Source organism: Salmo trutta, chromosome 4 (genome assembly GCF_901001165.1).
Source record: "Salmo trutta chromosome 4, fSalTru1.1, whole genome shotgun sequence".
Classification (NCBI taxonomy): domain Eukaryota; kingdom Metazoa; phylum Chordata; class Actinopteri; order Salmoniformes; family Salmonidae; genus Salmo; species Salmo trutta.
Window position 1 is genome coordinate 313772 of NC_042960.1, and position 72089 is coordinate 385860.

Genomic DNA, 72089 nt, shown 5'->3' on the forward strand with positions numbered 1-72089 from the left:
GGGATCACTGGTGTGGGTTCTGTTTCCATTATGTGGCCTGGGATCACTGGTGTGGGTTCTGTTTCCATTATGTGGCCTGGGATCACTGGTGTGGGTTCTGATTCCGTTATGTGGCCTGGGATCACTGGTGTGGGTTCTGATTCCATTATGTAGCCTGGGATCACTGGTGTGGGTTCTGTTTCCGTTATGTGGCCTGGGATCACTGGTGTGGGTTCTGTTTCCATTATGTGGCCTGGGATCACTGGTGTGGGTTCTGTTTCCATTATGTGGCCTGGGATCACTGGTGTGGGTTCTGTTTCCGTTATGTGGCCTGGGATCACTGGTGTGGGTTCTGTTTCCATTATGTGGCCTGGGGTCACTGGTGTGGGTTCTGTTTCCGTTATGTGGCCTGGGATCACTGGTGTGGGTTCTGTTTCCGTTATGTGGCCTGGGATCACTGGTGTGGGTTCTGATTCTGTTATGTGGCCTGGGATCACTGGTGTGGGTTCTGTTTCCATTATGTGGCCTTGGATCACTGGTGTGGGTTCTGTTTCTTTTTCTTATGTGCAAAATTAAAAATATATTTGTAAGAGACATCTCATAACCTCTACCTACCCAGGAACACCCTACTGCTACAGCCTATAAACATACACCATACTGCTACAGCCTATACACATACACCCTACTGCTACAGTCTATAAACATACACCCTACTGCTACAGCCTATAAACATACACCCTACTGCTACAGTCTATAAACAGACACCATACTTCTACAGTCTATAAACATACACCATACTGCTACAGTCTATAAACAGACACCATACTGCTACAGTCTATAAACATACACCATACTGCTACAGTCTATAAACAGACACCATACTGCTACAGTCTATAAACAGACACCATACTGCTACAGTCTATAAACAGACACCATACTGCTACAGTCTATAAACATACACCATACTGCTACAGTCTATAAACAGACACCATACTGCTACAGTCTATAAACAGACACCATACTGCTACAGTCTATAAACAGACACCATACTGCTACAGTCTATAAACAGACACCCTACTGCTACATTCTAGCTACAGTCTATAAACAGACACCATACTGCTACAGTCTATACACAGACACCATACTGCTACAGTCTATAAACATACACCATACTGCTGCAGTCTATACACAGACACCATACTGCTACAGTCTATAAACAGACACCATACTGCTACAGTCTATAAACATACACCATACTGCTACAGTCTATACACAGACACCATACTGCTACAGTCTATAAACATACACCCTACTGCTACAGTCTATAAACATACACCATACTGCTACAGTCTATACACAGACACCATACTGCTACAGTCTATAAACAGACACCATACTGCTACAGTCTATAAACATACACCCTACTGCTACAGCCTATAAACATACACCATACTGCTACAGTCTATACACAGACACCATACTGCTACAGTCTGACTACAGTCTATAAACATACACCATACTGCTACAGTCTATACACAGACACCATACTGCTACAGTCTATAAACAGACACCATACTGCTACAGTCTATAAACATACACCCTACTGCTACAGCCTATACACAGACACCATACTGCTACAGTCTATACACAGACACCATACTGCTACAGTCTGACTACAGTCTATACACAGACACCATACTGCTACAGTCTATACACAGACACCATACTGATACAGTCTATAAACAGACACCCTACTGCTACAGTCTATAAACAGACACCCTACTGCTACAGTCTATAAACAGACACCATACTGCTACAGTCTATAAACAGACACCATACTGCTACAGTCTATAAACAGACACCATACTGCTACAGTCTATAAACATACACCATACTGCTACAGTCTATAAACAGACACCCTACTGCTACAGCCTATAAACATACACCATACTGCTACAGTCTATAAACAGACACCCTACTGCTACAGCCTATAAACATACACCATACTGCTACAGTCTATAAACAGACACCCTACTGCTACAGCCTATAAACATACACCATACTGCTACAGTCTATAAACAGACACCATACTGCTACAGTCTGACTACAGTCTATAAACAGACACCCTACTGCTACAGTCTATAAACAGACACCATACTGCTACAGTCTATAAACAGACACCATACTGCTACAGTCTAGCTACAGTCTATAAACAGACACCCTACTGCTACAGTCTAGCTACAGTCTATAAACAGACACCCTACTGCTACAGTCTATAAACAGACACCATACTGCTACAGTCTAGCTACAGTCTATAAACAGACACCATACTGCTACAGTCTAGCTACGGGTCTACAAACAGACACCATACTGCTACAGTCTGACTACAGTCTATAAACAGACACCATAGTGCTAGTCTAGCTACAGTCTATAAACAGACACCATACTGCTACAGTCTAGCTACAGTCTATAAACAGACACCATACTGCTACAGTCTAGCTACGGGTCTACAAACAGACACCATACTGCTACAGTCTGACTACAGTCTATAAACAGACACCATAGTGCTAGTCTAGCTACAGTCTATAAACAGACACCATACTGCTACAGTCTAGCTACAGTCTATAAACAGACACCATAATGCTACAGTCTAGCTACAGTCTATTAACAAACACCATACTGCTACAGTCTAGCTACAGTCTATAAACAGACACCATACTGCTACAGTCTAGCTACAGTCTATACACAGACACCATACTGCTACAGTCTAGCTACAGTCTATAAACAGACACCATACTGCTACAGTCTAGCTACAGTCTATAAACAGACACCATACTGCTACAGTCTGACTACAGTCTATAAACAGACACCATACTGCTACAGTCTAGCTACAGTCTATAAACAGACACCATACTGCTACAGTCTAGCTACAGTCTATAAACAGACACCATACTGCTACAGTCTAGCTACAGTCTATAAACAGACACCATACTGCTACAGTCTGACTACAGTCTATACACAGACACCATACTGCTACAGTCTAGCTACAGTCTATAAACAGACACCATACTGCTACAGTCTATAAACAGACACCATAGTGCTACAGTCTAGTTACAGTCTATAAACAGACACCATACTTCTACAGTCTATCTACAGTCTATAAACAGTACAGATCAGTGAGATGCTTTTCATATTTTTGGAGAAATATTGCATTTATTCCAAATCCATAAAGTAGTGCATCCATACTATACAGAAAGCAGGAAACATCGGTACAAAAGTGACAGTCACTTGAGAGCGAGGTGTGCATTGCTAATTAAACAAACAATGAAAAGCCTTTGGATTAATGACAATAACAATACAAAAAAAAAACTGTTATCCTAAAATCTGACAGTACTGTATAGTAATAAAATTATAATGATTATAGAATTGTCTTTTAGTAATTATATATAGATGCAGAGGCCCTGGTCAACCATTGACTGCAAGCCAAATGGCACCCTATTCCCTATGTAGTGCACTATTTGTGACCAGGGCACATAGTGCTGCCCACAGGGCTCTGTCAAAAGCAATGCACTATGTAAGGTATAGATGGCCAATTGGGAAGAAGCCATTCTAAATCCATCATGCATGATCTACGTATTGTATTTCAGGAGATCGTTGAATCGAGAAACTTAATTAAAAAGGATGAATAAAAAACACAAATGAATAGCCATGGAATCGGATGATAGAAATCCTTTAGATTAATTAATATCTGTATAGAAGAGGAAGCTGCTATTTCTGGATGGAAACCGCTCAGGATAATTTAATCCAGCATGTATTTACAGAGGCCTTGCCAATTATACCTTCTAGAACATTGATAAGAACAACGTCGTTGTCGTGTTCTAAATCACATGGATGGATTCTAATCGCCTGACCAGGCAAGAACGGGATCTCTGATTGGTTGGTTGTAGTTTTTTTACAAGAATGCGCTGTGTCATGTCAATCTGATGGGTTGAGACACAATAGCACAATAACCGGGATTGGTTCACGACAGAAACCTGATTTATGTGATTGGTAATTGGTTATGACTCACATCCAGTGACTCTGATTGGTTCTTGGTTCTGACTCATACCAGGCGACTCCCATTGGTGACTGTTGATTGGTTCTTGGTGTCTACAATATATACAGTATGTTTGTGTCATTTATTTATTTAGAATTTTCAACACAAAGCCAACAAGTCCATTTGGTGGTGATGGACTGACAACACTGATTGGTGACTGGTCGAGACGTCGAGGCAGCCGGCGGTGTCAGTGAGCCCTTATTGGTTCTGGGTTATGACAGGAAGCCAATGACAGGCTGCAGGAAGAGGCCAAGGGTTCCAAGGATGCACACTGTCACAAACACCCACAGGAAGATTCTGTCTATCACCATGGCAACGTACTTCCAATCATCCTCCACCTGAGAGGGAGGGATGGATGGAGGGAGGGAGGGGGAACGATACAGCGATGAAAAGGACATGATTTTGGACCATGAAGGAAGGAGGAGGGTTGGGTAAAAAGTGAGGATGAGAAGAAAGAAAGAAAGGTTAAACAGAGTTGACTACTTGTGGAAGCATCCCCCTACTATAACTGACAGATATAACATTACTATGTTAATGGTATTCATCAGTGTCAGAATCAAACACACACACACACACACACACACACACACACACACACACACACACACCAAAGTGTCTGAAGCAGACAGGCAGCCTGACAAAGCTGATTGAGAAGAGAAGTACTTTACATTTCAAAGACAGCTTTCCCCCAAGGGGAGAGTTCAACCTCAGAAGACAACACTAAGAACAAGGGACTTATTTTTCACTAAAGTCTTGTAACTATTTTCTCTTGTACTGCACAGAGAGATAACTTTTTAAACTCATTAGGGATATGAAACAGTGTTCCATCCAACAATGCTCCACTTGGTTGATATTATAAACAAGGGAATATCAACAAACAATGGGTGAGTTTCCCGAAAAGCAGAGTAGCGAATATGGTCTTTGTTATGAAGACCCAGTGCGAGAGAAAACTATTCCTTCAATGTACACTAACAGAGCTTTGTATGGGCTAACTGTACACACCTTCTTGGCCATGGTTAAAAGTTAAAGCTATTTATTGTTAGCCGAAGCTGAAGCTATTTGTTGTTTGCCTAAGTTAAATCTATTTCTATATTGTGCGCTAATGAAGCTAACATATACTGTACACTAATGCTTGCCCACCCAGTCACATTGTTGACCTTGTCGTTAGTGGAAGATATTTGTTGTTAGCCAAAGTTAAACCTATTTCTCCATTATACGCTAATAAAGCTAATGGTAGCAGCTAATGCTAGCCCACCCACTCACCTCTTTGGCATTTTTTAAGCTAAGGCGATTTGTGTTTTGTCAAAGCTGAACCTATTTCCCCATTGTGCGCTAACAAAGCTAAGATATACACCAATTCTAGCCCACCCTATAACCTATTTGGCCTTGGTCTTTAGCTGTATTGTAAGTCACTCTGAATAAACGCATCTGCTAAATGACAGACAAAATGTCACTCAACTCTTTGGCCTGATAAAGCTAAAGTTAGTTGGTGTTTACCCAAAGTTAAACATACTGTATTTCTCCATTGAACTCCAACAAAGCTAACTTGCAGGCCCACCCACTTGTTAAACCTACTGTATTTCTCCATTGAACTCCAACAAGCTAACTTGCAGGCCCACCCACTCACCTCTTTGGCCTTGTTGAAGGTAAAGCTAGTTGGTGTTAATTAAGCTAAACCTAATGTATTTCTCCATTGCATGCTAACACTAGCTTGCCACTCACCTCTTTGGCCTTGTTGCGGCTCCTCATGTTCTCGGCGATGTACTTGACGCTCTCGATGGCCTGTTTAATCTCCGGGGACAGGACGGAGAAGGCCACCACCGTGTTGATGCTCTGAGGACTCAGCTGGCGGCTCAGTTTCCCCGGATCTGTTGTCTCTGGGGTCTCCTTCCCATGTTGGCAGGGGCAAGGGCACTTCTTTCCCCCTCTTTCTCCACATCCTCCCTCAGTCAGTTTGTTGTCTCCGAACTCCAGGCAGTTCCCTCCCTGCTGGGAATTGAAGAGAATGGAATGGAATGGAATGGAATAGAATAAAGTAGAGTAGAGTAGAGTAGAGTAGAGTAGAGTAGAGTAGAGTAGAAAATAATATAATAGAATGGAATAGAGTAGAATGGAATGGAATGAATAGAGTAGAATAGAATGGAATAGAGTATAATAGAATAGAATACAATGGAATAGAGTATAATAGAATAGAATACAATGGAATAGAGTATAATAGAATAGAATACAATGGAATAGAGTATAATAGAATAGAATGGAATGGAAGAATAATAGAATAGAATAGAATGGAATAGAGTATAATAGAATAGAATCGCATGAGGATGATAAACATTCAGCTCCAAACAGTCTTATCCAGAATAGGCTTGCAGAATTCTGGTAACTTTCCTAAAATTCATAAGGTTTCTAGAAATCCCAGTTGAAGGATTCCTGGATGTTCTGCTTATTTGATCCTGACTCCAGGAAAGTCATCAGATTTTTGCAACCCTAATCCAGAGTCCAAAGATTTACTCAGTGTATTAATCTACCCCACATGTTAACCTCTACCATTATGGGAATACATCTTATCTGCTAGCATTATGGGAATACATCAGGGACTAGGTGGAGCAACAGAAAGGAACATTGATACTTGAAGGAATTAACCCATTCAGTCATCTATTGATCAGTTCGTCAATCCCTCCCTCCCAACACCCAACCAACCCACCCACCCACCCACCCGCCAGCCAACCAACCAGCCACCCACCAATCACCCAATATGCCAACCAGCCAGGTAACCAACCAACCAACCAACCCACCAACCAACCCACCAACCAACCCACCAACCCACCGTCAGACTATTCTTCCTCTTCTTTCCTCCTTTCCCTCCTCTACCTCCTCCTCCTCCTCCTGCTCCTCTCTCCTCCCCGCTGTCTGAACAGAGGGCCTTGCCGTCCTGGTCTATTGGCCGTCTCATCAGCATGACTCTGGGTAGCACCCTGATGGACACAGAACAATTAACAATACTTCAGTGTATTGAAAATATAATAAAGTAGTATGGGTATTGTATAGTATTGTATTGGTATTGTATTGTATAGTATTGCATTGCATTGCATTGTATTGCATTGCATAGTAGTGTATTGTATTGTATTATATTGGTATTGGTGTTGGTAATGTATTCTACAGTATTGTATAGGTATTGTATTCTACAGTAATGCATTGTATAGTATTGGTATTGTATTGTATTGTATTGTATTGTATTGTATTGTATAGCATTGTGTAGGTATTGTATTGTATAGTATTATATTGTATAGGTAGTACACTGAAGAACAACAAACACAGAAAACAAAATAAATAAGAACTAAAGTATATTGTAATAGAATCTACACTGATACAAAACACTAAGAACACCTTCCTAATATAGAGTTGGTCTAAGAGTTGGCCTAAGAGTTGGCCTAAGAGTTGGGCTAAGAGTCGGTCTAAGAGTTGGGAGTTGAGCTAACAGTTAGTCTAAGAGTTGGGCTAAGAGTTGGGCTGAGAGTTGAGCTAAGAGTTGAGCTAAGAGTTGAGCTAAGAGTTGGGCTAAGAGTTGAGCTAAGAGTTGGTCTAAGAGTTGAGCTAAGAGTTGAGCTAAGAGTTGGGCTAAGAGATGGTCTAAGAGTTGGGCTAAGAGTTGAGCTAAGAGTTGGGCTAAGAGTTGGGCTAAGAGTTGGTCTAAGAGTTGGGCTGATAGTTGGGCTGAGATTTGACTCATTCTCTCTCTTTACCTGAGGAAGACGGACCTGACCCAGCCCGGCATGGTGTGGGTCATTGGTGTACGGTAGTGGACGTTCAAGACGAATACGGTGATGACGATGGAGAGAGTGACGAAGATCATAGTGAAGAGGAGGTACTCCCCGATGAGGGGGATGACCAGGGAAGTGGACGGGATGGTCTCAGTGATCACCAGGAGGAACACAGTGAGGGAGAGGAGGACAGAGATGCAGAGGGTCACCTGTTGGGTGAGGGAGGGAGAGAGAGAGAGAGAGAGAGAGAGAGAGAGAGAGAGAGAGAGAGAAAGAGAGAGAGAGAGAGAGAGAGAGAGAGAGAGAGAGAGAGATGAACGCTGTAAGAGGCCCAGCATGGGTTGTTTATTGACCTAGGAGGAAGCAATTATTATTTCCTTCCATAGCATGTACACTACACACACAATTCCAACAACACCATCATCACCCAGAACGAACGTTGGTTGATTTAGTCCGAGCATTCACACCAATCACACTGTAGCTAACATTGTCCAACATTTCACATGGTGGCTCATTCTGAGCACACAACAAATTGACTGCAGTGCCCGATTACAGAACACATCCCTTATTTACTGGGTGCTAGGCAGATTTAAAAATATATAATGTAATTATAATAACAATTATAAACTGGGTGGTTCGAGCCCTGGATTCTGATTGGCTGACAACTGTGGTATATCAGACCGTATACCACGGTTATGTCAAAACATTTATTTTTACTGCTCTAATTACGTTGATAACCAGTTCATAATAGCAATAAGGCACCTTGGGGGTTTGTGGTATACGGCCAATATACCACACCCCCTCGTGCCTTATTGATTAAATATAATATAATAAAATGAGTAGTTTTATATAATAATGTAATATATAACATATCTCATGTAGCAGACACTTTTATGGATAGCAACTTACAGTAGTTCACATGAAGTAGGGTCTGCACACTCAGTTTCTCCGACACATGACCGTGTGTTGGTGGATTTGAGTGGGCGGACCCTACTTCATTACAATAGCAACATGCTTTAACATTATTACAGTGCCTATAGGAAGTATTCACCCCCCTTGGACTTTATCCACATTTTGTTGTGTTTCAACCTGGAACTCAAATGCATTTCATTGGCATTTCCTTGTCACTGACTTTGACAGGAAGTAATTTTTTATTGTCAAAGTCAAAAGAGAATTCGACATATGTTAATGATTAATGAAAAATGTAAAACTGCTAAGTATTCAAATAAGTACAACGTGTAATTTTGGAAAATACATTTTTTTTAAGGACAATTTCTAGAACATCTTAATGTTATAATTTGTAGCAATTCATAATTTGTTTAATTTCTTTGACTGCAGAATGTATAAAATATAAAATGGCAGTTTTCACATAATATATATTGTAGTTGCTGGAGATAATGGATAATAGATTGTAACACAACAACATGACAACATACATGACCACAAAGATGTTCAACACAGTCAACACAACAAGATGTGGTAAAGTCCAAGGGGTGTAGACACTTCCTGCAGGCACCGTACCTTCTCTCCGCAGTCGGAGGGCAGGTAGAAGACCAGGACTGTTAAAAAAGAGATGAGGAGACAGGGGATGATGAGGTTGATGGTGTAAAAGAGAGGCAGGCGTCTGATGTAGAAGGAGTAGGTGATGTCTGGGTAGATCTCCTCGCAACAGTTGTACTTGATGTCGTGCTTGTAGCCCGGAGCATCGATGATCTCCCACTCGCCGCTCTCCCAGAAGTCTTTGAGGTTGACCTGAGGTAGGTGACATCAGGTTTATTGAGGGCTTGATTCTGAGTAGTTATTTCATAAACATGCCTTAATCTTGGTTGGATTACACAATTCTGGACTACCGATTCAGTATCTGAGACTTAGATTAAAAAATGTACAATAGTCAAGAATTGAACACTGGACAAGTCTGTAACTACCAATTGGATACCACGAAATTGGGGAGAAAAAGGGGTAAAAAAAAAAAGAAAGAGATTTGAACACTACCCATAATTCCTTAATAGCTCTATACCACAAAATGGTGTATCAGAAAATGGATGTGCAAATATTGTTCTAACCTTTGACCCAATGAGCACCAGGTCGATCTTGGCCTTGTCGTAGGTCCAGGAGCCAAACTTCATTGAGCAGTTCTGGTAGTCAAAGGGGAAGTAGGTGATGTCCATGGGGCAGGAGGACTTAAAGATGGCGGGGGGAACCCAGGTGACTGTACCGTCAAACTTCAACAGAGCTTTGGTCTTATCTTCAACCAGGAAGTCTCCCACCGCACTGAAGTCAGGGGGGTCGGGGGGGGGGGTGTGTTTAGAGAGGAAAGAGATCGTGTTGGAGAGAGGAAGAAGGAGGTATGGGGAAGGTGAGAGGATAGGAAAGAAAGAAACAAGGGAAGTGAGGAGGATATTGTCATTACACTATGAGAAGAGCTGTCCTTTGTGATAAGGGCATTTTAATGTTATTGTTTTGCATTGTATATTGGAATAAAAGCAAAATGAAATTTAAAGGATATGAAATTAATCAAAAATTTAATCCGTAGAAAATGGAAGTCGTTCTTATAAATGTCTTTAAAATCTCTCTTCACAAACTTCAGTTCAGCACCTACTTTAGTACTTGGTCCTGTGTGTCTCAGTTGGTAAGAGCAACATCAAGTTTGTCGGTTCAATATCCACATTGATCTCATACACACACTAAAAATGACTGCTCTCACAGAAAAAAAGATCGGCTGAGTGACATGGCAAAATCACTTGTTATAAAACACTAAGTCATGGCTCACTTGTTATACAGCACTATGCCAGGCCGTTACAGAGCACTATGTCAGGTTGTTATAGAGCACTATGTCAGGTTGTTATAGAGTACTATGTCATGTTGTTATAGAGTACTATGTCAGGTTGTTATAGAGCACTATGTCTGGACTCACTTGTTATAAAGCACTATGTCAGGTCTCCAGATCTTGTTGGATGGAACTCTGATGAACTCAATCCCATCAAACTCCACTGGGGCCCAGCTCAGTTTGTAGTCATTCCAGATCTGAAACACAAACACAGCATGAATGAGTGTATGTGTGTGTGTGTTAGGGAATCACCTGAAGAAGAAAGGAAGATAGCAAGATACACACGCACAAATATGCACACAGCCTTGATTACTTTATCAAACACATCCCTCATGGATTTGTCCGAATGATCTTGAACTGAAACTTAACCATATTTTTATTAATTTCTTCCTTTAACACCCTAGAGTCTATTGATGCACCGGTGCATCAATCTAAGTAATATATATTAAAAAGTCTTCATCAAAATCTGTCAGTTTAAGCTAGAGATATCCTTCTTTTTGCATTGGATCAGCCGATGCTGCACTTCCGCATCTGTGGTGAAAGGTGGCAGAGCTAGAGCGGTTTGTCAGACCATGAGACATCCCATCTGTGGTGAAAGGTGGCAGAGCTAGAGCGGTTTGTCAGACCATGAGACATCCCGAAAATCAGTCTTCTCACGAAGACGTCTGTAGCATCCGAACGGTTTGACCTATAAACTATTACGACCCCTCCATGGAAATAGACTCATTAACCACAATGGTGTTCTCAGTTTTGGTCTGTCACGGGACTCATCTGAAGGTAACCTGTACCCAAAAAAGGGGTAAATTATGTGTGCAAAATAATATATAAATATTTCCTGAGCGTTCTTATATCTCCTAGATTTAGGACAGACACTTCAAAACCTTGTTTTTTAAGGATACATTTGCTGCCTTTTCTGAATGTGTTATTCAATGTGTTTCTATAGGCTTTAGTAATAAAAGCCAAATTCAATACTTTATCAAATATATTTTTTATACCAAAAATTCCAAATCAAAAACCTAATGATCCATAGTATGACCGTCTTAAAACAATTCCATATGTCAGCTTAGATCCCCCCCCCAACGGCTTAGACTTTTAAGAATTAAAATAAAGTGTAGCCTACTGAATATTATTAAATCACCACGAATGCCTTTGATTGGCTCTTCAATCAAATAACTACAGGTTTTAAGGTAAAAAATTGCTTTAAAGCAGCTTGCCTGGGAACACACACACACACACAAGCAAACACACACACACGATTGATTATCTTATTAATATGTGGAAGTAAGCAGCTGTAGTAATGGGGGGCATATTTAATTTCCTGTTTCATGCTATGCTTGCTTTCCCATTTGTTACCTATGAGAGCACTAACGTTTGTCAGCCATGTAGCTTCATGCTAGGCTAGCTTTCCCATTTGTTACCTATGAGAGCACTAACGTTTGTCAGCCATGTAGCTTCATGCTAGGCTAGCTTTCCCATTTGGTTCCTATGAGAGCACTAACGTTTGTCAGCCATGTAGCTTCATGCTAGGCTAGCTTTCCCATTTGTTACCTATGAGAGCACTAACGTTTGTCAGCCATGTAGCTTCATGCTAGGCTAGCTTTCCCATTTGGTTCCTATGAGAGCACTAACGTTTGTCAGCCATGTAGCTTCATGCTAGGCTTGCTTTCTCATTTGTTACCTATGAGAGCACTAACGTTTGTCAGCCATGTAGCTTCATGCTAGGCTTGCTTTCTCATTTGTTACCTATGAGAGCACTAACGTTTGTCAGCCATGTAGCTTCATGCTAGACTAGCTTTCCCATTTGGTTCCTATGAGAGCCCTGAGGTTTGTTAGTAAGGTCGTGATCTGAAAAGGGATTGTGTTGATATGATGGATCTTTGAATACTAAACAAGCTTCTAAGCTTCTAAGCTACTAAATTCACAGCTGCTATTGCAAAGATAAGTCACAAATGACGTGTGAAACAATGTTTATTAAAATCTTTAGTTATTAGGCACTCTGTTAGTTTGCCTTTCTCTTTCAACTCATAATATTATCATGAAAGAGACAGAACTCATTTCACATTTCTACATTTTATATTTATATCAAATGAGTTCTGTGAGTAAATAATTGTGTTATTTCATTAATAATGAATGTATACACTGAGTGTACAAAATATTAAGAACACCTTCCTAATACTGAGTTGCCCTCAGAACAGCCTCAATTCGTCAGGACATGGACTCTACAAGGTGTTGAAAGCGTTCCACAGGGATGCTGGCCCATGTTGACTCCAATGCTTCCCACAGTTGTGTCAAGTTGGCTGGATGTCCTTTGGGTGGTGGATCATTCTTGATACACATGGGGAACTGTTGAGTGTGAAAAACCCAGCAGCGTTGTAGTTCTTGACACAAACCGGTGTGCCTGGCACCTACTACCATACCCCGTTCAAAGGCACTTCAATCTTTTGTCTTGCCAATTCACCCTCTGAATGGCACACACACACAATCCATGAATCTATTGTCTCAAGGCTTAAACATCTCTCTTTAACATGTCTCCTCCCCTTCATCTACACTGATTGTATCAGATTTAACAAGTGACATCAATAAGGATCATAGTTTTCACCTGGATTCACCTGGTCAGTCTATGTCATGGAAAGAGCAGGTGTTCCTAATGTTTTATACCCTCAGTGTATGTATGACAGAGAGCTAAATATTGAAATGATGCCTGAATTGCAAACGTACAAAATTAACAATTTTGGACAGGTATACACAGTATAAAGTGTTGACATGTGTGTACTGAAGTACTGGGAGTGTATGTTACTCTCTGTAAGAGCTTTAACATGTTAACTCCAACATGCATGCTTGACTGATCACACTGATTGATTGAAGAGAGAGAGAGAGAGAGAGAGAGAGAGAGAGAGAGAGAGAGAGCGAGAGAGAGAGAGAGAGAGAGAGAGAGAGAGAGAGAGAGAGAGAGATCTTTATATTATATTGTTTCGGCCAGTACTGGTATACTCATGGTTAGGATGTGTATATCACCCTCCTGTTCTACAGATGGAAAGAGGTAGAAAGAGCTAGAGAAGGGAGTGAAGGAAAAGGAGAGAGAGAGACAGAGGGAAATAAAGAGGGAGAGAGAGCGAATGAGAAAGAAAGAAAGGAAGGAAGAAACAGAGAGAGAGCGTGAGAGAGAAGACTAATTCACTGCTTAGTCCAGTATGCAGTAGTTCCAGAGAAGCCACCTAGCTATCTAGAGGTCAGTAGTTCATGTAGTTCCAGAGAAGCCACCTAGCTATCTAGAGGTCAGTAGTTCATGTAGTTCCAGAGAAGCCACCTAGCTATCTAGAGGTCAGTAGTTCATGTAGTTCCAGAGAAGCCACCTAGCTATCTAGAGGTCAGTAGTTCATGTCGTTCCAGAGAAGCCACCTAGCTATCTAGAGATCAATCGTTCATGTCGTTCCAGAGAAGCCACCTAGCTATCTAGAGGTCAGTAGTTCATGACAGCGGGCCATAGACCCTCCAGAGGCTCTGTTCAGTGTAGCATGGCCACAGTGAAGCATATTGATTAAGGACTGGATGAATGTCTCTACACAGAGGGACACACAAACACAGAGGGACACACATTAACACACACACACACACATGCATGAACGCAGGCACGCACACACACAGTGAAAGCAAGGGTCCTACATTCATATTGATGTTTGACATGAACAAAATCAGATGGCTCCCTCCACTCCGTCCCTCCCTCCCCTCCCTACCTCACCCCATCCACTCCCTCCCTCCCTCCCCTCCCTGCCTAACCCATCCCCTCCCTTCCTCCCCTCCCTGCCTCACCCCATCCCCTCCCTTCCTCCCCTCCCTGCCTCACCCCATCCCCTCCCTTCCCCCCCTCCCCTCCCTGCCTCACCCCATCCCCTCCCTTCCTCCCCTCCCTGCCTCACCCCATCCCCTCCCTTCCTCCCCTCCCTGCCTCACCCCATCCCCTCCCTTCCTCCCCTCCCCTCCCTGCCTCACCCCATCCCCTCCCTGCCTCACCCCATCCCCTCCCTTCCTCCCCTCCCTGCCTCACCCCATCCCCTCCCTTCCTCCCCTCCCCTCCCTGCCTCACCCCATCCCCTCCCTTCCTCCCCTCCCTGCCTCACCCCATCCCCTCCCTCCCATCCCTGCCTCACCCCGTCCCCTAGTAGGCCTCTGGGGGAACATATTAGTTATCAATAAGATCATTGTGTGTGTGTGTGTGTGTGTGTGTGTGTGTGTGTGTACTTACGTGTCTCAGCCACAGATTTGTCTCCATGATCTGATTCACTTCATCCTACAGACAAGAAACAGATCATAGGTTAGCCTACAGCTTTGTGTGTGTGTATATGTGTGTGTGTGTGTGTGCGCACGTGCGTGTGTGTGTGTGCGTGCGTGCGTGTGTGTGTGTGTGCGTGTGTGTGTACGTGCATGTGTGTGTGTGTGTGTGTGTGTGTGTGTGTGTGTGTGCGCGCGTGCGTGTGTGTGTGCGTGCATTAATCCTATTTGCCGTACACAGCCGCCGCAGTCAGATAACCAGTCAAAACAACGTGAGTATCCTTATTAAATGTCACCTCTAATAACTGAAAAACTCAGCTGCGTCCCTATTCCCTACATAGTGCACTACTTAACTTCCGATTCCCTATATAGTGCACTACTTAGCAAACTGTTCCATATATATTGAAGCCTTCCCCTTGGCTCAGTTGGTAGAACATGGTGTTTGCAATGCCAGCATGGTGTTTGCAACGCCAAGGTTGTGGGTTAGATTCCCACAGGGGGCCAGTACAAAAAATAAATAAATAAATAAATAAAATAAGAAATAAAAAAAATAAAAAATGCGTGAAATGAAATGTATGCATTCACTATTGTAAGTTGCTCTGGATAAGAGCGTCTGCTAAATGACTAAAATGTAAATGTAAATATTGCAGCACTTAACTACCTATTCCCTAAATAAGGGTAGAATTAGAATTGTAACTGGGGTAGAATTTAAATTGTAACTGGGGTAGAATTAGAATTTTAGCTGGGGTAGAATTAGAATTATAACTGGGGTAGAATTAGAATTATAACTGGGGTAGAATTAGAATTTTAGCTGGGGTAGAATTAGAAATGGAACTGGGGTAGAATTAGAAATGGAACTGGGGTAGAATTAGAAATGGAACTGGGGTAGAATTTGAATTATAACTGGGGTAGAATTTGAATTATAACTGGGGTAGAATTAGAATTATAACTAGGGTAGAATTAGAATTATATCTGGGGTAGAATTAGAATTATAACTGGGGTAGAATTAGAATTATAACTGGGGTAGAATTAGAAATGGAACTGGGGTAGAATTAGAAATGGAACTGGGGTAGAATTAGAATTATAACTGGGGTAGAATTAGAATTATAACTGGGGTAGAATTAGAATTATAACTGGGGTAGAATTAGAATTATAACTGGGGTAGAATTAGAATTATAACTGGGGTAGATTTAGAATTATTACTGGGGTAGAATTAGAATTATAACTGGGGTAGAATTTGAATTATAACTGGGGTAGAATTAGAATTATTACTGGGGTAGAATTAGAATTATAACTGGGGTAGAATTAGAATTATAACTGGGGTAGAATTAGAATTATAACTGGGGTAGAATTAGAATTATAACTGGGGTAGAATTAGAATTATTACTGGGGTAGAATTAGAATTATAACTGGGGTAGAATTTCAATTGTAACTGGGGTAGAATTAGAATTATAACTGGGGTAGAATTAGAATTATTATTGGGGTAGGATTAGAATTATAACTGGGGTAGAATTTCAATTGTAACTGGGGTAGAATTAGAATTGTAACTGGGGTAGAATTAGAATTATAACTGGGGTAGAATTAGAATTGTAACTGGGGTAGAATTAGAATTGTAACTGGGGTAGAATTAGAATTATAACTGGGGTAGAATTAGAATTGTAACTGGGGTAGAATTAGAATTGTAACTGGGGTAGAATTAGAATTATAACTGGGGTAGAATTAGAATTATAACTGGGGTAGAATTATAACTGGGGTAGAATTAGAATTATAACTGGGGTAGAATTAGAATTATAACTGGGGTAGAAATAGAATTATAACTGGGGTAGAATTAGAATTATAACTGGGGTAGAATTAGAATTATAACTGGGGTAAATTTAGAATTATAACTGGGGTAGAATTAGAATTATAACTGGAGTAGAATTAGAATTATAACTGGGGTAGAATTAGAATTATAACTGGGGTAGAATTAGAATTATAACTGGGGTAGAATTAGAATTATAACTGGGGTAGATTTAGAATTATTACTGGGGTAGAATTAGAATTATAACTGGGGTAGATTTTGAATTATAACTGGGGTAGAATTAGAATTATTACTGGGGTAGAATTAGAATTATAACTGGGGTAGAATTAGAATTATAACTGGGGTAGAATTAGAATTATTACTGGGGTAGAATTAGAATTATAACTGGGGTAGAATTAGAATTATAACTGGGGTAGAATTAGAATTATAACTGGGGTAGAATTAGAATTATTACTGGGGTAGAATTAGAATTATAACTGGGGTAGAATTTCAATTGTAACTGGGGTAGAATTAGAATTATAACTGGGGTAGAATTAGAATTATTATTGGGGTAGAATTAGAATTATAACTGGGGTAGAATTTCAATTGTAACTGGGGTAGAATTAGAATTGTAACTGGGGTAGAATTAGAATTATAACTGGGGTAGAATTAGAATTGTAACTGGGGTAGAATTAGAATTGTAACTGGGGTAGAATTAGAATTATAACTGGGGTAGAATTAGAATTGTAACTGGGGTAGAATTAGAATTGTAACTGGGGTAGAATTAGAATTATAACTGGGGTAGAATTAGAATTATAACTGGGGTAGAATTATAACTGGGGTAGAATTAGAATTATAACTGGGGTAGAAATAGAATTATAACTGGGGTAGAATTAGAATTATAACTGGGGTAGAATTAGAATTATAACTGGGGTAAATTTAGAATTATAACTGGGGTAGAATTAGAATTATAACTGGAGTAGAATTAGAATTATAACTGGGGTAGAATTAGAATTATAACTGGGGTAGAATTAGAATTATAACTGGGGTAGAATTAGAATTATAACTGGGGTAGATTTAGAATTATTACTGGGGTAGAATTAGAATTATAACTGGGGTAGATTTTGAATTATAACTGGGGTAGAATTAGAATTATTACTGGGGTAGAATTAGAATTATAACTGGGGTAGAATTAGAATTATAACTGGGGTAGAATTAGAATTATTACTGGGGTAGAATTAGAATTATAACTGGGGTAGAATTAGAATTATAACTGGGGTAGAATTAGAATTATAACTGGGGTAGAATTAGAATTATTACTGGGGTAGAATTAGAATTATAACTGGGGTAGAATTTCAATTGTAACTGGGGTAGAATTAGAATTATAACTGGGGTAGAATTAGAATTATTATTGGGGTAGAATTAGAATTATAACTGGGGTAGAATTTCAATTGTAACTGGGGTAGAATTAGAATTGTAACTGGGGTAGAATTAGAATTATAACTGGGGTAGAATTAGAATTGTAACTGGGGTAGAATTAGAATTGTAACTGGGGTAGAATTAGAATTATAACTGGGGTAGAATTAGAATTGTAACTGGGGTAGAATTAGAATTGTAACTGGGGTAGAATTAGAATTATAACTGGGGTAGATTAGAAATGGAAAAGGCATAGAATTGGAATTAAAGTGACTGAGAATTGGAATCTCTTATCCTTTCCCTCCCACTCTTAAGGCTTTGTTTGACTGATAGGCCTGAATGACTGCCAGGCTTTATCACAACCGGCCGTGATTGGGAGTCCCGTACAGCGGCGCACAATTGGCCCAGCGTTGTCCAGGTTTGGTCGGTGTAGGCCGTCGTTGTAAAGAACAATTTGTTCTGAACTGACTTGCCTTGTTAAATAAAGGTTCAATTAAAAAAATGTAAAAAAATTGACTGACAGACATGAATGATTGACAGATGCAGTAGTAGTATTCAGGTGGAAGTCAATCACCCTGTTTCCCTCAACCCTTAATACACTGACTCATCTGACCTGACACACACACAGGCACACACACACACACACACACACACACACACACACACACACACACACACACACACACACACACACACACACACACACACACACACACACACACACACACACACACAGGCACGCACACACACAGACCTAAGATCACCTGCTGACAGTGCTGATGTGTCACTCATTCCTAATCGTCATAGTAGTAAACTGCCCGCCTGCATATTTGTCTTAATCCAAGCTTTACCCTGACAATAGGTTTATAACCTGATTGTTTCATTCACTTTGAACAATGCCTTTGTTATCTTTCCAAGGTGGAATTTTTCCTCTATTCTGTTCTTTACGTGAGAGAAATCTAATCTGACTAAAGCAGGGGCATTATTTACAGAGCAGATGAGTGCACGTACACACACACACACACACACACACACACACACACACACACACACACACACACACATGCACACACAAACACACACACACACACACACACACACACACACACACACACACACACACACACACTCAGCTGAGTGGGCACTTTTAGTGAGATTAGATTCTGACCACATTACTCTCATTCATCACAGAAAAGCTAATGGAATGTGTGTGTGTGTGTGTGTGTTTGTGTGTTTGTGTGTATCTGTGCATGGTACATGGTGTGTTTCTGTGTGTATGCTCAGGTACGTGTGTGTGCATTCACGCTTGTTTGTGTGTATTTGTGTGTGCATGCGTGCCTGTGTGTGTACATCTGTGTGTGTGTGACTTACCACTTTTACGAGCTGTGACATGGAAACCTCAAACTCCACGGTGACGGGGTCTGAGACGTTCTCCACCGGCCTGATAAACTGGTTGTACCTCCGGAACAGCCTCCTGAACAACCTGTCCTCCCCCTTAGAGGAGAAGCAGTCTGGAGGGAGGAGAGAGGAGGGGTAGGAAAAAAACGGAGTAGAGGGGGAGAGGAGGAGGGGGAGAGGAAAGTTGGAGGGGAGAGGGGGAGGGGGGTTGGAAAGAAATGGAGGAGAGGGGGAGAGGAGGAGAGGAGAGGGGGAGGGGGGGTTGGAAAGAAATGGAGGAGATGGGGAGAGGAGGAGGGGAGAGGGGGAGGGGGGTTGGAAAGAAATGGAGGAGAGGGGGAGAGGAGGAGGCGGAGGGGAGAGGGGTGGGGGGTTGGAAAGAAATGGAGGAGAGGGGGAAAGGAGGAGGCGGAGGGGAGAGGGGTGGGGGGTTGGAATGAAATGGAGGAGAGGGGGAAAGGAGGAGGCGGAGGGGAGAGGGGTGGGGGGTTGTAAAGAAATGGAGGAGAGGGGGAAAGGAGGAGGGGGAGAGGAGAGGGGGAGGGGGGTTGGAAAGAAATGGAGAAGGAAAGGGGGAGGGGAGAAGGGGAGGGGTTGAAGAGTGAGAAGGAAGATAAACAGAATCAGTATACAGACCCTTTTCCTATTTCTATGTCTTGGTGTCACCTGCTGTTAGCAAACTGAAATATTACAATTCACATCACTCATTGTTGTTCCTTTGATTGTATTTGGTCAAGGTTAAGTTTACCAACATAGCAGCTGAACCCAGAATCAGACTGTGTCACTAACAGAGGCACAGAGAGAGCAATGTGAATGTTTACCTGTTTAATAAAGATCTTACTCACATCGGCTACAGAGAGCGTGATCACACAGTCATCCAGAACAGCTGGTGTTCTCATGCATGGTTCAGTGTTGCTCGCCTCGAAGCGAGCATAGAAGGCATTTGGTAGGCTCTTGCGACAGGGCAGTTCATGGCTTGGTTTATCTTTTGTAATCATGATAGTTGCAAGCCCTGCCACATCCGACGAGCATCAGAGCTGGCATAGTAGTAGGATTCGATCTTAGTCCTGTATTGACGTTTTCTCTGTTTGATGGCTCAGCGGAGGTTGTAGCATGATTTCTTATAAGCGTCTGGATTGGTGTTAAGGTCCTTGGAAGCGGCAGCTCAAGCCTTTAGCTCAGTGCGGATGTTGCCTGTAATCCATGGCTTCTGGATGGGATATGTATGTACGGTCACTGTGGGGATGACATCATCATGGCACTTATTAAATGTATTAATGAATTTGATGACTGATGTGGTAAACTCCTCAATGTCATCAGATGAATCCCGGAACATATTCCAGTCTGTGCTAGCGAAACAGTCCTGTAGCTTAGCATCCGCTTCATCGGACCACTTCCATATTGAGCACATCACTGGTACATCCTGTTTGAGTTTTTGCTTGTAAGCAGGAATCAGGAGGTTGGACTTATGGTCAGATTTGCCAAATGGAGAGTGAGTGAGAGTTTTGTAAGCATCACTGTGTGTAGAGTAATGGTGATCTAGAGTTTTGTAAGCATCACCGTGTGTAGAGTAAAGATGATCTAGCGTTTTGTAAGCATCACTGTGTGTAGAGTAAAGCTGATCTAGAGTTTTGTAAGCATCACTGTGTGTAGAGTAAAGGTGATCTAGAGTTTTGTAAGCATCACTGTGTGTAAAGTAAAGATGATCTAGAGTTTTGTAAGCATCACTGTGTGTAGAGTAAAGATGATCTAGAGTTTTGTAAGCATCACTGTGTGTAAAGTAAAGATGATCTAGAGTTTTGTAAGCATCACTGTGTGGAGTAAAGATGATCTAGAGTTTTGTAAGCATCACTGTGTTTAGAGTAAAGATGATCTAGAGTTTTGTAAGCATCACTGTGTGTAAAGTAAAGATGATCTAGAGTTTTGTAAGCATCACTGTGTGTAAAGTAAAGATGATCTAGAGTTTTGTAAGCATCACTGTGTGTAAAGTAAAGATGATCTAGAGTTTTGTAAGCATCACTGTGTGTAGAGTAAAGATGATCTAGAGTTTTGTAAGCATCACTGTGTGTAGAGTAAAGATGATCTAGAGTTTTGTAAGCATCACTGTGTGTAGAGTAAAGATGATCTAGAGTTTTGTAAGCATCACTGTGTGTAGAGTAAAGATGATCTAGAGTTTTGTAAGCATCACTGTGTGTAGAGTAAAGATGATCTAGAGTTTTGTAAGCATCACTGTGTGTAGAGTAAAGATGATCTAGAGTTTTGTAAGCATCACTGTGTGTAGAGTAAAGATGATCTAGAGTTTTGTAAGCATCACTGTGTGTAGAGTAAAGATGATCTAGAGTTTTGTAAGCATCACTGTGTGTAGAGTAAAGATGATCTAGAGTTTTGTAAGCATCACTGTGTGTAAAGTAAAGATGATCTAGAGTTTTGTAAGCATCACTGTGTGTAGTAAAGATGATCTAGAGTTTTGTAAGCATCACTGTGTGGAGTAAAGATGATCTAGAGTTTTGTAAGCATCACTGTGTGGAGTAAAGATGATCTAGAGTTTTGTCTCCTTTAGTTGCACAGGTGACATGCTAGTAAAAATGAGGTAAAACAGATTTCAATTTCCCATTTTCTTGTTTGCTTATGGCCATATCCAGCTGGTTGAGTACGGTCTTGGTGACAGCATCGGTTTGTGGTGGTATACAGGATCTGAATACTTACGTAACTAAGGTATTTCTGTTTTGTACTTTTAATAGATTTTTTTGCTTTGTCATTATGTGGTATTGTGTGTAGATTGATGAGGTTCTTTCTGAATGCATTATATATTATCCATGTCCTTGTTCAGCCACGACTCAGAGAAACATATGATACTACAGTTCTTCAGAAAAACCCCCACACAAAATAGTCCATAAAACAGCAGCTATCCAATGCAGAGCCATCCTACACCAATCTATGACGGGGGTCTGTGACAGAGACAGAGGGCGAGACGGATTTAGAGAGAGAGACAGAGAGAGAAAAAGAGAGATGGACAGAGAGACGGACAGAGAGACAGAGAGAGAGATAGACAGAGAGAGAGAGACAGAGAGAGAGAGAGAGAGAGAGAGGGGGGAGGAGAGAGGGAAAGAGAGATCGAGAGAGAGATAGACAGAGATATAGACAGAGAGAGAGACAGAGAGAGAGGGGGGTATAGATGGAAAGAGAGAGAGATCGAGAGAGGGGGGGAGGGAAAGAGAGAGAGATCGAGAGAGAGGTCGCTAAAGCTTTTAGCATGTTCCTCTGGATCGAAGCGCCAATGTAACATGGGTTGCAGCAGACATTTTAAGAGTTCCAAACATGGACGGGGCCAGTTCAAAGGTCATCGATAATAACTTCTCTCTCTCCCTACCATCGTCACAGGAGCTCCACATATCCAGCCAGACGGAAAATGGACTGGGCCACACACACAAGCACAGAAAGACACACACATTTTTAAGAAGATGGCCGCCAGCCTCTAGCGTTCCTCTGCAGGGCTGCACACACACACACACACACACACACACACACACACACACACACACACACACACACACACACACACACACACACACACACACACACACACACACACACACACACACAGAGAGAGAGAGAGTGAGACACACACACACACACAAACACGTCTCATGGGGAGCAGTAGGGTTGAGAGAGATGGAAGTGGAAACACTCCTAGACAGTACAGCATGTTCTGTCCTCTTCTCAAGCCTCTAACTCTGTGTGTGTGTGTGTGTGTGTGTCACTCTCTCTGTGTGTGTGTGTGTCTCACTCTCTGTGTGTGTGTGTGTGTGTGTATGTCTCTCTCTCTCTCTCTCTCTCTCTCTCTGTGTGTGTGTGTGTGTGTCCTGTCCTCTCCTCTATCCCTCAGTAACAGTCTGGTCATTCTCTACCAGACTGCAGCCTTACTCACAGGAACAGGATATACAGTATAGTTGCTCCAAAGTTCAAATTTCAAAGTGTTTAGGGTTAAGTTCAGGAATTAACTCCAAATTATTAAGAGTTAGGTATAAACTCTGAGTGGTTAAGGTAAAGGTTGAGACTAAACTATCAAAAACAACTTTCTATCGTTGGATTTGAACTTTGAACATTTGGATTCAGAGGCAAATGCTTACAACCATCCACCATCGCCGTCCACAATGCCCTAGCAATACCGAAAATTAGTTGCACGTTTTACATAGAAGCAATTCAAATGTTTGTATTTTCAAATGCGAGCATTAATAAAATAAATGGATGTTGTAAACGTTATACAAAAAGATTTTAGTTTTTACTAAAGAAAATGTGGGATCTTGGATTTCAAATCAGTAAATCAGTCATTTATTTCATCCACACTTTGCTTCACTCACACTGCTGTCCTTAAATATATATATCAATAATATCTATAATATATATCTACTGTACAGAGAGAGAGGGGGATAGAGGGTTGGCAGAGATAGAGGGGGCAGAGAGAGAGAGGGGGATAGAGGGTTGGCAGAGATAGAGGGGGCAGAGAGAGAGAGGGGGATAGAGGGTTGGCAGAGATAGAGGGGGCAGAGAGAGAGAGGGGGATAGAGGGTTGGCAGAGATAGAGGGGGCAGAGAGAGAGAGGGGGATAGAGGGTTGGCAGAGATAGAGGGGGCAGAGAGAGAGAGAGGGGGATAGAGGATTGGCAGAGATAGAGGGGGCAGAGAGAGAGAGGGGGATAGAGGGTTGGCAGAGATAGAGGGGGCAGAGAGAGAGGGGGGGATAGAGGGTTGGCAGAGATAGAGGGGGCAGAGAGAGAGAGGGGGATAGAGGGTTGGCAGAGATAGAGGGGGCAGAGAGAGAGGGGGGGATAGAGGGTTGGCAGAGATAGAGAGAGAGAGAAGAAACTTGTACTTTAACTATTTGCCCATCACTACAACACTGTATATCTACATATTATGACATTTGAAATGTTTTTATTCTTTTTGGAACCTTTGTAAGTGTAATATTTACTGTTAATTTGATATCATTTATTTCTCTCCCGTCTCTCTCCCTCCTCTCTCCTCTCTCTCTTCTCTTCTCTCTTCTCTCTTCTCTCTTTTAGGGCTCAAACCAAGTCCTTTGTCTTAACTACCCTCCTTTGAACATAAAGATACCGTATTACTATGCACCCTAGATACTAGTTTTTCATTGTATCATTTTATCTGGTGTTTAATGAGGACACTGTAAATTGGGTTTAATAGGCGGAGATGGGAGAACTTATGAAATGATGAATAATAACAGTTACAACACAGTAAGGAATTTTTACAGAAGATGTGTGATGATATAATATATACATTATGGCCCTAAGAAGGATAGTTCTCTTAAAGCCTGACAATAATCCTTAAAATGACAATGAGACATGAAACACAGCGGGTGATGCTGAATTTGTGTGTGTGTGTGTGTGTGTGTGTGTGTGTGTGTGTGTGTGTGGAGACAGCCCTTGAGAGGAACGCTAGAGACTGGCGGCAGTCTTGTTAAAATGTCATCCTGCAGATGAAGTTTTAAAGCACCAACGTCATACTCTTCAGAGTTGGGCTGAGTTGCGTGTGCCTTCATCCTACCACACTAGCTGTATATGTCACTTAGGAGACACAGACACACACTTAAACGCTCCATATCCTCGTTAGCGTGATTACTGTGAGGGTTCTGCTCTGTGCGACTCACAGAACGGTGACTAAACCACTGCTTTGATCAAAATAGTCTCTCTCTGGCTGCAGTTTGAACACACACACAAACATGAACACTCAAACGCACACGCACGCACGCACAAACACACACAGGCACCTTTGATGTGGTCAGATAGATTTCACATGGAGCTTCATAAAAGAGGTAATTATGTCTGAACATTTCCAGCAGCTTCCATTGCTGTTTCAGCTATTTTATCCCTTTCCAACTCCCTACCCGTCCGTCACTGACTAGTCCTCTCTTTCTCTCTACTTCCCCCTCTCTTATTCTCTCTTCCTCAACAGATCAGCGCTGGGCAATAATTGTGGCTCGGGGGCCACATCGGATTTCAGAATTCAGCGGTGGGCCGGACAGGTTTTTTCCTGAACGATTTGCTCATCAGAAAAAAGGGGCAGATACATGAAACAGTTTAGATTCATTATAATTTCTATATACTTTCACATTTTGGATGTTCAAGGGAGGCCTGGAGTGTTTTGTAAGCCAAAATCCAAAACATTTCAACCAAAACACTCCAACCTCCACAGGCCAGATTGAACGGGCTGGACGTTGCCCTGCAATAGAGGAAGGAAGAGTCTTGTTAAAATGTCATTGTCACGACTTCTGCCGAAGTCGGTTCCTCTCCTTGTTCGGGCGGTATTCGGCGGTCAACATCACCGGTCTTCTAGCCATCGCCGATCCATTTTTCATTTTCCATTTGTTTTGTCTTGTTTTCCCACACACCTGGTTTTCATTCCCTCATTACGTGTTGTGTATTTAACCCTCTGTTCCCCCCATGTCTTTGTGCGGAATTGTTTATTGTAAGTGCTTGTGCACATTGTTGTCTGGTGCGCGATGGGTTTTGTACCCATACGTTGTTATTCTGGATGCCGGTGGTTTTGTGTATTAAACTGCTCCGGTTATTACCCAGTTCTGCTCTCCTGCGTCTGACTTCTCTGCCACCAGTTACGCACCCCTTACAGTCATCCTGCAGATTACTTCTTAAAGCAGACTTCATACTCTTCAGATATGGGTTGCGTCTGCCTTCATCCTACCACACTAGCTGTATACTGCCTTCATCCTACCACACTAGCTGTATACTGCCTTCATCCTACCACACTAGCTGTATACTGCCTTCATCCTACCACACTAGCTGTATATTGCCTTCATCCTACCACACTAGCTGTATACTGCCTTCATCCTACCACACTAGCTGTATACTGCCTTCATCCTACCACACTAGCTGTATACTGCCTTCATCCTACCACACTAGCTGTATACTGCCTTCATCTTACCACACTAGCTGTATATTGCCTTCATCCTACCACACTAGCTGTATACTGCCTTCATCCTACCACACTAGCTGTATATTGCCTTCATCCTACCACACTAGCTGTATACTGTATGTCACTCTCTCTCTCTCCCTCTCTCCCTCTCTCTCTGCCCCTTCTCCCTCAGATTATCTGGATTCACACAGTGACTGTCGTGGGGTTGATATGGATTCACACAGTGACTGTCGTGGGGTTGAAATGTATTCACACAGTGACTGTCTGAGGGTTGATATGGATTCACACAGTGACTGTCTGAGGGTTGATATGGATTCACACAGTGACTGTCTGAGGGTTGATATGGATTCACACAGTGACTGTCTGAGGGTTGAAATGGATTCACACAGTGACTGTCTGAGGGTTGATATGGATTCACACAGTGACTGTCTGAGGGTTGAAATGGATTCACACAGTGACTGTCTGAGGGTTGAAATGGATTCACACAGTGACTGTCTGAGGGTTGATATGGATTCACACAGTGACTGTCTGAGGGTTGATATGGATTCACACAGTGACTGTCTGAGGGTTGAAATGGATTCACACAGTGACTGTCTGAGGGTTGAAATGGATTCACACAGTGACTGTCTGAGGGTTGAAATGGATTCACACAGTGACTGTCTGAGGGTTGAAATGGATTCACACAGTGACTGTCTGAGGGTTGAAATGGTTCACACAGTGACTGTCTGAGGGTTGAAATGGATTCACACAGTGACTGTCTGAGGGTTGATATGGATTCACACAGTGACTGTCTGAGGGTTGATATGGATTCACACAGTGACTGTCTGAGGGTTGATATGGATTCACACAGTGACTGTCTGAGGGTTGAAATGGATTCACACAGTGACTGTCTGAGGGTTGATATGGATTCACACAGTGACTGTCTGAGGGTTGATATGGATTCACACAGTGACTGTCGTGGGGTTGATATGGATTCACACAGTGACTGTCGTGGGGTTGAAATGTATTCACACAGTGACTGTCTGAGGGTTGATATGGATTCACACAGTGACTGTCTGAGGGTTGATATGGATTCACACAGTGACTGTCTGAGGGTTGATATGGATTCACACAGTGACTGTCTGAGGGTTGAAATGGATTCACACAGTGACTGTCTGAGTGTTGAAATGGATTCACACAGTGACTGTCGTGGGGTTGATATGGATTCACACAGTGACTGTCTGAGGGTTGATATGGATTCACACAGTGACTGTCTGAGGGTTGATATGGATTCACACAGTGACTGTCGTGGGGTTGAAATGTGTTTCCTATTTATCATCAGCACTTACTACTAGTAAAGAGGGAGGGGTGAGGGAAGAGGAGAAGAGAGGAGAGGAAAGGAGAGAAGAGGATAAGAGAGGAGAGGAAAGGAGGAGAATGCACACAGCTACCTATTCCCAACAATATACAGTACAGGTATATGTAAAATATAACATCCTACCACAGCTTCTGTCTGTATATCAGTCATGCACTTATCTGTAGAAATGATTCAAATGAAAGTGAGCAATCAGTCTTTCCTCAATGATTTCCCCAACTGATCCAAGTATAGAATATCAAATCTGGAGACAGAGATGTTGATGTTGAATGAAGGAAATGGTTGAATTCAATTCCAGAAGAGGAGAACAAACCTGTAGGCTGTTTAAGAGATGCATGGAGATGAGTCTCTCTCACCATCTGCCTGAGCTAATACAGAGATGTGTGTGTGTGTGTGTGTGTGTGTGTGTGTGTGTGTGTGTGTGTGTGTGTGTGTGTGTGTGTGTGTGTGTGTGTGTGTGTGTGTGTGTGTGTGTGTGTGTGTGTGTGTGTGTGTGTGGCTAATACAGAGATTGAGTTATGGAAGAGGTCTCAGTCATTTAATAGTCATGACAGTCCAATTATCATGTAGCTTTTAGAGGAGGAGGGAGAGAGGAGAGAGAAAGAGAGGGGAGAGAAAGAGGAAGAGAGAGGGGGGGAGAAAGAGGAAGAGAGAGGAGAGAGAAAGAGAGGGGAAGGGAGAGGAGAGAGTGGTAGAAAGAGAGAAGAGGAGCTTCAATGTGAGATGGCGCAGGGTGTGTGTCCAGTAATGGGAAGAGACAGTAGAGGTGTTGGTGCCAGTGGGACTGCTCTCTTCCAGCATGGCTACACATGCCCAACCTCCCCAGGCACACTGTGTGTGTGTGTGTGTGTGTGTGTGTGTGTGTGTGTGTGTGTGTGTGTGTGTGTGTGTGTGTGTGTGTGTGTGTGTGTGTGTGTGTGTGTGTGATGACATAGACCTTCTGTTTTTGTATGTGTATAGAATAAACTGAATGAAGTGATATTTTGAATGACATTATGATACTGTCAGGATGTATATCACCACACCTTGAAATAAATGGTGATTTATTCAACCATTCAATGGGTGCTATGTGGAAGGCTACGTCCAAAATGACTCCCTATGTAGCGCGCTACTTTTGACCAGGGTCTATAGGGTAGTGCACTACTTTTGACCAGGGCGTATAGAGTAGTGCACTACATAGGGAATAGGGTGCCACGTGGGATAAACTCATTTCAGAACCAATGAAAGAGCCAATCACAGACCCTCACATGACCTTTAACCTCCAATAGAATGTCATTTAAATGAGATGGTGAAGAGAGACAGAGTGACATTCACAGACGACACGCAGGCGCCTACCCTGAGGATTCTGTTATACACCGACTCTCTTCCCATCAGGCTTTGATTAGGAAAGTGGCTAATAACTCCACAGGATAAACACAGACAGACATCAGCTGTCTCCAACCACCTTTATCAGTCCTCTGTATGTGGTCATGACCTCATCAGCATGGGAACATGGAGCCGTGGCACACACACACACACACACACACACACACACACACACACACACACACACACACACACACACACACACACACACACACACACACACACACACACACAACCATCCCTCTATAGCCCTGCATGTTATAGTGACCCTGTCCCTCATCAACATGGGAACATGGAGCCGTGACACACACACACACACACACACAACCATCCCTCTATAGCCCTGCATGTTATAGTGACCCTGTCCCTCATCAACATAAGGGGACATACTTGATACATGCAGCAGCTCAGTTCAGTGACCTGATCATCAATCATTCATTCAGACACAGAGAGAGAGGAGGAGGATGTAAACCATGTGACAGACAAACTAATGTAACTACACACACACACACAGAGAGAGAGAAAAGCCGTTATAGCCACAGGCTACAAGGTCTTGTAAGGGAGCAGCCACAGTACTGGAGTTATGATACATGTTTAATGGAAGTGATGTGTAGCAGACAGCTGTGGAAGACCCAGAGAGAGAGAGAGAGACAGCGAGAGAGAGAAAGACAGGGAGAGACACAGAGCGAGAGAGAGACAGCGAGAGAGTGAAAGACAGGGAGAGACACAGAGCGAGAGAGAGACAGCGAGAGAGAGAAAGACAGGGAGAGACACAGAGCGAGAGAGAGACAGCGAGAGAGAGAAAGACAGGGAGAGACAGAGCGAGAGAGACACAGAGAGAGAGACAGAGAGAGAGAGAGACAGCAAGAGAGAGAAAGACAGGGAGAGACACAGAGCGAGAGAGAGACAGCGAGAGAGAGAAAGACGGAGAGACACAGAGCGAGCGAGAGAGACAGAGAGAGAGAGACAGAGAGAGAGAGACAGCGAGAGAGAGAAAGACAGGGAGAGACAGAGCGAGAGAGAGAGACAGAGAGAGAGAGAGAGAGAGAGACAGCGAGAGAGAGAAAGACAGGGAGAGACACAGAGCGAGAGAGAGAGAAAGAGAGAGAGAGAAAGACAGGGAGAGAGAGCGAGAGAGAGAGAGAGAGAGAGAGAGAGAGAGAGAGAGACAGCGAGAGAGACAGCGAGAGAGACAGCGAGAGAGAGAAAGACAGGGAGAGACACAGAGCAAGAGAGAGAGAAAGAGAGAGAGAGAAAGACAGGGAGAGAGAGCGAGAGAGAGAGAGAGAGAGAGAGAGAGAGAGAGAGAGACAGAGAAAGAGGGTGTGAGAGAGAGAGAGAGAGAGAGAGAGAGAGAGAGAGAGAGAGAACAGTGGAGAACAACCAACATTGTAAATACAACCTATATTTATCTGTTTATTTAGCTTCCCTTTCACACTTTAACTATTTGACATTGTTACAACACTGTACATAGTCATAAAACATAATACAACATTTGAAATGTCTATATTCTTTTAAAACTTTTGTGAGTCTAATGTTTACTGATTGTTTATTTCCCTTTTGTTTATTTTATATTCCATTTGCTTTGGCAATGTAAACATGCACTACATGACCAAAAGTACATAGGCACATGCTTGTTAAACATCTCATTTCAAAATCATGTGCATTAATATGGATTTGGTCCCCCCTTTGCTGCTATAACAGCCTCCACTCTTCTGGGAAGGCTTTCCATTAGATATTGTAACATTGCTGCGGGGACTTGCTTCCATTCAGCCACAAATAGCATTAGTGAGGTTGGGCACTGATGTTGGGTGATTAGGCCTGGCTCGCAGTCGGCGTTCCAATTCATCCCAAAGTTGTTTGATGGGGTAGAGGTCAGGGCTCTGTGCAGGCCAGTCAAGTTCTTCCACACCGATCTCAACAAAGCATTTCTATATGAACCTCTCTCTGTACACAGGGGCATTGTCATGCTGAAACAGGAAAGGGCCTTCCCCAAACCGTTGCCACAAAGTTGGAATCACAGAATCGTATAGAATGTCTCATTGACGGGGCTGTAGTGAAGCAGGTTGAGAGCTTCAAGTTCCTTGGCGTCCACATCACCAACAACTAACATGGTCCAAGCACACCAAGACAGTCGTGAAGAGGGCACAAAAAAACCTATTCCCCCTCAGGAGACTGAAAAGATTTGGCATGGGTCCTCAAATCGTCAAAAGGTTTTACTGCTGCACCATCGAGAGCATCATGACGGGTATCATCACAGTCTGGTATGGCAATTGCTCGGCCTCTGACCGCAAGGCACTACAGAGTAGTGCGTACGACCCAGTACATCACTGGGGCCAAGCTTCCTGCCATCCAGGACCTCTGTACCAGGCGGTGTCAGAGGAAGGCCCTAAGAATTGTCAAAGACTTCAGCCACCCTAGTCATAGACTGTTCTCTCTGCTACCGCACGGTAAGCGGTACCGGAGCGCCAAGTCTAGGTCCAAGAGGCTTCTAAACAGCTGCTACCCCCAAGCCATAAGACTCCTGAACAGCTAATCAAATGGCTACCCAGACTGTTTGCAACCCCCCCCCCCATACGCTGCTGCTTCTCTCTGTTATTATCTATGCATAGCCACTTTAATAACCTTACCTGCATGTACATAATTACCTCAATTACCTCGACACCGGTGCCCACGCACCTTGACACATTGACTCTGTACTGGTACACCCTGTATATAGCCCTGCTATTGTTATTTACTGCTGCTCTTAATTATTTGTTAATTAAACTGCATTAGGGATCCCTTAATGCTCGAATCTCGTTAGCGGGATAGATTTGACAACATCCGGTGAAATCGCAGAGCGCCAAATTCAAACTACAGAAATATAAATATTTAACATTCATATAAATACAAGTGTAATACATCAAAATGATGCTTAACTTCTTGTTAATCCAGCCGCTGTGTCAGATTTCAAAAAGGCTTTACGGCGAAAGCACACCATGCGATTATCTGAGGACAGCACCCCGCATACAAAAACAATAAAACCATTTTTCAACCAGGCAGGTGCGACACGAAAGTCAGAAATAGCGATATAATAAATGCCTTACCTTTGAATATCTTAATCTTTCTGCAATCCCAAATGTCTCAGTGACACAATGAATGGTCGTTTTGTTTGATACATTCCTTGTTTATATCCCCAAAATGTCCATTTATTTGGCGCGTTTGATTCAGAAATACTTCGGTTCCAACTCGCCCAACATGACTACAAAGTATCTAATAAGTTACCTGTAAACTTGGTCCAAACATTCCAAACAACATTTCTAATCCAACCTCAGGTACCTTAAAATGTAAATTATCGATAAAATTTAAACAGTTTCCAATACCGGAGAAAAATAACAAGGAGCGCGCTCCTGAAAGACTTGAGTCCATCTGAGTGACACATGGAAATAATTGGACTACTTCTTAATTTCTCAAAAGAAAAACATCGAACAATTTCTAAAGATTGTTGACATCTAGTGGAAGCCATAAGAACTGCAATCTGGGCCCTAATAAATCAGGTTTCTCATGGAAATAATTGGATAACACAATGACCTCAACAACAAAAAATTCCCTGGATGGATTGTGCTCGGGGTTTCGCCTGCCAAATCAGTTATTTTATACTCACAGACATTATTTTAACAGTTTTAGAAACTTTCTAGTATTTTCTATCCAATACTACCATGCATATGCATATCCTAGCTTCTGGGCCTGAGTAACAGGCAGTTTACTTTGGGCATGCTTTTCATCCGGACGTGAAAATACTGCCCCCTAGCCCAAAGAGGTTATTAAGGGCTTGTAAGTCAGCATTTCACTGTAAGGTCTGCACCTGTTTTATTCTGCGCATGTGACTAATACAATTTGATTTGATTTGATCTGAATGTCATTGTATGCTGTAGGGTTAAGATGTCCCTTCACTGGAACTAAGTGGCCTAGACTGAACCATGAAAAACTGCCCCAGACCATTATTCTTCCTCCACCAAACTTTACAGTTTGCACTATGCATTGGGGAAGGTAGCATTCTCCTAGCTTCCATCAAACTCAGATTCGTCCGTCAGATTGCCAGATGGTGAAGCGTGATTCATCACTCCAGAGAACGCGTTTCCACTCCTCCAGAGTCCAATGGCGGCGAGATTTACACCACTCCAGACGACGCTTGGCATTGCGCAAGGTGATCTTAGGCTTTTGTGTGGATGCTCGCCCATGGAAACCCATTTCATGAAGCTCCCAATTAACAGTTATTGTGCTGACGTTGCTTCCAGAGGCAGTTTGGAACTCGGTATGGAGATTGCATGGCTGTGTGCTGGATTTTATACACCTGTCAGCAACAGGTGTGGCTGAAATAGCTGAATCCACTAATTCCATTTATAGGGGCTTCCATTTGATGGGGCTTCCAGCATATATAGTGTGTTTCCCAGCCAATATAGCCCTTTTAATTGATTTGAATTGAATTGAATTGAATTGAATTGAGAGAGAGAGAGAGAGAGAGAGAGAGAGAGAGAGAGAGAGAGAGAGAGAGAGAGAGAGAGAGAGAGAGATAGAGAACAGGAGGAGTGTGCATAAAAGTTTGTGTGTGCGTGTGTATGTTTGTGTGTTTGGAAGCATGCGTGTGGGTGTGTGCCTGTTTACGAATGTGCATACATGAATGTGTTTGTTTGTTAGTCCATGTTTGAGCAAGACACAGAAAGAGAGAGAAGGTGAAGACAGAGAGACAAAAATAATAGCTAAAAGCCTGTCAAAACCTAGCGCCTCCAATCCATCAGACACAGTGGTACACACACACACACACACACCCACACACACACTTCCCCTTTTATCATGCAAGTACTTATCAATGTTTACGTTAGTGTGGTAAAAGGCATGATGAGGACATAGTGTGTTGCCAGTGTGTTGCCAGCTATTCTCCTGATGAGACTTGGGTCTTCCCTGTGGCTCAGTTGGTAGAACATGGTGTTTGCAACAACAGCATGATGTGTGCTCCGCCAGGGTTGTGGGTTCGATTCCCACAGGGGGTCAGTACATAAAACATTTAAAAATGCATGAAATGTATGCATTCACTACTGTACATCGCTCTGGACAAGAGCATCTGCTAAATGACTAAAATGTAAATGTCAGGCAGAGTTTTCTCTGAGTAGTTTTCGGCCACTGGCTGTCTATAAGTCGTCAGCTAAATCAGCTGGCTGCATCTCAATAATCTACAGTGGATTCCTTCATAGACCTTGTCTAGTTCAATGGGTATGTCTCAATAGTAAAAAAATAGCAATTTTTTAAAAAGTGGATTCCTTCCTCACCTTGTGTAGTTCAAATGGTGCATCTCAATGGCCAAAAAAAGAGGTCTCCTTTACTGTCCGCTTTTAAGAAAATGGGTGCATCTTGATAGTCTAAAGAGGCATCCTCCCTCTACTTGTCTTAGGCGATGGGTGCATCTCCATACAGAGGTCTAAAGTTGATTCCTTCCTCGCCAATTATAAGAAAATGGGTGCATCGTTATAGTCTAATGTGGATTCCTTTGTTTCCTTATCTCCTTTCCTTCTTCTGCACTAAAACAATAGGTGGTGAAAACCTGTTGCTTCCTGTCTACGGGGAATGAGAGGACAGTATGAAGACATTTTGAAGTCCAAGACGATTAATATCAATTTAAAATGTGGAAGTCTGGGTGTCTCCCCTTAACATCAATTCATAGATCATCACTTAGAAACATCCACCAAACCAAGGCCAAACTGAGCATGACCTGTTGGGAAAATATTTCACATGTAAAAAATGCATACTGTCAATGTAAAATCTGTGCAGTCAATGTAAAATCTGTGCGTGGGACAATAGAGAAAGATGGAGAGAGCGAGTGGGGGAGATAGAGAGAGATAGAGAGAGAATGATATGGAGAGCGAGAGATATATGGAGGGAGAGAGTAAATGATGTTAGAAATGTTTATTAGCCCTGCAGTTCCATAATCAGATTCTGTTTTTGTTTACTCTCTCTCGCTCCCTCTCTCTGTCTCTCTCTATTTGTTAACAATAACTTACACAGCATCACAAATTCCGGTTATAAATTATTTCGACTCAAAAGACATTTTGCATACAGGCCTACATCAAACTCCCCCGCTTATAGGAGCCTGGATAGGCTATGATGACAGTGTTTCCCGATATTCAATCATGTTGCTTTACTTCGCACGACAAGCTTCATTTTCCCAGGGATGTTGTCCGAAGAAGAACGTTCAACATGTTAAATGATGGGCCTATAGGCGTCATGATGATGTGTAGTCTAACTTTCTGTACGTACCTTGTAAACAGAGAACCTATATATGATGTCAATCTGTTTTTGGCTAATAGAATGTGTCCGCAAAAGTGAATCCTAAATATTGCACGTCACTTTCTCTATTCCTCTTCAATGTGTCCATAGACACACCCAGTATCACTCAGTCGTCTAAATAAGTATACATTCGTCAAAACATGCAAATTTCACACAGTTTCACACAATGTTGTAAGACAGGACTATAATTCATAACGAAATTCGCCTTTAGATACTGTATGTCACTATGACAGTTCACCGTTTCCACGTGAAGTACAGCCGACTCTGCGACGCAAACATAACAGCATGTATTGCCTTATGCCTCTAACAGTTCCTCTTCAAAAACAAGGAACGTTTGAAATGCATATTGCTAATTTATAAAAACAAACCAAAATACAACAAGCAATTGAATTCCACAACATTGTCGTTTAGTTATTAAAGTAGCTTACCTTGCATTATCAACACCAAGACCAGGAGCAGCAAAGTCCCTCGCGCAGCTTGATTCATCTCTCGTCCGGTAGTCTACTGGGGAACTGTCCCTACCCTGTGAAACAACGGCGATTTAGTCCGTTAACAGAAAACAGCAGGCTACAAACAACACGAAATGTATGGCTCTCTCCGGTAAGCGTATTGCGTTGTGAGACTGCCGGTACGCAGCTTGGCTCACGAGAGAGATACGGATCTTCGCTTCGTTCCACCCCTTTGGGCGCTACCTCACGCGCACCACTCCAAACCCAACACAGGAAGATAGATAAGTGCACAAACACATCAAAGAAGTCGGTGTAATAGACGAGTTTAATAAGCCGAAGAAGACATTTTAACTGGATTTATGTATTCGCAGTTTCCGACTGAAGTCCTGAACCGGAGTAAACGATTTTAGCACCATGGACAGCGCATCATAAACCGTTTGTAGCCTCGCCTCAAACTGCTGAAATCTATCTGTTCAATTCCCGCTGCTGGCGTTGGATAAGAACTTGACAGACTATGTTTCAAACGGTTGGCCGGGTGAAATATTCATTTTATATCGAGGAAGTTGATAATAACACATTTGGAGAGGATTTAACCAACATTACCTATAGCCTATGCGTAGGCTTCGACATAACAATGATATCGCTCAAATTGTCGCGTTGAATGTTTACCTCTCAGTTCAAATATAGTATTCAATCAATTTGTTGACTAGGCAGTTGAGTTAACTTATCTGAACTCCCATGGTTTGGAAATAAAAGTTATTGCCTCTCTCCAAAACAACTTTCCACCCTGGAGAAGATTGAGATTGCTTTTAGGTGTAAACGTCACGCCACCACGGGCTCCCCCGTGAGACGCTGATTAATTTTCGCCTCCATTTGTAACGCTTGGCTTGACGTCATCAAAAAGTGTCATTAGGAATATGGTACCTAGTCTAGCGCGAGGCGGACGAGTCAACACAAATCTTTCATCAAAGGGACAGCGTGACCAGGATCACGGGAGAGGTTTCGTTTTGTCGGTCGTAGTGTATAGGCTGCACGGTGTAATTCAACTACGGGTAACGGATTAAACATACATGCCACTATAAGTGTGTGTGTGTGTGTGTGTGTGTGTGTGTGTGTGTGTGTGTGTGTGTGTGTGTGAGAGAGAGAGAGATAAAGAGAGAGAGTGTGTGTGTGAGTGAGAAAGTGTGTGTGTATGTGTGCACATACTTAATCACACAGCTCTAATATGAGACAGTATGCTTAACTCAATAGTTTAATGAGACAATGAATTATGTCTGTGCCGCTATGTGAGGCCCCCTGGGTGTGTGTGTGAGAGAGAAAGGGAGCGTGAAAGAGGGAGAGAGAGAGAGAACAGAGATGTATGGATAAACCATTTGACCAATCTTTTTGGCTCTATAAAACAGCAAAAACTTATACATGATCAATTAAAAGAGAGAGAGAGATAATTCACGAAATGGGACAAACACCAAATTGAGACTTGCATGCAGAATTCTGCAAAAGCATCGTCCATGTACAATGTACAACACCAAATAATGCATGCAGAGCAGAATTAGGCTGATAACCGCAAGTTATCAAAATCCAGAAAAGAGCCGTTAAATTCTACAACCACATAAAAGGAAGCGATTCCCAAACCTTCCATAACAAAGCCATCACCTACAGAGAGATGAACCTGGAGAAGAGCCCCCTAAGCAAGCTGGTCCTGGGGCTCTGTTCACAAACACAAACACACCCCACAGAGCCCCAGGACAGCAACACAATAAGACCCAACCAAGTCATGAGAAAACAAAAAGATAATTACTTGATACATTGGAAAGAATTAACAAAAAAACAGAGCAAACTAGAATGCTATTTGGCCCTAAACAGAGTGTACACAATGGCAGAATACCTGACCACTGTGACTGACCCAAATGTAAGGAAATATTTGACTACTGTATGTACAGACTCAGTGAGCATAGCCTTGCAATTGAGTAAGGCCACCGTAGGCAGACCTGGCTCTCAAGAGAAGACAGGCTATGTGCAACACTGCCCACAAAATGAGGTGGACTTCCTAACCTCCTGCCAAATATATGACCATATTAGAGACACATATTTTCCTCAGATTACACAGATACACGAAGAATTCAAAATCAAACCCAATTTTGATAAACTCGCATATCTATTGAAATACCACAGTGTGGCATCCCAGCAGCAAGATTTGTGACCTGTTGAAACAAGGAAAAAGGCAACCAGTGAAGAACAAACACCATTGTAAATACAACCCATATTTATGTTTATTTATTCTCCCTTTTGGACTTGAACTATTTGCACATAATATGACATTTGAAATGTCTTTACTCTTTTGGAACTTTTGTGGGTGTAATGTTTACTGTAAACATTTGTGTATTGTTTATTTCGATTTTGTTTATTATCTATTTCACTTGCTCTGGCAATGTAAACATGTGTTTCCTAAGCCAATAAAGCCCTTGAATTGAAATTGAAAATTCAATTGAGAGAGAGAGAGAGAGAGAGAGAGAAGAGAGAGAGAGAAGAGAGAGAGAGGGAGCGAGAGAGAGAGAGAAAGAGAGAGACCTGGATCCTCAGTCTGGTAACCTCAGGGGTCAAACCTGTATCCTCAATCTGTATGATAGAAGAGTAGACCTCTGTATATAGCTTCACTTATACTGTATATGTGTATATATGATGAATATGGTATTTCTGTGAGGTACAGTATGTTACCGTTACTGGTTTACATGCATGATGTTGATATGTCCTAATGAGGTTGTTCAGACAGTACATTTACAAACAGACACAAACACAAGAATGCGCACAAGCCACATGCACAGACACACACAAATAAACACGCACACACACATACACATTCACTCAGGAATGCACAGACAGACACTGACACACACACACACATATACACATACACTGGAATACACACACGCACAAACACATTGAAACCACGTGGGCTAATTTCATTTCAAGTCTTTCTCTCTCTGTGTGCATGTGTGTGTGTCTGTGTATGTGTGTGTGTCTGTGTATGTGTGTGGGCAAGCAGTGAGCAGGTGTGGACTGGCAGGAATTGGTCCCGGAGAGACTCTTGTCAATCACACACTCTGAAGGAGACAGCCCCCCCTCCCCCCCCCCACACACACACAGACCCACACACACACACACACACACACACACACACACACACACATAGAGAGAGAGAGAAAGACTTGCACGACCAGCGCACCAACACTAGAGAGATGACTACAGATTCAAGTCAAAATTGAATCTGAAGTGACATTTTTGAACCGCATTCTCACGTAGGTGTTCCTCTTGTCCAGGTGGGAGAGGGCAGTGTGGAGTGCAATAGAAATTGTGTCATCTGTGTGATCTGTTGGGGCAGTATGAAAATTGGAGTGTCTCCAATGTGTCTGGGATGATGATGTTGATATGAGCCATGACCAGCCTTTCAAAGCATTTCATGGCTACAGATGTGAGTGCTATGGGGTGAAAGTCATTTAGACAGGTTGTCTTGGAGTTCTTGAGCACAGGGACTATGGTAGTCTGCTTTAAACATATAGGTATTACAGACTGGGTCAGTGAAGATATTTCTCAGCTGGTCAGCGCATGCTTGGCTACTGAGAGCGTGATCACACAGTCATCCAGAACAGCTGGTGCTCTTATGCATGGTTCAGTGTTGCTTCTGCGTCCTGGTAATCTGTGAATGTTAACCTGTTTAAAGGGGGTGGCAGGTAGCCTAGTGGTTAGAGCGTTGGGCCAGTAACCGAAAGGTTGCTAAATCGAATCCCCGAGCTGACAAGGTAAAACTCTGTTGGTCTGCCCCTGAACAAGGCAGTTAACCCACTATTCCTAGGCCGTCATTGTAAATAAGAATTTGTTCTTAGCTGACTTGCCTAGTTAAATAAAGGTTAAATAAAAAATATAAATAAATAAAGATCTTATTCACATCGGCTATGGAGAGTGAGATCACACAGTTGTCCAGAACAGCTGGTGCTCATTGCATGGTTCAGTGTTGCTTGCCTCGAAGCGAGCATAGAAGGCATTTAGTCCATCTGGTAAGCTCGCGTTAATGGGTTTCCCTTTGTAATCTGTGATAGTACAATCCATGACTTCATCAGTAGTACAATGCGTTTCCTACCTCTCTGCGCCATGACAATTCCAAATTCCAAACTGCAGGTCTAGAATCCCAGCCAACATTCCACCATGCTTCCCAAACATATGATTGACCACATCTCTGTCCAGGGCTAGGACATCTATAGTTATAATGATGCACACTGTCAGGCAAATCATTTACAAATGAACATATTAGAAAGAGACATCTCATCCTCACACTATGTGAATCCCAAATGGCACTCTATTCACTACATAGTGCACGACTTTGGACCAGAGCCCATGGGCTATAGGGAATAGGCTGCCATTTCAGACTTAACCTAGGTGTCACATCCTGACCATAGTGAGTGGTTATTTTCTATGGTGGAGTAGGTCAGGGCGTGACAGGGGGTGTGTGTCTGTTTTTGTATGTCTATGTTCAGTTTCTAGTTTTGCATTTCTATGTTGGTGTTGTTTGGCATGACCTCCAATTAGAGGCAGCAGGTTGTCATTGTCTCTAATTGGAAGTCCTATTTAAGTTGATGTTTGTTTCACATGTGTTTGTGGGTTATTATTTGTTGTGAGTGTATTTGATCCTCCTGCGTCACGGTTCGTTGTTTTGTGTATATTTTGAAGTGTTTAATTTTTGCATTCGGTTTCACTGGTCAAATAAATATGTGGAACTCCGAAAATGCTGCATCTTGGTCGGCTCCTTCTAACAGCCGTGACACTAGGTGTTGATTTGCGAATTGCTGTTGAATTGGTCAGTCACAAACCTTGGTCCTGTAGACTAGAGGTGTTGTTGAAGTAGTCAGTCACAAACCTTGGTCCTGTAGACTAGAGGTGTTGTTGAAGTAGTCAGTCACAAACCTTGGTCCTGTAGACTAGAGGTGTTGTTGAAGTAGTCAGTCACAAACCTTGGTCCTGTAGACTAGAGGTGTTGTTGAAGTAGTCAGTCACAAACCTTGGTCCTGTAGACTAGAGGTGTTGTTGAAGTAGTCAGTCACAAACCTTGGTCCTGTAGACTAGAGGCGTTGTTGAAGTAGTCAGTCACAAACCTTGGTCCTGTAGACTAGAGGCGTTGTTGAAGTAGTCAGTCACAAACCTTGGTCCTGTAGACTAGAGGTGTTGTTGAAGTAGTCAGTCACAAACCTTGGTCCTGTAGACTAGAGGTGTTGTTGAAGTAGTCAGTCACAAACCTTGGTCCTGTAGACTAGAGGTGTTGTTGAAGTAGTCAGTCACAAACCTTGGTCCTGTAGACTAGAGGTGTTGTTGAAGCTCTTCTAAAATCACAGTTGGTTAAAATAATCAACTAACTACCACCAAGACCGTGAATATTGAAGAACTGACTCAGGTGTCCAGAACCTCTAGATGTCCAGGACCAGGGTTGGTGATCACTGTTCTATGCTCGTATAATCTATAGAACAGGGGTCACCAACACGGTGCCTGCGGGCACCAGGTCGCCCCCAGGGACCACATGAGTCGCCCGCAGGCCTGGTCTAAAAATAACACAACTCACTAGTGAGCTGCGTCTGAAATGTAATTGTATTCTGTTGCTATTCTTTTTAATCACACTTGCATTTATATATATACTGCTCAAAAAAATAAAGGGAACACTTAAACAACACAATGTAACTCCAAGTCAATCACACTTCTGTGAAATCAAACTCTCCACTTAGGAAGCAACACTGATTGACAATAAATTTCACATGCTGTTGTGCAAATGGAATAGACAACAGATGGAAATTATAGGCAATTAGCAAGACACCCCCAATAAAGGAGTGGTTCTGCAGGTGGTAACCACAGACCACTTCTCAGTTCCTATGCTTCCTGGCTGATGTTTTGGTCACTTTTGAATGCTGGCGGTGCTTTCACTCTAGTGGTAGCATGAGACGGAGTCTACAACCCACACAAGTGGCTCAGGTAGTGCAGCTCATCCAGGATGGCACATCAATGCGAGCTGTGGCAAGAAGGTTTGCTGTGTCTGTCAGCGTAGTGTCCAGAGCATGGAGGCGCTACCAGGAGACAGGCCAGTACATCAGGAGACATGGAGGAGGCCGTAGGAGGGCAACAACCCAGCAGCAGGACCGCAATCTCCACCTTTGTGCAAGGAGGAGCAAGAGGAGCACTGCCAGAGCCCTGCAAAATGACCTCCAGCAGGCCACAAATGTGCATGTGTCTGCTCAAACGGTCAGAAACAGACTCCATGAGGGTGGTATGAGGGCCCGACGTCCACAGGTGGGGGTTGTGCTTACAGCCCAACACCGTGCAGGACGTTTGGCATTTGCCAGAGAACACCAAGATTGGCAAATTCGCCACTGGCGCCCTGTGCTCTTCACAGATGAAAGCAGGTTCACACTGAGCACATGTGACAGACATGACAGTCTGGAGACGCCGTGGAGAACGTTCTGCTGCCTGCAACATCCTCCAGCATGACCGGTTTGGCGGTGGGTCAGTCATGGTGTGGGGTGGCATTTCTTTGGGGGGCCGCACAGTGCTCGCCAGAGGTAGCCTGACTGCCATTAGGTACCGAGATGAGATCCTCAGACCCCTTGTGAGACCATATGCTGGTGCGGTTGGCCCTGGGTTCTTCCTAATGCAAGACAATGCTAGACCTCATGTGGCTGGAGTGTGTCAGCAGTTCCTGCAAGAGGAAGGCATTGATGCTATGGACTGGCCTGCCCGTTCCCCAGACCTGAATCCAATTGAGCACATCTGGGACATCATGTCTCGCTCCATCCACCAACGCCACGTTGCACCACAGACTGTCCAGGAGTTGGCGGATGCTTTAGTCCAGATCTGGGAGGAGATCCCTCAGGAGACCATCCGCCACCTCATCAGGAGCATGCCCAGGCGTTGTAGGGAGGTCATACAGGCACGTGGAGGCCACACACACTACTGAGCCTAATTTTGACTTGTTTTAAGGACATTACATCAAAGTTGGATCAGCCTGTAGTGTGGTTTTCCACTTTAATTTTGAGTGTGACTCCAAATCCAGACCTCCATGGGTTGATAAATTGGATTTCCATTGATTATTTTTGTCTGATTTTGTTGTCAGCACATTCAACTATGTAAAGAAAAAAGTATTTAATAAGATTATTTCATTCATTCAGATCTAGGATGTGTTATTTTAGTGTTCCCTTTATTTTTTTGAGCAGTGTATATTTAAAAATGACAATATCTTAAAAATATTTTCATTATACATGAGTTTAGATAAGTTTAGGTGAACTCTGACCTACTCTAGTTCAAAGGTCAGTATTGTGCACGTGAAAAAACCAGTGCTCGTGGAGAGTAAGCTAGCGGGCGCAGCGAAGAAAACAAAAGTGATCGGCTTTGAGCAGGTGATGATTCCCGTTGTAAAAATCATAAACAACATCCGCTCCAAAGCAAAAACAGCACAGGATTTTCAAGGTGCTATTGGAGGAGATGTCAGCTGAATATGGTGACCTGCTGCTACACACAGAAATCCGATGGCTCAGCAGAGGACGAGTTTTACTTCGTTTTTTGTCACTTTTGGGTGAAATCAAAGAGTTCAAGTAGTCCAAAGGCGAAGACGTCTCACTGCTAGAGGACACAGAGTGGACACTTGACCTTGCATTTTTGACAGACATTACTGGGAAACTAAATGACTTGAACTGCAAGCTGCAAGGCAAAGGTAAGACTGTTGTTGATCTGATAAATGCATTTAAAGCCAAGATGAACATTTTCTCTGGATTTACAGAAAAGGAAGGTGCTGCTCTTTCCCTCTGTGCAGTCGGTGCTGAAAGACAATGCTTCTGCATCTGAGACATTTGACAAAGTTGCAGAAAAGTACTGTGAAGTCATAAACAGACTTGGGCAAGAGTTTGAGAATAGGTTTTGTGACCTTCATCAGCTTGAGCCATGTGTGTCGTTCATTTCCAATCCTTTCATGAATGTGGACACAACATTCTTTGCTGAGCAACTAAGTGCAACGTTCAACTTGGATGCTGGACAGGTGGAGATTGAAATCATAACATTGCAAAATGAACTCCACCTCAAAGCCTACCAGGCTGCACCAAACTTTTGGTGCCTTGTTGACACAGAGAGGTACAGTGGAGTATGCACAGCAGCTATGAAGGTTACTAGCCTGTTTGGTTCAACCTATCTCTGTGAATCAGCATTTTCTGACATGAACTTCATCAAGAACAAACACAGAACACGCCTCACTGATGCACATCTGAAAGACTCACTCACAATTGCAGTGTCAAGTTACACACCAGATTACAATACACTGGTGAACAGCATGCAATGCCAGTCTTCCCACTAACAAAGAAACAGATACCAGATGTTGTCAGTGGCAACATGGCAGTGCCATGGCGAAGTTGAATTAAAATATTGAAGAATTGTGTTCAATTTAAAAGTCTGTTAAAAAATGCAGCAGATTTGGTCATTAGTTCAAAATGTGACAAGATTTATTTAAAAATAAGTGGATTTTTCTAACATTACATAATTGATAACTTTTTGAGACAGTGCAACATAGTTCATGATTTGTTAAAAGGGTTTGTCAGTGGCTAGTGAAAATGGGACATTTTTCCTATGAAATGTAGTGATGTAAGTGATCATCTGAAAATGTAACAATTACTGAGATTAAAGTGCTGAATATTGATATCTGTTTCCCACCTTATTGTCATTGTTGATAATTATTGTGAGAAATGATTAACGTGATCAGTGTCTTCACATAGATGAGTATCATTAATCATTATTAATAACGTAGAACTAAAGGCAAACTGAGCAAATGTGTTATTTCAGAAGAGCGTATCAAACTGGTAGCCCTTCGTATGACTCAGTACCCATGAAGTAGCTCTCAGTTTCAAAAAGGTTGGTGACCCCTGCTCTAGAATCTACATCTGCATTGCTTGCTGTTTGGGGTTTTAGGCTGGGTTTCTGTAGGAGCACTTTGTGACATCTGCTGATGTAAAAAGGGCTTTGTAAATACATTTGATTTGATTTGATAGGCCCTGGTCAAAAGTAGTCCACTAAATAGAAAATCAGATGCCATTTGGGATGTTCACTTCACAATTTACTACTGCAAAACAATACACCAACTGAATATAAATGATTGAGCCTCAATTAACTTACAAACGAATATATTGCAAGACAATTTGAGTTAAAGGAAACACTGCCATGGGTAATATTGTTTTGTACATTTCATAAGTCAATCAATGATTAGCAGAAATCTGGGAAATATAAGCTTTTTCCAATTGTTATCTTTATTTATCCATATCCTATCGGCAACCATATTCTATATGAAAATGTATATGTCAGTCTTTAGACTAAAACAAAAACGATTTATTAAAAAATTATCTATAAACGAGATACAGATAGACATATCATTTGGTCCTTTATGTTCAACTTATTTATGTTTCAAATCCTGGTTAAGAGTGTCTATTTCCAAGTTCTGACAGGATGTTGTTTTCAAAATCAGAGTGCCCTGGTGCGAGCACAAAGTCCTTCCCCTGGGCTATTTCACCCAGGACAAATACAATAAGCTTCCACATCCAGGCACCTCCATCTGACAGGCCGTGTCGCGCTAATACTTGTCCCCCCCGTCTGGACAAAAGGACCCATCACAACAAATGTACATTTCCTCCTCTCTCCCCTATCTTTAGATACTAAAAGGACTTAGCCCGAATGCCTTAAACATGCTGTGTTAAAAGAAATGTCCTAAAAAGGCTGGGTAATGTATTTTTCCTGTCGTGGCCATGAACCTAAGTTACCTCTGACAGGTGAGCATGAAGCCTCACAGAGAGTAGTCACAATATACCTGTTCCTACCCCTTCTATTAGTGCGGATGGTGTGGGGGGAGAACTGGATGGGAATTAGTGTTTCCGTCAGGACTGATTAGTGTGACGTGCCAGAGCACATCCTGGTTAGCTAATGCTGGGGCTCTGTGTCTGTGTCCGTGTGTGTGTCTGCACACATCTTTTATTCATGTTTTCCTAAAATCCCGGGGCAACGAGTCATGATGCCCATTACTGTCCACCCTTTCCTCCCTCTTTTCTCTCCTTTCATCTTCATCATCATCATCATCATCATCTTCTTCATCTTCTTCTCCTCCTCCATCTCCATCTTCTTCTTCTCTTTCTTTTTCTGCCTCTTCTCCTCTCACCTATTGTCCTTTCTTCACCTCTCCTCCATCATCTTCTCTTCTCCCTTTACCTCTCTTCAACCTTCCCTTTTATTACCCCTCCCTTCTCTCTTCTCTCTTCACCCCCGTCCCTCCTCCACCCTCAACTTATCCGTCCTCCTTATCCCCCTCTCTCGCTTCACCTCTCTATCTATCAAATGCGTTCTCACCCACTCCACTCCTCTAAAGCTTTTTCATGCTCAGGCCAGGAGTGCCATCTCTCTGTCTCTTCCAAAACAGACGATAAGAATACCTTCTCCGCTGGAACTTTTAGACCTCCCTGAATTATTCATCCCCAGCTTCTCAGCCATTCGCACACGACCCTGAGAAAATGCTTTTCTGCTTTTTATTTGAAAACATTGAGTAACTGGAGCTTCGGGGTTCGGAACCTTGGGGATGGATTCCAGAAGACATGAGAATGATATAATGTTCTCTATAAAGAATGGGAAAAGAAAAGAAGAAGAAAATGGCAGCCATTTTGAAGACAGTAGGATAATGGCTGGAAAGGACTAGAAGGACAAAAATACAACGAACACAGACAGAAGAATCGAACACATTTTACTGTAGACTTTATCACAACTGTATCCAAATAAGCAGAGTCAACTGTGTATCTATAGGTATGTAGGTATTTAAGTGAAGTGGAGCATATCTGTCCCTAAGGCTAGGGATAATCATCTTACACACTTGTCTTACTTTCAAACTTTTCGGAGACTCTGTTTACACAGAGTAAACACACAGTGTATGACGCTGAAGGACACACACACACACATACACACACACACACACACACGCACACACGCACACACGCACACACGCACACACGCACACACAAACCCCGAGCCAACGACACACAAACACACACACAGGGGCATGTCAACACTCAGGAGTCATTAAAAAAAACTTTTAAAGCTTATGGGACAAATATCCCCTTATCATAACATACATTCACACATTACTCCATTCATAAGCCAATTGAACCCACCCTAACAAAGACAGGTCATGAATTGAATATAACCATACAGTCTGTTATAGGTAGTGATCTAATATAACCATACAGTCTGTTATAGGTAGTGATATAATATAACCATACAGTCTGACTGTTATAGGTAGTGATATAATATAACCATACAGTCTGTTATAGGTAGTGATATAATATAACCATACAGTCTGTTATAGGTAGTGATATAATATAACCATACAGTCTGTTATAGGTAGTGATATAATATAACCATACAGTCTGTTATAGGTAGTGATATAATATAACCATACAGTCTGTTATAGGTAGTGATATAATATAATTAACCATACAGTCTGTTATAGGTAGTGATATAATATAACCATACAGTCTGTTATAGGTAGTGATATAATATAACCATACAGTCTGTTATAGGTAGTGGTATAATATAACCATACAGTCTGTTATAGGTAGTGATCTAATATAACCATACAGTCTGTTATAGGTAGTGATATAATATAACCATACAGTCTGTTATAGGTAGTGATATAATATAACCATACAGTCTGTTATAGGTAGTGATATAATATAACCATACAGTCTGTTATAGGTAGTGATCTAATATAACCATACAGTCTGTTATAGGTAGTGATATAATATAACCATACAGTCTGTTATAGGTAGTGATATAATATAACCATACAGTCTGTTATAGGTAGTGATATAATATAACCATACAGTCTGTTTGTCACGCCCTGACCAGGTGAACTCTGCTATTTTGGTCAGGGTGTGGCATTTCTATGCTTTATTTTCTATGTTTTGGTTATAGCCTTTCTTTGTGTTTTATTTCTATGTTGGGCTCGGATGATTTCCCAATCAGACAGCTGTCAAATCAAATCAAATCAAATCAAATTTATTTATATAGCCCTTCGTACATCAGCTGAAATCTCAAAGTGCTGTACAGAAACCCAGCCTAAAACCCCAAACAGCAAGCAATGCATGTGAAAGAAGCACGGTGGCTGGGAAAAACTCCCTAGGAAAAACTCCTGAGAAAGGCCAAAAACCTAGGAAGAAACCTAGAGAGGAACCAGGCTATGAGGGGTGGCCAGTCCTCTTCTGGCTGTGCCGGGTGGATATTATAACAGAACATGGTCAAGATGTTAAAATGTTCGTAAATGACCAGCATGGTCAAATAATAATAATCATAGTAATTGTCGAGGGTGCAACAAGCACGTCCTGTGAACAGGTCAGGGTTCCGTAGCCGCAGGCAGAACAGTTGAAACTGGAGCAGCAGCATGGCCAGGTGGACTGGGGACAGCAAGGAGTCATCATGCCAGGTAGTCCCGAGGCATGGTCCTAGGGCTCAGGTCCTCCGAGAGAAAGAAAGAAAGAGAGAAAGAGAGAATTAGAGAGAGCATATTTACATTCACACAGGACACCGGATAAGACAAGAGAATACTCCAGATGTAACAGACTGACCCTAGCCCCCCGACACATAAACTACTGCAGCATAAATACTGGAGGCTGAGACAGGAGGGATCAGAAGACACTGTGGCCCCATCCGATGATACCCCCGGACAGGGCCAAACAGGCAGGATATAACCCCACCCACTTTGCCAAAGCACAGCCCCCACACCACTAGAGGGATATCTACAACCACCAACTTACCGTCCGAAGACAAGGCCGAGTATAGCCCACAAAGATGTCCGCCACGGCACAACCCAAGGGGGGGGGCGCCAACCCAGACAGGAAGACCACGTCAGTGGCTCAACCTACTCAAGTGACGCACCCCTCCCATGGACGGCATGGAAGAACACCAGTAAGTCAGTGACTCAGCCCCTGTAAAAGGGTTAGAGGCAGAGAATCCCAGTGGGAAGAGGGGAACCGACAAGGCAGAGACAGCAAGGGCGGTTCGTTGCTCCAGCCTTTCCGTTCACCTTCACACTCCTGGGCCACTCCTGTCGCTTGTGAAGTCTGATTGGGAATCACATTTAAGTTCCTTTTCCCCCACGATGTTTGTGGGTTGTTGTCTCGTTATTTGAGCACGTAACGTATTGGCAGTTTTTCCTTGATTTTGTGTACATGTTTAATTCTAGTGTGTTAAATAAACATGTATTCGCTCCCAGCTGCGTTTTGGTCCGCTTCCTCGTCTCCCGACGACAATCGTTACACTGTTATAGGTAGTGATATAATATAACCATACAGTCTGTTATAGGTAGTGATATAATATAACCATACAGTCTGTTATAGGTAGTGATATAATATAACCATACAGTCTGTTATAGGTAGTGATATAATATAACCATACAGTCTGTTATAGGTAGTGATATAATATAACCATACAGTCTGTTATAGGTAGTGATATAATATAACCATACAGTCTGTTATAGGTAGTGATATAATATAACCATACAGTCTGTTATAGGTAGAGATATAATATAACCATACAGTCTGTTGTAGGTAGTGATATAATATAACCATACAGTCTGTTGTAGGTAGTGATATAATATAACCATACAGTCTGTTATAGGTAGTGATATAATATAACCATACAGTCTGTTATAGGTAGTGATATAATATAACCATACAGTCTGTTATAGGTAGTGATATAATATAACCATACAGTCTGTTATAGGTAGTGATATAATATAACCATACAGTCTGTTATAGGTAGTGTTATAATATAACTATACAGTCTGTTATAGGTAGAGATATAATATAACCATACAGTCTGTTATAGGTAGTGATATAATATAACCATACAGTCTGTCTGTTATAGGAAGTGATATAATATAACCATACAGTCTGTTATAGGTAGTGATATAATATAACCATACAGTTTGTTATAGGTAGTGGAATAATATAACCATACAGTCTGTTATAGGTAGTGATATAATATAACCATACAGTCTGTTATAGGTAGTGATATAATATAACCATACAGTCTGTTATAGGTAGAGATATAATATAACCATACAGTCTGTTATAGGTAGTGATATAATATAACCATACAGTCTGTTATAGGTAGTGATATAATATAACCATACAGTCTGTTATAGGTAGTGATATAATATAACCATACAGTCTGTTATAGGTAGTGATATAATATAACCATACAGTCTGTTATAGGTAGTGATATAATATAACCATACAGTCTGTTATAGGTAGTGATATAATATAACCATACAGTCTGTTATAGGTAGTGATATAATATAACCATACAGTCTGTTATAGGTAGTGATATAATATAACCATACAGTCTGACTGTTATAGGTAGTGATATAATATAACCATACAGTCTGACTGTTATAGGTAGTGATATAATATAACCATACAGTCTGACTGTTATAGGTAGTGATATAATATAACCATACAGTCTGACTGTTATAGGTAGTGATATAATATAACCAGAACAGTCTGAACTGTTATAGGTAGTGATATAATTATAACCATACAGTCGGTTATATGATATGATTATAATAATAATATAAACCATACAGTCTGTTATAGGTAGTGATATAATTATAACCATACAGTCTGTAGAGGTAGTGATGTAATATACCATACAGTCTAGTTATAGGTAGTGTGTAATAATAACCATACAGTCGGTTATAGGTAGTGATGTATATAACCATACAGTCTGGTATAGGTAGTGATATAATATAACCATACAGTCTGGTTATAGGTAGTGATATAATATAACCATACAGTCTGGTTATAGGTAGTGATATAATATAACCATACAGTCTGTTATAGGTAGTAGATATAATATAACCATACAGTCTGTTATAGGTATGTGATATAATATAACCATACAGTCGTTATAGGTAGTGACTATAATATAACCATACAGTCTGTTATAGGTAGTGATAGAATATAACCATACAGTCTGTTATAGGTAGTGATATAATATAACCATACAGTCTGTTTTAGGTATGATATAATATAACCATACAGTCTGTTATAGGTAGTGATATAATATAACCATACAGTCTGTTATAGGTAGTGATATAATATAACCATACAGTCTGTTATAGGTAGTGATATAATATAACCATGCAGTCTGTTATAGGTAGTGATATAATATAACCATACAGTCTGTTATAGGTAGTGATATAATATAACCATACAGTCTGTTATAGGTAGTGATATAATATAACCATACAGTCTGTTATAGGTAGTGATATAATATAACCATACAGTCTGTTATAGGTAGTGATATAATATAACCATACAGTCTGTTATAGGTAGTGATATAATATAACCATACAGTCTGTTATAGGTAGTGATATAATATAACCATACAGTCTGTTATAGGGAGTGATATAATATAACCATACAGTCTGTTGTAGGTAGTGATATAATATAACCATACAGTCTGTTATAGGTAGTGATATAATATAACCATACAGTCTGTTATAGGTAGTGATATAATATAACCATACAATCTGTTATAGGTAGTGATATAATATAACCATACAGTCTGTTATAGGTAGTGATATAATATAACCATACAGTCTGTTATAGGTAGTGATATATATAACCATACAGTCTGTTATAGGTAGTGATATAATATAACCATACAGTCTGTTATAGGAAGTGATATAATATAACCATACAGTCTGTTATAGGTAGTGATATAATATAACCATACAGTCTGTTATAGGTAGAGATATAATATAACCATACAGTCTGTTATAGGTAGTGATATAATATAACCATACAGTCTGTTATAGGTAGAGATATATATAACCATACAGTCTGTTATAGGTAGTGATATAATATAACCATACAGTCTGTTATAGGTAGTGATATAATATAACCATACAGTCTGTTATAGGTAGTGATATAATATAACCATACAGTCTGTTATAGGTAGTGATATAATATAACCATACAGTCTGTTATAGGTAGTGATATAATATAACCATACAGTCTGTTATAGGTAGTGATATAATATAACCATACAGTCTGTTATAGGTAGTGATATAATATAACCATACATTCTGTTATAGGTAGTTATTGCCAAAGCAGTGCAAGGAGAGGTTGTAAGTCATTGAGCTACCTGGGACAGCAGAGCTATTTAACCACTTTACATTTCTATTTGTAAATCAGAAGCACTATATAAAGAGGCTGTTAAATAATATTAACATTCATTAATATCACTGTCATGGTGGCGTTCATTTGATATTGTGTTATACTGTGAAAGGTCTTTCTGAAAACGATACCCCACTACCCCAGTATGGCCCAGCATGAGGAAATAATGTCAATTTAATTAAACTATACTGCAGCGTGAACTTAACTTAATCTAACACGAGTTACAATGGTAGGAGCATGTCACAGTTGACTTGGACTGGTGTAAGGCGGAATCAGATGCAGGAGACAGGTGCTGGAGTTGAGTGTCCTTTTAATAATTTGACACACAAAAGAAAAACGCGAGGCACAGGGCGCTACAGACAGACTGCCTGGAAAAAACACATTCCCAATATTGCGAACAAACAATATATATAAGCGGCACAAAAAGGCACGGGGCGCAGCCCGGTAAATCCTCTCTTCCTTAAACTGTCAGAAAAAACCCGTAATAAAACACGGACCACCGTCCTGAGTGGACAATCAACAATCCCGCACAAAATCCCAACTGAAAACACACATTAAATAAGTCCCCACTAATGACATACACAAAACAGGTGCGGAACAGACAGACAAAACTAAACGAAACTGAAACAACGATCGGTGGCAGCTAATAGGCCGGCGACGACGACCGCCGAGCGCCGCCCGACCGAGGAGGGGCGCCACTTTCGTTGGATCCTGTGACAGAGCAGGTAATATACTGGCTCTGTTACATCGTTTTGACTACAGCGTTGTGTTCTATTTCCAGACACTCAGTGACATAGTTTTATTTGAAAATCCTCCATGTAATGTTAATTAGGGAGCCAACATGGCTGCCATAGAATGTTAACGTGTCATGTAAATGTATCATAATGCAGAATCCCCAGTGTCCCAACTCTCTCAACATATGGCTCTGGTTTGGACCAGATTTCTGCTCGTCCTCAGGCTGCTGCCGTTGTCTTTTTGGAGATTCTCCCTGCATGTGGCCTTCTTCTCCACTGAGCCTTAGTCCCAGTATCAAATTACACCCTGTTCCCTGTGTAGTGCACTACTTATTCCCTGTATAGTGCACTACTTATTCCCTATATGGTGCACTACTGCTGTATGGGCAATGGGATGCCATTTGGGACTCAGGCTAAGATGCTGATTTACCCACTTGAAAACCTAGCATGAGAGGAGAGAGTTAGATTGCCCTGTAGTGTCTCTATGTCCCTTCTAGTTGATCTATCTCTACATACACAGTCAGACAAGTTAATATAGCTCTATATTCTGTCTCTACTATGTCCCTTCTAGTTAATCTAGCTCTATATTATGTCTCTGCTATGTCCCTTCTAGTTAATCTAGCTCTATATTCTGTCTCTACTATGACCCTTCTAGTTAATCTAGCTCTTTATTCTGTCTCTACTGTGTCCTTTCTAGTTAATCTAGCTCTATATGCTGTCTCTACTATGTCTCTTCTAGTTAATCTAGCTCAAAATTCTCTCTACCTGTCCTTTCTAGTTAATATATCTCTATTATTTCTCTACTATGTCCCTTCTAGTTAAGCTAGCTCTATTTTATGTCTCTACTATGTCCTTTATAGCTCGATATTATATTTCTACTATGTCCATTCTAGTTAATCTAGCTCTATATTCCTGTCCTCTGTGTAAGAGTACTCTGCGGTCAGCTCTAATCTAAAACTGGCTGATCAAACACTGCTCCTCTCTGTGTGTGTGTGTGTGTGTGTGTGTGTGTGTGTGTGATCAAACACTTGTGTACAGCAGAACGAGTCAGTCCCTTGGCAACGCCTGACCTTAACATTAACAGGCGTTATCTGTGGGCACCACACAGAAGTGTGTGTGTGGTGGTTGCATGTGTGCGCACGTGTCAACATTTATGTGTGTGTTTGAATGCATGCGTGACAAACGTTGTGTGTGTGTGTGTGTGTGTGTGTGTGTGTGTGTGTGTGTGTGTGTGTGTGTGTGTGTGTGTGTGTGTGTGTGTGTGTGTGTGCTGCCGCAGTGACTCGACTTTAAGTTCATCACCGCAGTATTTTTAGTTGAATTGCTCACACAATTTAGAATGGAAAAAAAACATAGCTTGGCAGTTTTCCAGTTTTAAAATCCTTTTTATTTTTTTTGCAAACTCCCCGCTGGCAGCAGAACAGACTTAACTACAGCACTAGAACACTGCAAGATGATCACAATTGCTCATTTTGGAAACCAAAAAAACGCATCGGAGGACAAATGAATGGTCCTGAACCATTCCAGAATAGAATGGAGTCATTCTAGAAGACAATGGAGAAATTCAGGAATGCAATGCAGGCATTCTTGAAATAAAATGTGAATCTTCAGTGAAGCAGAGTACATCATATCATGTGTTCCATTGAGCTGTCAGTAGATAGAATTTATATTTTAATCGCAAATGTAAAAACATATAAAACGTCATGAAGATTGCTGTTATGTAGATTAAGTGATAAAAGGCAGGTTGTGAGATGACTGTGTTGACTGTAGGTGCTGCTGTAATGTGTGTTTGTGTGAACACAGAGGGCTGATTATCTGCACTGATGCATTCATTCAAATGAACACCGCTGAAGGTCAGCTGAGGTCGTCGCTTAATGGAGAGACAGAGGTAGAGAAAAAGAGACATAGCGAGAAAGAGACGCATAGAGACAGAGACAGACACTGACAGAGAACAAGAGAGACAGGCGGAGAGGAGACATACAGAGAGAGAGACGCATAGAGACAAAGATAGACACTGACAGAGAGCAAGAGAGACAGGCAGAGAGGAGACATACAGAGAGAGAGAGAGAGAGACGCATAAAGACAGAGACAGACACTGACAGAGAGCAAGAGAGACAGAGGCAGAGAGAAAGAGAGAAACAGAGAGAGAGACAGAGAGGAGTGAAACAGAGAGAGAGAGAGAGAGACAGAGATAGACACACAGAGAGCAAGAGAGACAGAGGCGAAAAGAAATAAGGGACACGACAGTGTACAAGGGACACTCTTGAATAAGGGACACGACAGTGTACAGGATGGCAACTCCAAGAGACGGTTTATTAACATTCCATAAAGCAAGAGGAAGCACCACCTGATCATTTAAACCCATGCACCCTGTGCATAACCTTCTGCCGTCTATCCAACACAACAGTAATCTTTAGACATGTTGTACTTTTCTTAAATGTACTTTTGTAATTGACTAAAACAAACAGACAAGATTAAAATGATGTTTGAAAAAGGTCAAGTTTTTGCTGTGAGCCAATGGGGTAACCTAGGTAACCACAGGATGTTGTTTCCCCACAGGCGGTTGGGCCCGCAACGTTCTATCTAATACCGACTGGGACGATAGACCAATGACTGTTCATCTAGGTAAGGGGGTGTGGTCTAGACCATCCTATCAGCCAATCAGGGCTGTCTGTAAATATCTTCAAATGTGTTTCCTAACACCCCCACACAATCAGACTGAGCATTTCTTGGGCCAAGGGAGGCTCAGGGAAATAAATGATAAATATATTTTGAAGTCATTTTCATTAAATATTAGACATACAATGACGATTTAAAAAGAAAATTACAAAGACTGCATGGGGGCTTTAACATTGCCCATTGACCTGTGTGTACCAATGACTTACAGAATACAACTGTGAAAACTTACCACATCAAGATGGATACCAGAAGACTTCTGAGTTGGACAGCACCGCACTTTGCAGTATCTTCACTACCTCCTAAATAACACCCTGTCCAGGCCGGCGTCTCTAACGACACACCTTTTTTTCTATTTAATGCACTACTGTTGTAGAAGTAGTGCACTAAATAGGAGGTAGGGGGCCATTTGGGACGCAGGCCAAGGTCTCTACGTTGTCCACACCAGAAACGCATCACTCAGCTTTATGTCCGTATCATGACACGTTAATAGGTAGCGGGCACACAGTAAATATAGAGCCCCTGTCGATATCCCTCCGCCGTGTGAAGTAACTCACGGTGTTCTGGGCCTGTGTTTCACACAGTAAATATAGAGCCCCTGTCGATATCCCTCCGCCGTGTGAAGTAACTCACGGTGTTCTGGGCCTGTGTTTCACACCGTTTGTGCTGAGAGATAAAAGGATTGTGATGAGCTAGATCTTCTCCATATGACAGTGGAGTTGATGTGAACGGTTTTAAATCATGAACCGGAGTTGACCTCTAGTGTGGATGAACTGTCAGATACAGTCCTGTGTAATTAAGCAATAAGGCACGAGGAGGTGTAGTATGTGGTCAATATACCACGGCTAAGGGCTGTTCTTAGACACGACGCATCGCGGAGTGTCTGGAAACAGCCCTTAGCCGTGGTATATTGTCCATATACCACAAACCACCGATGTGCCTTACTGCTATTATAAACTGGTTACCAACGTCATTAGAGCAGTAAAAATAAATGTTTTGTCATACCCGTGGTATACGGTCTGACATACCACAGCTGTCAGCCAATCAGCATTCAGGGCTTGACCCATGAAGTTACAGACCAGAAGAGGAGGAAGGTTTACTACTGTACAGCTGAAGATACACTTTAAGTATATGTACCGGACAAAAGATACACACACATCATAACACTCCTACTGCAGACAGCAACGAGTGAGTCACACCACACACACACACACACACACACACACACACACACACACACACACACACACACACACACACACACACACACACACACACACACACACACACACACACACACACACACACACACACACACACACAGCCCAGACTCACTGTCCCAGTGTCCATTAAAAGTCAGAGTGCATTTGGCCTCACCTCTGCAAGGAAACATAGAGTGTAAGTATAAGTGAGTGTAAGTGTGTGTGCATATTAAGTGTCTCCTGTGTAGCCTTGAGCAGTCTCTGGGTGGTAGGTAATGTTACAGTGTCTATAGAGAGAGTAGTGTACCAGTCTCTGGGTGGTAGGTAATGTTACAGTGTCTATAGAGAGAGTAGTGTACCAGTCTCTGGGTGGTAGGTAAGGTTACAGTGTCTACAGAGAGAGTAGTGTACCAGTCTCTGGGTGGTAGGTAATGTTAGTGTCTACAGAGAGAGTAGTGTACCAGTCTCTGGGTGGTAGGTAATGTTACAGTGTCTATAGAGAGAGTAGTGTACCAGTCTCTGGGTGGTAGGTAAGGTTACAGTGTCTACAGAGAGAGTAGTGTACCAGTCTCTGGGTGGTAGGTAATGTTACAGTGTCTATAGAGAGAGTAGTGTACCAGTCTCTGGGTGGTAGGTAGTGTTATAGTGTCTACAGAGAGAGTAGTGTACCAGTCTCTGGGTGGTAGGTAATGTTACAGTGTCTATAGAGAGAGTAGTGTACTAGTCTCTGGGTGGTAGGTAATGTTACAGTGTCTACAGAGAGATTAGTGTACCAGTCTCTGGGTGGTAGGTAATGTTACAGTGTCTATAGAGAGAGTAGTGTACCAGTCTCTGGGTGGTAGGTAATGTTATAGTGTCTACAGAGAGAGTAGTGTACCAGTCTCTGGGTGGTAGGTAATGTTATAGTGTCTACAGAGAGAGTAGTGTACCCGTCTCTGGGTGGTAGGTAATGTTACAGTGTCTACAGAGAGAGTAGTGTACCAGTCTCTGGGTGGTAGGTAATGTTACAGTGTCTACAGAGAGAGTAGTGTACCAGTCTCTGGGTGGTAGGTAATGTTACAGTGTCTACAGAGAGAGTAGTGTACCAGTCTCTGGGTGGTAGGTAATGTTATAGTGTCTACAGAGAGAGTACGGTACCAGTCTCTGGGTCGTAGGTAATGTTATAGTGTCTACAGAGAGAGTAGTGTACCAGTCTCTGGGTGGTAGGTAATGTTACAGTGTCTATAGAGAGAGTAGTGTACCAGTCTCTGGGTGGTAGGTAATGTTACAGTGTCTATAGAGAGAGTAGTGTACCAGTCTCTGGGTGGTAGGTAATGTTACAGTGTCTACAGAGAGAGTAGTGTACCAGTCTCTGGGTGGTAGGTAATGTTACAGTGTCTACAGAGAGAGTAGTGTACCCGTCTCTGGGTGGTAGATAATGTTACAGTGTCTACAGAGAGAGTAGTGTACCAGTCTCTGGGTGGTAGGTAGTGTTATAGTGTTTACAGAGAGAGTAGTGTACCAGTCTCTGGGTGGTAGGTAATGTTACAGTGTCTACAGAGAGAGTAGTGTACCAGTCTCTGGGTGGTAGGTAATGTTATAGTGTCTACAGAGAGAGTAGTGTACCAGTCTCTGGGTGGTAGGTAATGTTATAGTGTCTACAGAGAGAGTAGTGTACCAGTCTCTGGGTGGTAGGTAATGTTATAGTGTCTACAGAGAGAGTAGTGTACCAGTCTCTGGGTGGTAGGTAATGTTACAGTGTCTACAGAGAGAGTAGTGTACCAGTCTCTGGGTGGTAGGTAATGTTATAGTGTCTACAGAGAGAGTAGTGTACCAGTCTCTGGGTCGTAGGTAATGTTATAGTGTCTACAGAGAGAGTAGTGTTACCAGTCTCTGGGTGGTAGGTAATGTTACAGTGTCTACCGAGAGAGTAGTGTACCAGTCTCTGGGTGGTAGGTATGGTACAGTGTCTACAGAGAGAGTAGTGTAACAGTCTCTGGGTGGTAGGTAATGTTACAGTGTCTACAGAGAGAGTAGTGTACCAGTCTCTGGGTGGTAGGTAATGTTATAGTGTCTACAGAGAGAGTAGTGTACCAGTCTCTGGGTGGTAGGTAATGTTACAGTGTCTACAGAGAGAGTAGTGTACCAGTCTCTGGTGGTAGGTAATGTTAGTGTCTACAGAGAGAGTAGTGTACCAGTCTCTGGGTGGTAGGTAATGTTATAGTGTCTACAGAGAGAGTAGTGTACCAGTCTCTGGGTGGTAGGTAATGTTACAGTGTCTATAGAGAGAGTAGTGTACCAGTCTCTGGGTGGTAGGTAATGTTATAGTGTCTACAGAGAGAGTAGTGTACCAGTCTCTGGGTGGTAGGTAATGTTACAGTGTCTACAGAGAGAGTAGTGTACCAGTCTCTGGGTGGTAGGTAATGTTATAGTGTCTACAGAGAGAGTAGTGTACCAGTCTCTGGGTGGTAGGTAGTGTTACAGTGTCTACAGAGAGAGTAGTGTACCAGTCTCTGGGTGGTAGGTAATGTTACAGTGTCTACAGAGAGAGTAGTGTACCAGTCTCTGGGTGGTAGGTAATGTTACAGTGTCTACAGAGAGAGTAGTGTACCAGTCTCTGGGTGGTAGGTAATGTTATAGTGTCTACAGAGAGAGTACGGTACCAGTCTCTGGGTCGTAGGTAATGTTATAGTGTCTACAGAGAGAGTAGTGTACCAGTCTCTGGGTGGTAGGTAATGTTACAGTGTCTATAGAGAGAGTAGTGTACCAGTCTCTGGGTGGTAGGTAATGTTACAGTGTCTATAGAGAGAGTAGTGTACCAGTCTCTGGGTGGTAGGTATGTTACAGTGTCTACAGAGAGAGTAGTGTACCAGTCTCTGGGTGGTAGGTAATGTTACAGTGTCTACAGAGAGAGTAGTGTACCCGTCTCTGGGTGGTAGATAATGTTACAGTGTCTACAGAGAGAGTAGTGTACCAGTCTCTGGGTGGTAGGTAGTGTTATAGTGTTTACAGAGAGAGTAGTGTACCAGTCTTCTGGGTGGTAGGTAATGTTACAGTGTCTACAGAGAGAGTAGTGTACCAGTCTCTGGGTGGTAGGTAATGTTATAGTGTCTACAGAGAGAGTAGTGTACCAGTCTCTGGGTGGTAGGTAATGTTATAGTGTCTACAGAGAGAGTAGTGTACCAGTCTCTGGGTGGTAGGTAATGTTACAGTGTCTACAGAGAGAGTAGTGTACCAGTCTCTGGGTGGTAGGTAAATGTTACAGTGTCTACAGAGAGAGTAGTGTACCAGTCTCTGGGTGGTAGGTAATGTTATAGTGTCTACAGAGAGAGTAGTGTACCAGTCTCTGGGTCGTAGGTAATGTTATAGTGTCTACAGAGAGAGTAGTGTACCAGTCTCTGGGTGGTAGGTAATGTTACAGTGTCTACAGAGAGAGTAGTGTACCAGTCTCTGGGTGGTAGGTAATGTTACAGTGTCTACAGAGAGAGTAGTGTAACAGTCTCTGGGTGGTAGGTAATGTTACAGTGTCTACAGAGAGAGTAGTGTACCAGTCTCTGGGTGGTAGGTAATGTTATAGTGTCTACAGAGAGAGTAGTGTACCAGTCTCTGGGTGGTAGGTAATGTTACAGTGTCTACAGAGAGAGTAGTGTACCAGTCTCTGGGTGGTAGGTAATGTTATAGTGTCTACAGAGAGAGTAGTGTACCAGTCTCTGGGTGGTAGGTAATGTTACAGTGTCTATAGAGAGAGTAGTGTACCAGTCTCTGGGTGGTAGGTAATGTTATAGTGTCTACAGAGAGAGTAGTGTACCAGTCTCTGGGTGGTAGGTAATGTTACAGTGTCTACAGAGAGAGTAGTGTACCAGTCTCTGGGTGGTAGGTAATGTTATAGTGTCTACAGAGAGAGTAGTGTACCAGTCTCTGGGTGGTAGGTAGTGTTATAGTGTCTACAGAGAGAGTAGTGTACCAGTCTCTGGGTGGTAGGTAATGTTATAGTGTCTACAGAGAGAGTAGTGTACCAGTCTCTGGGTGGTAGGTAATGTTACAGTGTCTACAGAGAGAGTAGTTATAATGATGTGTTTTGACCCACTAACTCAAATATGACACAGGCAGAGTCTAGATAAGAACTGTTGTCACACACACACACACTGAAGTGTCCAAAATATGCCTCAGTACTCAAAAGGTGTATGCAGCTGTTAAAAGAGCCTCCAAGAGGAGACAGCCATGTGAACCGTTGATCCAGAAGAGTTGATGACAGAAGGTTGACAGTTGACAGACGGTTCAGAAAGGACCAGGAGATGGAAGGCCAGGAGATTGGTACATTGGTTTGGAAAACATTTCCTCATGGCTCCGTCACCCCTATAAGGTACACACAGCAGGACTAGACTATCCTGACTAGACATTCCCCAGATTTCAACTTTGACCTGTACACGACATGGGAATGGTCCTGTATTCAACTTCACATCATTCCAACCACACTCATGTTTATTAGTATTCCTTTATAAATGGAAGACTTACGACATATTTCAGAATTCCTCAGATCAAAGGTCATTTTTTCCTTGCGTCTCAGACTAAACACATCTTGTGAAGGCCAGTCAGAATGCCAGTTCTCATCCTGAAGATGGGAATCAAGTTGGTTCTCTTTCCACCGCTCCTCTGTAGCTCTAGTCAGCGTCCCAAAAGGCACCCTATTCCCTACGTAGTGCACTTCTTTGACCAGGGCCCACAGGGTGCCAGTTGGGACCGCAGTCCTAGTGTTTCCCCCGTGCTCTCACAACACATCATGATGAAACAGACAAAGGTGTTTTTTAGAGGCATTTTATTGACATAATACAAAGGAGCCCATGTTGCTCTTGTTGTTTTTCTCCAGATTTCATATTGATTTGGAATCAACAATATCCTGGTGTTAAAATCCTTGTATTATTCCTTTTATAATAATTAGTCTATCGTCATTATCTGTATTCATCTATTATTAAGGCCAGATACAAAGTGACGTCCCAGCTAAATCCTGGACACATGGGCTACATCCAAAACCGCACCCTATTCCCTAGATAGTGCACTCCTTTTGACCAGGATCCATAGGGCTCTGGTCAAAAGTAGTGCACTGTATAGGGAATAAGGTGCCATTTTGGACTCAGCCATGTGGTCAGATATGTGGGAAGTACAGTAGCAGACTGACAGGTTTAACATACAGTTGGTATTTAAACATAATAAGCAGAGTGTGTGTTGTGTGGAACTAGGGAAGCGGCGTGATCATCAGTCTTTTAAAAACCAAACCGTCTTTTAATAACAAGTCTCTTCACAATGACATGTGTCAGTCCTTCAAATGAGTTTCCTTCCTTTAGCTTTAAGTGTAGAGTCTTAGGCCTATCCTTTTGATAGGCTACTGCAAGTGTTATGGCTTGAGAGAGAGAGAGAGAGAGAGAGAGAGAGAGAGAGAACCCACATTTTCCAAACATAAGACAATGCAATTAGAACTACTGTACACTCTCTTAAAGAGGAGAACACAGTTCAAAGTGCGTCCAAGTGAAATCTTCCTCAAAAGAAGAGAGAGAACAAGAGAGAGAGAGACAGAAAGAAAGAAAGAAAAAAAGAGAGACAGAAAGAGAGAGAGAGAGCGAACAAACAAAGGAAAGAGAGACCCTGTCCATGAATAGTACACGAGAAGGAAGAGAAGAGAACCTGAATGTGTCCTGTTGGTAGTTGAGATCTAGCGTGTCTTGAAGAGTGGAGAGCCCAGAGAGAGTTAGAGAGAGAGAGATCCAGCATAATGCTCACAGTAGACCGTATAGTACCTCTACAATGTCTTCTAATGCTTGATGAGCTACTGACCAGGGTAGAAGTACTACTGACGGTGCTGGCTTTGGCACAGGTTGCTCCAGAGTTCGTAGGACAGCGATCCGTTTAGCTGCTACGGGGTTTCCCTCTCCAACGCCCACTCCCAGGGGCTCTCAGAAATCACCATACCTGAGAGAGGAGAAATAAAACATGTAGAAATATTACAATGATACGGGAATATAGAAGAGAGTTGAGTTTTAGCCATGTTATTGGATTTATGTGTATTTCATCTGTTTATTTGACCATGTCTTCGTGTGTGTGTGTGTGTGACTCACTCGTTGCTGTCTGCAGTAGGAGTGTTGTAGCTCTGTGTGTATGTGTGAGTGAGTGTGTGTGTGTGTGGTGTGTGTGTGTGACTCACTCGTTGCTGATCTGCAGTAGGAGTGTGTAGCTCTATGTGTGTGTGTGTGTGTGTGTGTGGTGGTGTGTGTGTGACTCACTCGTTGCTGTCTGCAGTAGGAGTGTTGTAACTGTGATGTGTATGTGTTGTGTGTGTGTTGTGTGAGACTCACTCCGTTGCTGTTCTGCATAGGGAGTATTGTAAACTGCTGTGAGTGTGTGTGTGGTGTGGTGGTGTGTGTGTGTGGTGTGTGTGTGTGTGTGTTGTGACTCACTCGTTGCTGTCCTGCAGTAGGAGTGTTTGTAGCCTCTGTGGTGTGTAGTGTGTGTGTGTGTGTGTGTGTTTGTGTTGTGTGTGTGGTGTGTGTGTGTGTGTGTGTGTGTGTGGAGCTGCACTCGTTGACTGTCATGCAAGGTATGTGAGTGGTTGTAACTGTGTGTGTGATGTGGTGTGTGTGGGTGATCTCACCGTTGGCTGTCTGCAGTAGGAGTCGTGGTTGTAACGGTGTGTGTGTGTAGTGTGTGGTGTGTGTGGTGTGGTGTGTGTGTGTGTGTGTGTGACTCACTCGTTGCTGTCTGCAGTAGGAGTGTTGTAACTGTGTGTGTGTGTGTGTGTGTGTGTATGACTCACTCGTTGCTGTCTGCAGTAGGAGTGTTGTAACTGTGTGTGTGTGTGTGTGTGGGTGTGTGTGTGTGTGTGTGTGTGTGGTGTGGTGTGTGTGTGTGACTCACTCGTTGCTGTCTGCAGTAGGAGTGTTGTAACTGTGTGTGTGTGTGTGTGTGTATGACTCACTCGTTGCTGTCTGCAGTAGGAGTGTTGTAGCTGTGTGTGTGTGTGTGTGGTGGTGTGGTGTGTGACTCACTCGTTGCTGTCTGCAGTAGGAGTGTTGTAACTGTGTGTGTGTGTGTGTGTGTGTGTGTGTATGACTCACTCGTTGCTGTCTGCAGTAGGAGTGTTGTAACTGTGTGTGTGTGTGTGTGTGTGTGTGTGTGTGTGTGACTCACTCGTTGCTGTCTGCAGTAGGAGTGTTGTAACTGTGTGTGTGTGTGTGTGTGTGTGTGTGACTCACTCGTTGCTGTCTGCAGTAGGAGTGTTGTAACTGTGTGTGTGTGTGTGTGTGTGTGTGTGTGTGTGACTCACTCGTTGCTGTCTGCAGTAGGAGTGTTGTAACTGTGTGTGTGGTGTGTGTGTATGACTCACTCGTTGCTGTCTGCAGTAGGAGTGTTGTAACTGTGTGTGTGTGTGTGTGTGTGTGTGTGTGTGACTCACTCGTTGCTGTCTGCAGTAGGAGTGTTGTAACTGTGTGTGTGTGTGTGTGTGTGTGTGTGTATGACTCACTCGTTGCTGTCTGCAGTAGGAGTGTTGTAACTGTGTGTGTGTGTGTGTGTGTGTGTGTGTGTGTGGTGTGTGTGTGGTGACTCACTCGTTGCTGTCTGCAGTAGGAGTGTTGTAACTGTGTGTGTGTGTGTGTGTGTATGACTCACTCGTTGCTGTCTGCAGTAGGAGTGTTGTAACTGTGTGTGTGTGTGTGTGTGTGTGTGTGTGTGTGTGTGTGTGTGTGACTCACTCGTTGCTGTCTGCAGTAGGAGTGTTGTAACTGTGTGTGTGTGTGTGTGTGTGTGTATGACTCACTCGTTGCTGTCTGCAGTAGGAGTGTTGTAGCTCTGGAAGAGGGGCTGCATGAAGAGACCCAGGGTTCCCACCACACACACCAGGATAAAGATCCACAGGAACAGACGGTCAATTACCATCGCTACGTACTTCCAGTCCTCTATGATCTACAGGGGGGGAGGGAGATAGAGGGAGAGAGAGGGGGGAAGGGAGAGAGAGGGGGGAGAGGGGGAGAGGGAGAGAAAGGGGGAGAGGGAGAGAGAGGGGAGGGAGAGAGAGAGGGAGAGAGAGAGGGAGAGGGAGAGAGGTGGGAGGGTGGAGAGAGAGACAGCAGGAGAAAAAGAGAGAGGGAGGGAGAGAGAGATTGTGTGACTGTAAAAAATGTATATGCCAATTACAAATCTACACAAATCATTTGAACAGATTCCATTCTCCTCCTCCTCACCCCTTCATCTCCATCCTCCGTCTTCATGTGTTCAGCGATATACCTCACTCCATCCACCGCCTCCTCCAGGTCAGCGTCCCACTGGACCGCCACGCGACGCCTGATCTCCGGAATACCACCGTCCCCCGACACGTCTCCCACCTTCCAGCCAAACTTCCGGGCCGAATCCTCCTTCACATAGAACGAGTCAGAGTCCGTCTGGATTCCTCCCAGCTTGATGTCGGAATACCGCTTTTTCGCCCCGCCTCGGGAATTCCCAGGGTTCCCGGAGGTGGTGTTCCCGGCAGCGGCAGTGGCCTGCTTCCGTTTAAGTTTTTCCCGGACGTTACTGTTCCCGGGGCGTCTCATGAGGAGGAAGGCGGGGAGGCGAAGCAGGAAGAGGCGTTTGACCCAGTCGGGCATGCGGTGGGTGGACGGGGAGCGGTGGTGAACGTTGAGGACACACACACTGGTCACGATGGAGAAGGTCACCAACACCATAGTGAACATCAGGTATTTACCTGGAGAGGTTGGTAAATTTACACACACACACACACACACACACACACACACACACACACACACACACACACAGGAAGAATTACCCATATGGAATAAAAAAAATGCAGTACTAACAACACTTAAAATGTATAGAAATAATTTACCAGAACAAACCAACAAACTACGTCTACCTACCTATGAGAGGCACAGCCAGAGAGATGGCGGTTCTACCTACCTATGAGAGGCACAGCCAGAGAGATGGACGGTTCTACCTACCTATGAGGCACAGCCAGAGGTGGACGGTTCTACCTACCTATGAGAGGCACAGCCAGAGAGATGGACGGTTCTACCTACCTATGAGAGGCACAGCCAGAGAGATGGACGGTTCTACCTACCTATGAGAGGCACAGCCAGAGAGATGGGCGGTTCTACCTACCTATGAGAGGCACAGCCAGAGAGATGGACGGTTCTACCTACCTATGAGAGACACAGCCAGAGAGATGGACGGTTCTACCTACCTATGAGAGACACAGCCAGAGGATGGACGGTTCTACCTACCTATGAGAGCACAGCCAGAGAGATGGACGGTTCTACCTACCTATGAGAGACACAGCCAGAGAGATGGAGGGTTCTACCTACCTATGAGGCACAGCCAGAGAGTGGACGGTTCTACCTACCTATGAGAGGCACAGCCAGAGAGATGGACGGTTCTACCTACCTATGAGAGACACAGCCAGAGAGATGGACGGTTCTACCTACCTATGAGAGGCACAGCCAGAGAGATGGACGGTTCTACCTACCTATGAGAGACACAGCCAGAGAGGTGGACGGTTCTACCTACCTATGAGAGGCACAGCCAGAGAGATGGACGGTTCTACCTACCTATGAGAGACACAGCCAGAGAGATGGCGGTTCTACCTACCTATGAGAGACACAGCCAGAGAGATGGACGGTTCTACCTACCTATGAGAGCACAGCCAGAGAGGTGGACGGTTCTACCTACCTATGAGACACAGCCAGAGAGATGGACGGTTCTACCTACCTATGAGAGACACAGCCAGAGATGGCGGTTCTACCTACCTATGAGGACACAGCCAGAGAGATGGACGGTTCTACCTACCTATGAGAGACACAGCCAGAGAGATGGACGGTTCTACCTACCTATGAGAGACACAGCCAGAGAGATGGACGGTTCTACCTACCTATGAGAGGCACAGCCAGAGAGATGGACGGTTCTACCTACCTATGAGAGACACAGCCAGAGAGGTGGACGGTTCTACCTACCTATGAGAGACACAGCCAGAGAGATGGACGGTTCTACCTACCTATGAGAGGCACAGCCAGAGAGGTGGACGGTTCTACCTACCTATGAGAGACACAGCCAGAGAGATGGACAGTTCTACCTACCTATGAGAGACACAGCCAGAGAGGTGGACGGTTCTACCTACCTATGAGAGACACAGCCAGAGAGATGGACGGTTCTACCTACCTATGAGAGGCACAGCCAGAGAGGACGGTTCTACCTACCTATGAGAGGCACAGCCAGAGAGATGGGCGGTTCTACCTACCTATGAGAGGCACAGCCAGAGAGATGGACGGTTCTACCTACCTATGAGAGCACAGCCAGAGAGATGGACGGTTCTACCTACCTATGAGAGGCACAGCCGAGAGGTGGACGGTTCTACCTACCTATGAGGACACAGCCAGAGAGATGGACGGTTCTACCTACCTATGAGAGACACAGCCAGAGAGTGGAGGGTTCTACCTACCTATGAGAGACACAGCCAGAGATGGACGGTTCTACCTACCTATGAGGCACAGCCAGAGAGGTGGACGGTTCTACCTACCTATGAGAGGCACAGCCAGAGAGATGGCGGTTCTACCTACCTATGAGAGACACAGCCAGAGAGATGGACGGTTCTACCTACCTATGAGAGACACAGCCAGAGAGTGGACGGTTCTACCTACCTATGAGGCACAGCCAGAGAGGTGGACGGTTCTACCTACCTATGAGAGACACAGCCAGAGAGATGGAGGGTTCTACCTACCTATGAGAGACACAGCCAGAGAGGTGGGCGGTTCTACCTACCTATGAGAGGCACAGCCAGAGAGGTGGACAGTTCTACCTACCTATGAGAGGCACAGCCAGAGAGGTGGGCGGTACTATCTTAGAGATGAGCAGCAGGAAGACAGTGAGGGCCAGCAGGACAGAGATACACAGGGTCATCTTCTCCCCACAGTCAGAGGGCAGGTAGAAGACCAGGATGGCCAGAGAGGTGATGAGGACACAGGGGATAATCAGGTTGATGGTGTAGAACAGAGGCTTCCTCTTGATGACAAAGTCGTAGGTGATGTCCAGGTAAGTGATGTCGTCAGGGTCTTCGTTCTTGCGGGCGGGCAGCGACACGATGTCCCACTCGCCGCTCGGCGTGAAGTCGTCCCGGCTGGCGAAGTCGCTGGTGAGGATGAGGTCGACTTCGGTGTGGTCGTAGGTCCACGAGCGGAACTTGAGTGTGCAGTTCTAGATGAATAGGTCAGACAACATCAGTGACATCAGACAACCAGACAGCATCAGTCAGACAGCATCAGTCAGACAGCATCAGCCAGACAGCATCAGTCAGACCAGTGGGATATTCCAGTAAACAGGAGTGTTAAAGTAGCCAGCTAACTTTGATAAACAGCTACATGTAACTTTTCTGTTTGATTAAGAACACTGAATTTGTATATTGGTTGTTGTTGTCGAGTCAATTATACCATGACAATTTTAAGTCATATTTCTCAAAAGGAGAGTTAGCTGTCTCTCATTGGTCCAGCCTTCTGTAACAGCCCCCAGAAGCACAGATCAAAAGGACAGTTAACTGTCTCTCATTGGTCCAGCCTTCTGTAACAGCCCCCAGAAGCACAGATCAAAAGGACATTTAGCTGTCTCTCATTGGTCCAGCCTTCTGTAACAGCCCCCAGAAGCACAGATCAAAAGGACAGTTAGCTGTCTCTCATTGGTCCAGCCTTCTGTAACAGCCCCCAGAAGCACAGATCAAAAGGACAGTTACTGTCTCTCATTGGTCCAGCCTTCTGTAACAGCCCCCAGAAGCACAGATCAAAAGGACAGTTAGCTGTCTCTCATTGGTCCAGCCTTCTGTAACAGCCCCCAGAAGCACAGATCAAAAGGACAGTTAGCTGTCTCTCATTGGTCCAGCCTTCTGTAACAGCCCCCAGAAGCACAGATCAAAAGGACAGTTAGCTGTCTCTCATTGGTCCAGCCTTCTGTAACAGCCCCCAGAAGCACAGATCAAAAGGACAGTTAGCTGTCTCTCATTGGTCCAGCCTTCTGTAACAGCCCCCAGAAGCACAGATCAAAAGGACAGTTAGCTGTCTCTCATTGGTCCAGCCTTCTGTAACAGCCTCCAGAAGCACAGATCAAAAGGACAGTTAGCTGTCTCTCATTGGTCCAGCCTTCTGTAAGAGCCTCCAGAAGCACAGATCAAAGACAGCATCAACAACAACCACATTACAACAACGCCAACAGCCACCTGCTGGTCGAAGGGGAAGTGCTGGACCTCGATGGCGCAGGCTGACTTGTAGATGGCAGGCGGGAGCCAGAAGATGTCTCCTGTGTTGGACACCACGGCGTTGCAATAGAAGGAGACCTCGTACACCCCGTCCGCACTGCAGGGACGAGAGAGTCCACATCAATGTTACACACACACACACACACACACACACACACACTGCAGGGTTGAGTAAAGGTGGAACCGCTAACAGATAGATAGTATGTACAGACTGGTGTGATAACAAGGTGTGATTATTCCACATTAATTAACTGCTCCTCGTTAATCCCTCCCCCTCGTTAACAGCCTGGTACTTGAGGACACATCAGGACCATTATTTCTGCACTAAATTTCAATTAAAAATCACCGTAGAAACATAAACCTTATTTTAGCTGTGGATTTTCCGCATGAGTGTTCTGGAACAGAGAGAATGTCAGAATGCCTCTACCAGGATGAGGGACTTATACACACACGGATACACACATGAACAAAGGTACACACACACACACACATGCTGAAAGAAAGGAACATGAGCGCACACACACAGAAACACATGCTGAAAGGGACACAGACACAAACAGACACACACACACATGCTGAAAGGCACACACACACACACACACGCTGAAAGGCACACACACACACACACACACACACACACGCTGAAAGGCACACACACACACAAACAGACATGCTGAAAGGCACACACACACACACACACACGTCTGCAACAATACAGTAATACATTGACATCTATAAATGTATCGTACATGTGAATAGGATTCAATTTCATAAATACACACACACACTGCACCTGCGTTACATACTTGTTGTAGAGAACAATATCAGGAAGCCAAATGTGTTGAGATGGAATTCGTAGTTTTTTGATGCCTTCGTATTTCTCTGGGTCCCATCTCAGTCTGTAGTCATTCCACTCCTGGAGACAGAGACAGACAGGGACCCATAAACTACACCACCCAGAAACACACACAGCTCAACATTTCAAACACTGAGATAATGTACAATGGTATAATATGTGGTGATTACAATATGAACATCCCAAATAGCATCCTAGTCCCTATATATCAGGGCTCTCCAACTCTGTTCCTGGAGAGATACCCTCCTGTAGGTTCAGTCCAACTCTGTTCCTGGAGAGATACCCTCCTGTAGGTTCAGTCCAACTCAGTTCCTGGAGAGCTACTGTCCTGTAGGTTCAGTCTAACTCAGTTCTAAGGAGAGCTACTGTCCTGTAGGTTCAGTCCAACTCAGTTCTAAGGAGAGCTACAGTCCTGTAGGTTCAGTCTAACTCAGTTCTAAGGAGAGCTACTGTCCTGTAGGTTCAGTCCAACTCAGTTCTAAGGAGAGCTACTGTCCTGTAGGTTCAGTCTAACTCAGTTCTAAGGAGAGCTACTGTCCTGTAGGTTCAGTCCAACTCAGTTCTAAGGAGAGCTACAGTCCTGTAGGTTTTAACTCCAACTCAGTTCTAAGGAGAGCTACTGTCCTGTAGGTTTTAACTCCAACTCAGTTCTAAGGAGAGCTACTGTCCTGTAGGTTTTAACTCCTACCCTGTTCCTGGAGAGCTACTGTCCTGTAGGTTCAGTCTAACTCAGTTCTAAGAAGAGCTACTGTCCTGTAGGTTGAGTCCAACTCAGTTCCTGGAGAGCTACTGTCCTGTAGGTTCAGTCCAACTCAGTTCTAAGGAGAGATACTGTCCTGTAGGTACAGTCCAACTCAGTTCCTGGAGAGCTACTGTCCTGTAGGTTCAGTCCAACTCAGTTCTAAGGAGAGCTACTGTCCTGTAGGTTCAGTCCAACTCAGTTCTAAGGAGAGCTACTGTCCTGTAGGTTCAGTCCAACTCAGTTCCTGGAGAGCTACTGTCCTGTAGGTTCAGTCCAACTCAGTTCCTGGAGAGCTACTGTCCTGTAGGTTCAGTCCAACTCAGTTCCTGGAGAGCTACTGTCCTGTAGGTTCAGTCCAACTCAGTTCCTGGAGAGCTACTGTCCTGTAGGTTCAGTCCAACTCAGTTCCTGGAGAGCTACTGTCCTGTAGGTTCAGTCCAACTCAGTTCCTGGAGAGCTACTGTCCTGTAGGTTCAGTCCAACTCAGTTCCTGGAGAGCTACTGTCCTGTAGGTTCAGTCCAACTCAGTTCCTGGAGAGATACCCTCCTGTAGGTTCAGTCCAACTCAGTTCCTGGAGAGCTACTGTCCTGTAGGTTCAGTCCAACTCAGTTCCTGGAGAGCTACTGTCCTGTAGGTTCAGTCCAACTCAGTTTCTGGAGAGCTACTGTCCTGTAGGTTCAGTCCAACTCAGTTCCTGGAGAGCTACTGTCCTGTAGGTTCAGTCCAACTCAGTTCCTGGAGAGCTACTGTCCTGTAGGTTCAGTCCAACTCAGTTCCTGGAGAGCTACTGTCTTGTAGGTTTTAACTACAACTCAGTTCCTGGAGAGATACCCTCCTGTTGCTTTACTCTCCTAAAGGACGGTAGCACTCCAGGAACAGGTTGGCGTTAATGTCACGAATCCCATCGAAGGTGGCTCCCCTGCCTGCTCGGGCGGCGCTCGGCGGTCGTCGTCACCGACCTACTAGCCGCCGCTGATCCTTTTTTCCTTTATGTTTGGTATGTCTTATTGTTTGCACCTGTCCCTCATTTGGGTTTTTGATTTTGGTTATTTAAGCCTGGTTAGCCCGCCCAGTGTTGTGCGGGATTATTTACGTCAGGTTGTATTTTATCGTTGGATGTGCTGGCGATTTATTACTTGTTATTAATTGCATGCTGTGCACCTGTTTTGGGCACTTGGCAATTTACCCACGCCGTTTGTGTTGGCGTTGATCGTGTTAGTTTTTTTTGTTCAAAATAAACACGAAGTTCTGTACCTCTGCTTTCTGCGCCTGACTCCTACCACCACTCCTAGCAACACTCTGACAGAATCCCGCACCTGCTATGGAGTCAGCAGGAGCAGCCTCCCCTCCTCTCCCATCGATGGAGGAACGGGT

General features: G+C 43.2%; 2 protein-coding genes across 7 annotated transcripts in view; both read right to left on the reverse strand.

Moving 5' to 3' along the window:
* Positions 1 to 3164: 3164 nt before the first annotated feature.
* chrna6 (cholinergic receptor, nicotinic, alpha 6) lies at positions 3165 to 36917 on the reverse strand. Of its 4 annotated transcripts, none has more exons than XM_029749435.1 (11): positions 36884 to 36917; positions 35939 to 36033; positions 19497 to 19636; positions 14904 to 14948; positions 10748 to 10857; positions 9897 to 10104; positions 9355 to 9585; positions 7816 to 8042; positions 6900 to 7047; positions 5798 to 6064; positions 3165 to 4413 (listed from the first exon to the last, which is right to left on the reverse strand). In XM_029749435.1, the coding sequence occupies exons 2-11, from the start codon at positions 35994 to 35996 to the stop codon at positions 4288 to 4290; spliced, it is 1560 nt and encodes a 519-aa protein (XP_029605295.1). In that variant the 5' UTR covers positions 35997 to 36033; positions 36884 to 36917; the 3' UTR covers positions 3165 to 4287. The 4 variants fall into 4 exon arrangements, with proteins under 4 accessions (XP_029605295.1, XP_029605293.1, XP_029605294.1 ...); XM_029749433.1 differs by lacking the exon at positions 36884 to 36917 and adding an exon at positions 36629 to 36732; XM_029749434.1 differs by lacking the exon at positions 36884 to 36917 and adding an exon at positions 36563 to 36629.
* A 25006-nt stretch (positions 36918 to 61923) lies between these two features.
* Positions 61924 to 72089, reverse strand: part of LOC115191638 (neuronal acetylcholine receptor subunit beta-2) — a 25333-nt gene continuing 15167 nt past the window's right edge. For 2 of the 3 annotated variants that reach the window (XM_029749438.1, XM_029749437.1), the window contains 6 exons: positions 69923 to 70032; positions 69078 to 69213; positions 67678 to 68068; positions 65068 to 65567; positions 64644 to 64789; positions 61924 to 62800 (listed from right to left, as the gene is read on the reverse strand). In XM_029749438.1, the coding sequence (XP_029605298.1) occupies positions 62785 to 62800; positions 64644 to 64789; positions 65068 to 65567; positions 67678 to 68068; positions 69078 to 69213; positions 69923 to 70032 (1299 nt within the window). In that variant the 3' untranslated portion in view covers positions 61924 to 62784. The remainder of the gene's footprint in view (positions 62801 to 64643; positions 64790 to 65067; positions 65568 to 67677; positions 68069 to 69077; positions 69214 to 69922; positions 70033 to 72089) is intronic. The other variant, XR_003877741.1, reaches the window with a different exon arrangement.

What these genes read in the sequence shown, in the direction of transcription:
- chrna6 (XM_029749435.1), bottom strand. Translation starts at nt 35,996, where the DNA reads ATGAATCAAGCTGCGCGAGGGACTTTGCTGCTCCTGGTCTTGGTGTTG. An exon ending in TGTCACAGCTCGTAAAAGTG is followed by an intron (nt 14,949 to 19,496) that starts GTAAGTCACACA and finishes TCTTGTCTGTAG; the next exon opens with GATGAAGTGAATCAGATCAT. An exon ending in GTCAGGTCCGTCTTCCTCAG is followed by an intron (nt 7,048 to 7,815) that starts GTAAAGAGAGAG and finishes TGTGTCCATCAG; the next exon opens with GGTGCTACCCAGAGTCATGC.